General features: G+C 45.3%; 5 protein-coding genes and 2 long non-coding RNA genes across 8 annotated transcripts; 2 read left to right on the forward strand and 5 right to left on the reverse strand.

Moving 5' to 3' along the window:
• Nucleotides 1-342: 342 nt before the first annotated feature.
• On the reverse strand, nucleotides 343-3,329 carry LOC143421977 (uncharacterized). Its single transcript, XR_013101575.1, has 4 exons — nucleotides 3,003-3,329; nucleotides 1,196-2,922; nucleotides 607-1,084; nucleotides 343-503 (listed from the first exon to the last, which is right to left on the reverse strand). It is a non-coding gene; the product is annotated as an uncharacterized LOC143421977 (long non-coding RNA).
• Nucleotides 3,330-5,923: 2,594 nt separating this feature from the next.
• Nucleotides 5,924-9,729, reverse strand: LOC143412514 (olfactory receptor 6N1-like). 2 transcript variants are annotated; one of them, XM_076873530.1, is made up of 2 exons: nucleotides 9,615-9,729; nucleotides 5,924-6,947 (listed from the first exon to the last, which is right to left on the reverse strand). In XM_076873530.1, exon 2 carries the CDS (start codon nucleotides 6,894-6,896, stop codon nucleotides 6,048-6,050), a length of 849 nt encoding a protein of 282 aa, XP_076729645.1. In that variant the 5' UTR covers nucleotides 6,897-6,947; nucleotides 9,615-9,729; the 3' UTR covers nucleotides 5,924-6,047. The 2 variants fall into 2 exon arrangements, with proteins under 2 accessions (XP_076729645.1, XP_076729644.1); XM_076873529.1 differs by lacking the exon at nucleotides 9,615-9,729 and having other exon boundaries at nucleotides 5,924-6,989.
• A 588-nt stretch (nucleotides 9,730-10,317) lies between these two features.
• LOC101470010 (uncharacterized) lies at nucleotides 10,318-15,433 on the reverse strand. Its single transcript, XM_004572589.3, has 5 exons — nucleotides 15,417-15,433; nucleotides 14,591-14,837; nucleotides 14,271-14,351; nucleotides 13,022-13,102; nucleotides 10,318-12,941 (listed from the first exon to the last, which is right to left on the reverse strand). Exons 2-5 carry the CDS (start codon nucleotides 14,832-14,834, stop codon nucleotides 12,037-12,039), a joined length of 1,311 nt encoding a protein of 436 aa, XP_004572646.3. The 5' UTR covers nucleotides 14,835-14,837; nucleotides 15,417-15,433; the 3' UTR covers nucleotides 10,318-12,036.
• A 10,169-nt stretch (nucleotides 15,434-25,602) lies between these two features.
• LOC101474668 (olfactory receptor 10J5-like) lies at nucleotides 25,603-26,538 on the forward strand. Its single transcript, XM_023153949.3, has one exon. The coding sequence runs from the start codon at nucleotides 25,603-25,605 to the stop codon at nucleotides 26,536-26,538; it is 936 nt and encodes a 311-aa protein (XP_023009717.3).
• Nucleotides 26,539-30,958: 4,420 nt separating this feature from the next.
• LOC101474394 (olfactory receptor 10J5-like) lies at nucleotides 30,959-31,900 on the reverse strand. Its single transcript, XM_004572604.1, has one exon. The coding sequence runs from the start codon at nucleotides 31,898-31,900 to the stop codon at nucleotides 30,959-30,961; it is 942 nt and encodes a 313-aa protein (XP_004572661.1).
• Nucleotides 31,901-34,265: 2,365 nt separating this feature from the next.
• Nucleotides 34,266-35,375, forward strand: LOC143412515 (uncharacterized). The gene is made up of 3 exons (XR_013093049.1): nucleotides 34,266-34,437; nucleotides 34,513-34,579; nucleotides 35,104-35,375. It is a non-coding gene; the product is annotated as an uncharacterized LOC143412515 (long non-coding RNA).
• An 8,759-nt stretch (nucleotides 35,376-44,134) lies between these two features.
• Nucleotides 44,135-44,968, reverse strand: LOC101474104 (olfactory receptor 51G1-like). Its single transcript, XM_024805090.2, has one exon. The coding sequence runs from the start codon at nucleotides 44,966-44,968 to the stop codon at nucleotides 44,135-44,137; it is 834 nt and encodes a 277-aa protein (XP_024660858.2).
• Between the last annotated feature and the right edge of the window lie 11,594 nt (nucleotides 44,969-56,562).

A 56,562-nucleotide genomic window follows, 5' to 3' on the forward strand; every position in this document is an offset into this window, starting at 1 on the left:
CCTCTCCCTTAGAGATAGGGTGAGAAGTTCGGCCATCCGGGAGGGTGGACCCCAGGGTGACAGGTGAACTTGGCAGTGTGAGCCCAATGTAGCACTCGTGACCTTACTGACGAGGGGATGAAGAGTAGCCCTGGAGGGCCCGTTCCGAGATCTGGTTCAGTCTGTTGAGCCTCTCTAATCGCCAACTCGATCTCCCAGGTCACGGCCCCAATAACACACGTGGGAGGAAGAATGGGGGAGTCCTGAGCTGTGTCTTCGGAGGCGGTGAATTGGCATGAGAGAGCGTTGGGCTTGACATTACTGGAACCTGGTAAATCTGGTAAAGAACAGGGCCCACCTGGCTTGCCTGGCGTTGAGTTGTTTAGCCGACCGAATGTACTCCAAGTTCTTGTTGTCAGTCCACGTCACAAATAGCTGGGCAGCGCCCTCCAGCCAGTGATGCCACTCTTCCAGGGCGAGCTTGATGGCCAGTAGTTCTCGATCTCCCACGTCATAGTTTCTCTCTGCGGGGGAGAGGCAGTGAGACAAGTAAGTACATGGATGAAGCTTACCGCCTTGTTGCTGGGAGAGCACCGCCCCACTCCCGCATCTGAGGCGTCCACCTACACGATGAACTGTTGGCTGAGGTTGTGTTGGACGAGGATGGGTGCCCAGGCAAAGCGTTCTTTCAGGTGAGTGAAGGCCTGTTGAGTCGGTTCATCCCAGCAGAAAGGAACCTTGGGTAAAATGAGACGATTCAGTGGCAAGGCAAGTTTACTGTAGTCGCAGATGAAACGTTGGTAGAAGTTTGCAAATCCCAGAAAACTTTGAAGTTGCTTACGGTTAGACGGGGTCAGCCAGTTAACAACTGCTTGAACAGGGTCAGCTTTGAGATTACCTTGTTCGATGACGTAGCCCAGGAAGGAAACAGTAGTGACATGGAACTCACACTTCTCCCCTTTTACGAAGAGATGGTTCTCAAGAGGGGTTGAAGAACTTGCCTGACATGGCGGTGGTGTTCGGTGACAGAGCGGGAGAAGATGAGGATGTCATCCAGGTAGACAAAGAGGTTGATGAAGTCTCAGAGCACGTCGTTCACAAGGGCCTGAAAAACAGCTGGAGCATTGGTGAGACCAAACGGCATAACAAGATATTCAAAATGGCTGAGGTGAGTGTTAAAGGCTGTTTTCCACTCGTCCCCTTCTCTTATTCTTACCAGATGGTGGGCGTTGCACAGGTGCAACTTAATGAAGATGGTGACCCCCTGGAGAAGCTCGAACGCGGAGCTGCTGTATGTGACTCGTTGATGTACTTGTCCATGCTCTCACGCTCAGGCTGAGACAGGCTGGATAAGTGACTGGTCGTGAGTGGTGCGGCCGGTAGAAGGTCAATCCTGCAATCATATGGCCGGTGAGGGGGAAGCGAACGTGCCCTATCCTTACACACTTGCTTAAGGTCATGGTAAATAGGCGGTACGGAGGAGAGGTCTGGCGGCTCGGAGAACGGGAAATTGGTTAGCGGGTCCACGGAAGGTGTGGCGGCCTTTAAGCAGGACATGTGACATTCTTCTCCCCACCTCAGGATACTCTCCTTCTTCCAGTCAATCACAGGGTTATGTTGATGTAGCCAGGGATAACCAAAGACTAGCGGCGTGAGAGGAGCTTTGAACACATACAACTGTATGGCTTCAGAGTTCTTACCAGAGAGAGTCAGGGAAACAGGTTCTGTGATATGAGTGATGTCTGGGAGACGCTAACCACTAAGCTCTGTAACTTGAAGTGAATGCGGCAGAGGCTCCATGCTAAAATTTAACTTAAGCACCAGCAAGGCGTCAATAAAGTTCTGTTCTGCCCCAGAGTCAATCAGAGCCCTAAGAGAATGAGTCTTGAGTTGCACAGTTAATTTTGCTGCAATCATGAGCCGTGGAGGAGACCGTGAACAGGAGCCATCTCCGTGCGTCCCAGAGGCCTCTGGGTAATGTAGTTTCCAGTTCCCTGATGTGCTCGTAGGCGCTCGTCTACCTTCACACAGTGTAATCACATCAGAGAGAGTCTTAAGTACATCCCTCATCATTAGTTCATTTTTCAGTTCATCGCAAACATTATTCAACAGGGTAATCATCAGTGCCGACTGCCCCCACCCGGTTTCTTCAGCCAACGTCCAAAACTCGACCGAGTACTCCGCCATACTCGACTTCCCCTGCTTTATGTTCAACAATCGGTGAGCGGCTGTCTCCGCCCTGGTGCCTTTTTCAAAAACACTTTTAAATTTAACAAGGAAGTCTTGGTACGTGATCTCAGGGTAAGTTCTTAAAACGGCTTGCACCCAGTTTAATGCCTGCCCACGTAGCAGCTGAACAGGCAATTTTGGCTCCATCAGTTTCATAGGTCCTCCGTAACTGTCTGGATTCCATTGTCACCTGGGTCAAAAATCCCGCACACCTGTGAAACTCACCCGAGAAAGACTCTGCCGCGGGTAATGATCGGTCCGCGGAGGAGATAGCTGGTGCAGGCGCCGGAGGTTCGGAAGCCGGTAAATGTGGAGAAGCAGACAGAGGAGGAGTGGATGGGCTCACCAAAGGTATTTGGTGAGCGTAGCCAGTTGCTGGTTAATGTGCCGCAGCATTTATTCGTGGCGTTCCAAGATTGCTTCTGGGGTTGAGTCCGCTGAGTCCATGCTGGCTGGATCGTTATTGTTACGGTTGTATGTAGAGGACTCACTTGCAGGACTCCAGGATCAGATTCACACGAGAGAGTTGTATTTACAAGTCCACCAAGTGTATATACAAAAAGGTGCAGGGGAGTGCTTTGTACAACAGAGTGAGGGACGGGGCTCCAGGGAAATCCAAGGGGAAGGCACGCGTTCTCCAAACAATCCACACACAGCAGGATCTCACTCCAACACTCGCCACTCGAGAATCACACGGGGAAGAATCCAGGAAGTCTGTAGACAGCGAGATGTGGTTAAATACAAAGTACAAAGAAACACTTAACTGAACTTGCTGTGGCTTGACTTTCACTAACGCGTGGCAGACAATGATCCAGCGAAGAACAGCAGTCACCTCCTGGCTTAAATGCTCATAACCTTGATTAGGCTCAGGTGTCTCCTTTCTCTGAGGGCGTGGGCCGAGGGCATGAATCTGTCCCACCAACAGAAAGAGAATGGAAGTGAGAGAGAAAGATAGAAACCGCTGATCAGCGTCCAGACCTGACAAACACAATGCACTGAATCTCTTGAATGTCCAGTATATTCTAATCAGTACAATTTAAGCATTCACTGAACCTACAGTATCTACACCTCTACACAATTATCACATGTAAATATAACAATCATCACTTCCCAACATCACACCAATATAATGAACTGTAACACAAATAATGCTCAGAGGTGAAGGCTCTGACACAAGAAAGTCCCACAATCCCATTTGAACAGGCAGGAAACAAGAATACCTGCATATGTGAGGCAACAGAAAGGACCTAATGCCCCAAAGTTAGGAAAAGTTGACAATTACATGGTCTTCAGTGCCCTCTAGTGGCTAAATAACCCAACTGCGGTGCACAGATCCAACCCGCAACAAAGGCTACCGTGGTAAGTCACATGCCTCTACCAATCTCGACAAATCTCCTAGCATAAACCCCCTGTAATTATTGTCAAAGTACAACCCGTGCTATAAGTAGAAATGGATTCGTAGAACTGGAGGGATTTTGTCTCACATTTGTGCAGGAACGCACACGGCTGGAGATCGCTATTCCCCCGCACTCATGGGTCGTGTCCAAATTCATGGGCTGCATCCTCTTGAGGACCCGGCCTTCGCGGTCAACGTGGGCCGGGTCCTCAGAAGGTCGGGTAGGCCGGAAGTAAACGGCTGGGGAAATTGGACGGTCCAGCCTTCTGATTTGCGTCACCGCTGTCTGGGTGGAGTTTAATAAACTCAGCCGTCTGCTCCTTGCTATCTAAAATATAACAGGACACTGGAGTAAATTCTCGACCGTCTCACACTTCTGTTCAATCAGTTTTCTGTTTGACTTTTATTCAGCTGTGTAAACACCAAGGAAGAACCCACCCGGGGGATTAATAAAGTTTTATTTTATCGAATCTAATAACTTTAATCTCAGCCAAACCGATTTACTCACGAACAAATAAAACACTGAAAAAAGCCCAACAATAACATTTTTAGGTTGTCTAAGTGAGTTATACATCACGTTTAACCTGAGTAGTGAAAGTCCGCGATGATCTGAACATGATGTGCCGGGAGTTGTGCCGTTCTCGGCGGCTCCAGTGACCCTCGAGCTCCCGGCTAGCTATCGAGCTGGTGGGTAACAGACGTCTCCGAAAATGTCGAAGCACTTTTGCAAATATGCGATATCTTGATAAACCAAGCAGATATTTGATGTTTACACAGCTACTTTCTCGCCTGAAAATATGTTAAAAGTTTATTTTGTGACCCAGAAAGATTAGTAAGAGTAATTTTAAAACTTAGTAGCGGCCGCCATCGTTGGAAACTGGAGTTTGGCTGGGCCGCGCTATGAATTCTGGGATATGGTGGGCCACGAAGGACACACCCGACCCATCCTTCAAATTCGGGGAAAATGAGGACGCATTTGTCGGCTGCATTCGGAGGAGTCTACGAATTTGGACAGCCTTCGGCGCGTCGCTGTGACGTAATCGGTCTACAAATGCGGCCTCAGGAGGAAGCAGCCCATGAATTTGGACACGACCATGGAGAAAAACATGCCTAGTGCTCCCAGGACTCGTGATACGGCAGGACCGTCATAAAAGCATGTGAGGTCATCACCGCAGCAAACAGTAAGAACAAAGTGGAACTTATCGGCAGATATTTCCAGTGAGTGCACTTATAACTATGTGACTGAAATAGAAGGAGACTTTTGGACATGAATTTTTTGTTAAATGGGGTGTTCGTAAGTCAGGGTTCCACTTTATATATATAGCCGATCATTAGAGATAGGTTGATCATATTTAAGATCGAAGCATTAATTAATGGCAGGACTTCTTTGAGCAGTTTTGTAGGAATGGGGTCTAAAAGACACGTTGATGGTTTGGAGGAAGTAATTATTGAAGCTAACTCAGAAAGATCAATTGGAGAAAAAGAGTCTAACTTAACATCAATGGTACTAAGAGTAGCTGTAGATAATATTACATCTGTGGGATGATTACTGGTAATTTTTTCTCTAATGATAAAAATGTTATTAGTGAAGAAGTTCATGAAGTCATTACTAGTTAATGTTAAAGGGATGGTTGGCTCAACAGAGCTCTGACTGTTTGTCAGCCTGGCTACAGAGCTGAAGAGAAACCTGGGGTTGTTCTTATTTTCTTCAATCAGTGATGAATAGTAAGATGTTCTGGCTTTGCGGAGGGCTTTCTTATAAAGCAGCAAACTATTTCTCCAGGCTAAATGATGATCCTCTAAATTTGTGACTCTCCAGCTTACGAGTCGTCTGCTTTAGGCTACGTGTCTGAGAATTATACCACGGAGTCAGGTACTTCTGATTTGAGGTTTTCATAGGAGCTACAGTATCCAGAGTTAGTCTGTGTGGTATCACAGTACTGGATACTGAAGAGAAGTTGATGAGCAGCGTTCATACATAAGTGTCGCTGCCCTCTAGTGACGGCAGTATGAAGGGCAGCAGTGACACTAAAAGTGTGTGTGCTGCAGGGTGCCCAACGTGGCTGGGATGGTGCTTTTCATGTGGATTTCATAACATTTTTTCATCCAGTTTCATTGCAGCCGGTGTGAGTACAACGGTTTAAAGGTGGGAAGTAACAAGGAGTTTTAGCATTTACTAGAATCTAACCAATCTTTACACAGATTCCTTTAAACAAATGAAAGGAACAGAGTGATCATTCTTTGACCCTTCGAGCACAGGACACTAAAACAATGAAACATAAACTTTAACTTAAAGTACTAAGAACCAAAAGTGACATTTTAGGATTGGACTTTATTAGTTTTAACTGAATTCTATCCACATATTTTGGTTGACTTGAACAGAAGATTAGAAAATAACTTCATCTTCCTATGTTTTCTTCATGTTTGATTTCATTAACATGGCTTAGTTTTTCCTGAATGTCCCAGTCCGGTGGGTGAACCTGTGGACCATCCTGGACCTGATCTGCTGCAGGTTCAAGCCATAGATGATGGGATTGACGAGGGGTGGGACCACCAGGAACTGAGCAGCTAATGCATTCTGCAGGGCCTTCATTGTACTGCCGCCGCTGTAACGAGAGTACATGGTATCAAACATCAGTGAGGTGGTGAAGACCAGCAGTGTAATGAGGTGTGGCAGACACGTCTGCATGAATTTCCTGCGGTCGGCTTGAGATCTGATGGCAGCTCGTATCAGGTGGACGTACGACACCATGATTAGTGCAGTCTGTGACAGGTGTGAAAATATCAACATGAACGCATAGATATTGTTGAGGGTCGAGTCAGAGCATGACAGTTTGACCACCTCCCAGTTAGTGCAGAATATCTTGGGGATGTGGCGTCCGCAGAGCGGCAGCCTGGCGGTCAGGACGGTGCCCACGGCCGTTTCAAAAACTGAGAAGCACCAGGTGAGCATCAGAAGCTGGGCTACCTTCTGAGCTGTCATCAGCATCCGGTACTGCAGTGGTTTGCAGATGGCGATGTAGCGGTCATACGCCATGACAGTGAGACTGGTACACTCAGAGAAAATATAACTATAAGTGACAAACATCTGCCCCAAACAGGCCGTGTACGTGATGACATAAGAGTTGGTCAGAAGGTCATGAAGCAGCTTTGGGTAGAAACTCGAAGCTCCACAGATCTCATTAAAACAAAGGCTGCACAAGAAGATGTAGATCGGCTCGTGGAGCGTTTTATCCAGGCTGATGGTGATGATGAGGGTCAGGTTTACAGACACGGTGAAGAGGTACGACATCAGAGCGAAGGCAAAGTAGATCTGACGGTTTGTCAGCGAGTCGTTCAGACCCTGAAGCACAAACACAATTTCAAAGTTATTCTCCATCCTGCAACGAGCTGCTAAAGGATCATCAACTCTTCATCATGTCAGAGTTTAAACACAAGCTGCACCGAGTCTGTATTCAGTTCAAAACTATTCTTTAAACAGAGTAACCATAGAAAAACATAAATTCAATCTTAAGGGAGGCAAGGAAAACAAAACTCAATGAATCGCACAGTGAAGGATGGGAACTTGTACTTGTCTCACTTCAGAAAGACTAAACAGAGTTCACATTGAGGAGCTCATCCTGTACAAAAGTGAACCACAGTGACATAAAAGAGATCAACATTTAACCTCCGTTCTTCATGTTTTCTGACATTTTCATTCAGATCTGCTTTAGACGCTTAAAGAAGCTCTTACATAAAGAAAAAAGGCTCGACAAAGAGAAGACATGATCTCAGGTGCCACCTTACCATCAGGCATAGAAACTTAAAGCACATGAGGACCTAATCTCAGTTTTTAATGTTTTCTTTTTCTAATCAAACAAACAAACAAAAAGATCCAGCTGAGGTGGAATACACAATTATCATTTTAACATCTGCAGAAAAAACTTATTTAATTGCTGTGATTTCAAAGGGAAAAAAACTACTTTTAATCCTATGAGTAATTTATATACAAAGTTCTTTCTATTTCAACTGTCGGGTTGCAAAACAGGGAATCAGCAATTAAAACTGCACACAGCATTTCTGTCTTTACCTCTCAACATAAAAAGTCATTAATTAAGACAATCAACAGTAAACAGATGAGTTTCTTTAAACATCATAAGCTTGCAGCATGAGGAAAAGAAGCACTTTACATCTGTGCAATGAAGCTGGACTCAGCAACTCATTTAATAAACAGCAGAAACCGTCTGAGGCTCTGTCAGTCTGCTCTCACTGAGGCAGACTCTGTTACACCCTTAACTGTGAAACAGTCAACCTGAGAGTGAGAGTGAGTGAGAAAAACAACTCCAGGTCATCAGCACAGATTCCTCATCAACAAGAGCAAGTCAAATGACAGCAGCAGTCATCCTGTAAGAGGGACAACAAACATCAGCTTCACAGAGCAGTGTGAAGGTGTCTGTGATCCACACGGGAAGCTGCTCTTCTACACCTGACAAAAGGACGGACAGGTGGAGAGAGAAATCTGCTGACGCCACGCCCTCCCCTCATGAACATGCCCAATAATAGAAAAACAGTATTGTTAAATTCTGGGCAGCCAACTGTTCAACTGGGGCCCAAAAACTTTTATAGTAAAAATTAAGTATTTAGAGTTTATTCTTGCAGATTCCAGGAAGGAATCAGTATAAGATTACTAGCAACCACCACAACTGGCTTCATTAAATGTGGACAAGTACTCTGATTCCCTCTCAAATGAAGGAACACCTTACCCTGTCTCTAAGGAAGAGGACAGCCCACAAGTTGCATCACCTGAACCCTGTTGTATGCCAAGAGTGAACAAGACATCAATTCACTGATCCACACCACCAGGATACACAGCAATGACATCGGAAACAAAGAAATTCTTCCTGGCACGGCGTAGGATCTCCACACAATCCTGGTAGTAATGAAGCTTGGCTATGATGGCCCGCGGGTTACCACCCGGCCTTCTCGGGGCCAGACTCCTGTGTGAGCGGTCGACAATAACATCTTTTTCCATACCCAGTGCTTCACGGAGTAGCGCGGATACGGCCGTGGTGGAGCTCGAATCCGGGCCCTCCGGGACCCCTATGATACGGATATTAGATCTCCGCATCCTGCCTTCCATGTCATCGCATTTATCCTTCAGGTCAGATAGCTCCTTCCTCAAAGTCTTCACTGTAGATTGCAAGGTGACCACCTCATCGCTCCACATTGACAGCCCGTCCTCCACTTCTTTCACCGTGGCCTTAACTCCATCCATTTCAGCGCGCGCTGCCGCCATATTGTTAGCAATCTCATTTCTCACTTCTTGCACGTCAGCCCTAATGTTATCAAAATCTTCTTTCAGTGCATTCCTGAGTTCTTCTTTTAATGCCACGCTGATATCGTCTTTGATGGATTGAAGAAGCTCCAATTTCAGGGCATCAGTGTCCACAAGGCGCCTATCGCTCCGCTGAGCCCGTTCCTCAATGGTCGCTGAGCCGGGCGCCGCCCTTGGGCTACCATTGGTATCCTTGCCCGAGGATGTGCCGGGCCTAGCCGCTGTTCCTCCGGTGTACTTGTATTTCCTTAGGTTAGATGCCATTTTGTCTCGAATGAAGCTTTAATACCGTGTATAAAACTGTTAGCTTCCCCTGTGTTATAAAATGAGGCTTCGTAGGTTGAAAAAAAAAAACTATTTCTGAAATTCGGTCAGCGGGAGCCTTCAGAAACACGTCCTACTCCATTGCCGGCTCGCTAGCGCCCCCCCAAATCCACACTTTTAAGCTTAAATTTCAAAACTTACATTAACTACTGATTTTATCTACTGTTCTGATTTTATCTGTTTTGATTTTATATACTGTTTTGTTTGTTTGTTTGTTTGTTTATTTGTTAATTAGTTTGTTTGTTTGTTTGCTTGTTTTAATCAATTTTAAATCATGCTTTTTAATTGTTTTTGTTTCTAATGTCTCTGTAAAGCACTTTGAATCACCTTGTTGTTGAATTGTGCTGTACAAATAAATTTGCCTTGCCTTACCACGGCTACTTTATTCTTCCTCAGTCAAACAGCAGCACTGGTGCGATTGTTTTGCCCCCTGAGCTCCAGGTGTTGTGCCAAAAAGTGATTGTCAGCCAGAAAGTGATTGCCGCTGTAGCGCCCAGATTACTTACAGCTACTTCCGTGCAACTAATATAACCTGCGGTAAGCTGAAGACAGCTTCAACCGCCTGTTTGTTGAAAAATAGTAACGCGACCGCATTTTCTTGTTAGTAACGGTAACGGGGTTGTAATGATAGAAATAGAAATTGGTTAGATTACTAGTAACGCTGTTATTCCCATCACTGATTGTCACTGTGTCAGAGTCGCATCATCACAGACGAACATAATCTGTTGAAAATTAAACACTGCTGTGCAGCCAACAATGCCAACCCTGGCAGTCGATGTTGAACAGAAATGAATGAAGCCTGAACCAACGTGTTGTTGGTGGAAAAATACAAGCAACTTTCTTACTGGGGCAGGCAGCCAGCTGAAGCATCACACATGCTTAACATGTGCTCAGCCTTCAGACACTGTTTCTTCGTGAATGTGAATTAATTTTAGTCGAGGTTTACTTTGTAGAGACACAACAGACAGCTCGGGTGGACTCGTCTGGAGTCCAGCTCTGACATCTGACATTGTTCTTGTTGAATGTGCAGTTAGTTTTCATTCAGACATGAAATGACAGATTCCTTTCTTTCTTATTTTAATAGAGGATTTTTAAATTTAACAACACACAAGTATTCATACAGAGGACAATCACAAACCAAAACCCACAACATCTCTAATATTTGATTTTTATTTCAGCGTGAACTAGAATCACCCCACCTGCTAATGATTTATTTTCTAATGTGGACCACAAGAATGAAGCTCTTGAAACTGTTTTGTTTGAATAGAGATGAAAAGAACAGCGAAACGTTACAGCTGCAGTGACCGTCAGCATGCTGCATGTGTTTCAGGCACTTCCTGTAGGCAGGGTTGGGGCTCGTTGGCTGCTACATACACTGGATGATATGGCAATGACCCTGTTGCCACTAGGTGGCACTGTGACTGTAACTGAATACTGGCGGGTAGCTGTGCTCAGGCTGGGACTCGCATGCAATGGGGTCAACTGAACAATTTATTATACACAGCAACTTAAAATTTCATATCTAAATATCAAAATTTGCCACAGTTCCCATGACACACCTCCATCACAGCATGAAGAGGTCGGCACATCAGACTCTTCATAGTCTTCTGAAAACTGATCTGTTACAACTCAAGCAGGAGTTTGTTAAAATGTATCTTGATGGACAGAAATATGCAGAGAAATATTTAAATTTTAATTGACTTCCTGTTAAATAAAAGTTCAATTAAGAAAACTTTATTAGCAAAGATGCCAAAATGGAATTCAAAATGGCTGATTTCCTGTTGGGTTTGGATGCGGGAGGCTTTTTTACATGTATGTTCTGAAATTAATGTATTTATTAAATAAACTGTGTTTTATATATTGAGCTCCCAGTTTATTTATTCTTAGCTTTGTGTGAGGAACCTGATGACACCAACACCTGGACCTAATAACACACAGCGATACAAGCTTTTCTTTTAAAAGACTCAACGCCAGTTAGCACTGATCAATAAACTCTGAGAGAGAAACTGTGTAATGTTATCTGAAGACAGCAACATGAGCTCCCAAATCCCCTTAGCTTTCACTTTAACATCTTCAAGTTTTAAGTCAATCATCCTGCAATGCAAGTGTTCCAATATTAAAATACAAGTTTTTTCCTCTGGGAATTTTAAGATCCTGAGCTGTTAATGAGCAGTGCGTCTCACAGAAATCTTTGCATGTGAAGATGCTTCAGAGCTGATGTTTCTGATGCATGACCTGTTGGAAAACAGAGAACAGCTCTGGCTGAGTCATCAGGGCGCGACAGAGATTCGTGTTGTCTCGGTTTTATTGTCTGGAGCAGAGCGGAGCTGTTTTGGGAGACCCTGCCCAGTTGGGTCGGTGTCAGGGGATCATCAGGTAACTCGTTGCCTGTAAATCTCAGAGTTTGGAGCTCACACCAGTTTACAGACAAAGACAGAGAGATAAGAGGGGAGATAAATACTCCAGCGCTACTGAAACCATGGAGGAAACGAGGACACGCCAACAATACAGGATGTTATTACAGCAGAGGCTCGGAGAGAAGCTTCACCATCAGATACCATCTGTAATTTCTAGAAATACAAAGAAAACAGAAAAGCTCCAAAATTAATGAGACCACAACACCACAAGTCACCCTATTGGTCTAAAACATAAGGTTGCTAAAGGATGGTTCACAAAGTGCAAAAACCTGACGGAGCATTTGATGTTCAAGCACGTCGTCTGTGGTTACACTATGTTTGTGTCGGTCTGATTGGTGGGAAATATTTTTGCCTTGTGTAACATGAGTGGAACTTGATCAGGGTTGGGGGGTGCCGCCCCAGGTGTATCCATCATCGGGAACCTTCTTGAGGGGCATGGGGGATCTGAGTAAAGCCAAATCACATGAATCTGGGTGCAGCAAGAAGCCAGAGAAAACACTGCTGGCCTCATTGCTGACATACATGCCGTTGGTTACCATATCCTTCACCTGAATCCACACCCAATCTCCCCTCAGCAGGTGAAGGACAACTGACTGTGAGGTGGTCGCTAACTGGCTGGCCTCTGTGGTTTTAATAACTGGCATGAAGTTACGAAAGAGGCCGATTTTCAGGACTTTGTCAAAGACGGTGACGTGATAGCTGAAGACATAGGTGCCATTGATGGGGGCGATGTAGATGCCGGTGCTGGGGTTGTAATTCTGCTGGATATTGTAGAAAACATAGGAGAAAACCACGGGGGTGTTAGGTGAGGGAAAGCTGGTCGTCAGGCCTGCAGCAAAGGCCGACTGGATGGCGGGCATGCAGGGACCTGGAGGACCCATCATCCCTATGTGCCCCATGTCTCCCTTTATCCCCTGGGGCCCTCTTTGGCCCACGGTGCCCATTGGTCCCACATCACCTTTGACTCCTGTATCTCCTTTTTCGCCTTTATGTCCATTGGCTCCATCTATACATCTGCACTCCCCCTGTGGCCCCAGCTCTCCTTTCTCACCCACAGAGCCAGGAACACCAGGGGGCCCAAACTCTCCCATCTCACCCATGACACCTTTGGGACCCGGCATCCCCGGGGTGCCAGGTAGACCTCTGGATCCTGCAGGGCCTATCAAACCAGTTGGTCCCTGAGTTCCAGGGATGGACTTGCAATTATCAGGACAGACACCATCATCTCCTCTAGGACCCGGATCCCCCTGAAGACCCACAAAACCTTGCTCCCCTTTTTCACCTGCAGACCAAGAAAAATAGGATAAGGAGGTGTTCTGAGGCTCGATGGGTGAAGCACCCGATGACTGCCTCATCACTCACCTTTGAAGCCCTGCAGTCCTCTGAGTCCTGCAGGCCCCTGAGGTCCCCAGTCGCCCTTATCCCCATCATGGCCTTTTTGTCCTAAAGTTTGAACACAAAACAGATGAAGTCAGGTGACTCACACCATGGTAAACATTTAGTTATAGCAAAACAGAAAATCACAAGTAGAGTCCAAGCAGTTTAGGGCACTAAGAAGATAACACACATTTCTTTTTACTACAGCGGCCCCTAGTGGTTAAATGAAGTATTTTTCAGACAAGTTCATAAAGAGAAGACAGTCAATGATGCAGAAACAGGAGCAGCTTCAAACCTTTTATAGTTTCCACTGCTCGTAACAGGAACTGATCATCTATCATCCAATAATTTAACTTCAGCCTCTCACAGCAGCTTTCGGGGCGACTAACACAGTCAGCATGCAGGAATATTTAAGAGCTAAACCAGGAATTTGTGTTTCTTTTTGCTCTCGTGGTAAATGCTATAAAAGATTCAAATTTGAAGTGGTGTTTTTGATTGGCTGTAGGTATTTTGGGAAAAACTGTTCAAATAGATTAAAATAAAGTAAATAATAATAATAATAATGGCTGTTCAGGTGATACAACGTAATAGATAAACAATTAAATGACAGAAGAGTTCCTGATTTTTCATGATCTACTAGAGAAATTATTATTTATATAATAACAGGACAGTGTGGAGAATGAGCTATCAGAACTCTTTCTGGAACATTTATTTATTATAGTTTAAGTCCAAGCAGTCGTGCTAACAGTCATTTACTATGGCCACGTCTTTGTCCTGTAGAAAAACGGACACATACAGTTTAAATTAAACTTATTGTTCCCATATTAAGAAAATTAACATAAATTACAGATTAAATGTGGAGTTAAACTTCTCTAAACTGAGACAAAGGAAAGCTTCTCTTCTCGGGAGCACTGAAACATAATTTAACATAACATAATTTCGTGAGGGATTCTGATTCTGAAATTCAAATTGTCCTGTTTGTGGCTCACAGTGTAAAGTAGTTTGACATTCCTTCACATAAAATGTTTTTTTAAATCCCATTTAGATTTCCAATCATAGGAATGAGATGCTTGGCCAGGTACAAAGATTGCTTTGGTAAAAAGAATCAGTGTCCAATCAGTGAGCCACATCTTGCAAAATTAGTTTTTTTTCTACTTGAGAGAGACTCTTAAAGAAGGAAAAATGGAAATATTGGGACTACTGAGCCTGCTTCACAGCATTCCCCATCAGTAACCTTTGGCTCCTTGGCTGCCCATGAAACCTGGAGGACCTCTGAACCCAGACATGCCTCTTTCCCCAGCACTACCAGGAATACCTGACGGGGAGAGCAACAGACTGATTAACCGACAAAGCAACAATAGCTGCAGTTCATTCACTGTCCAACAGAGGCCGAGGTAAATCATGTTAATTTAAGCATGTGTGCAGACTGATACACAATCTGTAAGCTTCTCATATTCATCATGTTTTTCTTTATTTATTTTCGGTCTGATGGAAATAAAATAATGTAAAAGTGTTCTGTGTGGTCTGTAATGTCATGATATAGATCCAGGTTACCTGGCAGCCCTTCGTCTCCGCAGTTTCCTTTGGGCCCTCTGGTGTTCTGGCACCGAGTGCAGACACAAAACCAGGGGATCTGCTGCTCGGGGACGCTGGACTGAAGGAGCATCTGGCAATAAGCATCCTGGTCACTGACAGCTGCTGGGTCAAAGGTGAGGACAGGGGACTGGGTCCCATTTGTTAACATGACAACCGGAAGGAACATCACCGCCAGCAGGGCATGAAGAAGAAAGGTCACCATGGTCTGCAGAGAAAAAGGAGATGCTTGAACTTCCTCCTGCTGCTGATGTCAGTTTGTGCAGGGCTCTGAAGCTGTGTTAGAGTTTCCTGGAAGGATGTGAGCATTTCATCGGGGAGTTAAAGGACGGTCAGCCAGCGACGGAGGTCAGGAGCTTCCATGAACTCTGGTTAACTCACCGATGAGGGCTTGTACATTTGCCACGAAAATAAAGAATACATCTTCATTTTTATTTGAAAAAACAGTGCCCTGGAGTCCTCGGGTCACTTTTAAAATAAGATTTTATCTTCTGGAAACTTTCTGTCTTTTCAAATCTGTTCAAAGAGGGTTTTATTCAGTACGATCTGCCTAAAATCTGTCCGTGTTATCAAATTATATTATGTCTATATTTAAGTACAATAAACTGTTTTCGTGTTAAATATTATTTAGTTAAGTCTGGTTTTGTGTCATTAATTCGTTTTGAAATGTTACAAACATGCTTTGGTGTCCTGTGTTTGTCGTCTAGTGTTTGAAAATGCATTTTATACAAATTAGTAAAAATAGTCACTCGTTTTTTCCTGGTTTAAAGGTTTTAAAGAAACTCACCTTGTCGTGTTTCTCGCCTTCTGCCTTTTCTCTGAGTTCACCTCTCACAGCAGCTAATAAAACACCTGGACCACGCCCACCCGGTGCCCCACCCACGTGTGTGTGTGTGTGTGTGTGTTAGTCTGCATTTCATGTTTTTGACTGTACTGAAAATGTGACCTCATTGCAGCCTCACAGGTGTCAGATGACAGGGCAGACACACACACACACACACACACACACACACACACACACACACTTACAGTTTGCAGCTGTTTGTGATCAGCAGAATGATGTCAGACCCTCATCTCCTCCTCCTCCTCCTCCTCTTCCTCAGTGGTGCACGACGGTCTCCGCAGCGTGTGCGGTTACAAGTACAGTTTTTACAGGTTGTTACTGAAACATCAAACCAACAACACGAAGGAGAAATATCATTTAAATAAAACACAACATGAGAACAAAATCAGAATAAGTCAGTTAAAGCCAAAAAAGAAAGCTGCTCAGGTGAGTGGAGGAGGCCCTGATAGGCCCAGGTGTAACTATAATCCTCTGATGTACGATCCAGCAGGTTGACTGAAGGTCGTCATCGGATCCCGCACAAACAAACGCTCCATAGGTGGGACCTCATTAAAGCCGCACCCTGGGAATCAGGATGTGGGTCAACTATACAGCAGAGCGGGTGATACACCCACGACGTGATGGCTCAGTTTCAGGACTGGACTCCCCAAAACTCCCAGCTTCACATGCAAGGACAAAGAAAAAAAGGCTACATGGGTGGAAATCGATCCCTCCCGATGGCAAAGGCCTGTATCTGTGCTTCCTGCTGTTTTACTGGCACAGGCCTTATAACATAACACTGTCAATAATTATAATATGACCTCAGAAAAAGGAGAAGTTTTAGGGCCTGAGTGAACTTCCTCTTTTATGGGCAATAAGACGTTTTATACGAAGGAGATAACAACATACAAGATCTATACGTTACAAACCTCCTTGATGCCATGAAAGGCACATTATACAATACAGAAACATGACTGTTAGAAGTTTTAGTTTTCAGGTATCAGAGGTATAATCAGCTAGAGCAACTTTAGGAACTGCTGCCACGAATTGTGGAGCAATGAGTGAAACCCTGAAGGAGGCAGGTAGTCCAAGAAGCAGAAAAGCAGAGAAAGAAGAACTGAAGACGGCGCCGTCCACAGAGAAGTTCCTCCCCCCACCAAACACTAGACGGCGGATAAACGTGCAGACCATCGTGTTCGGTACATGACCAGTTCAGGAGATCTGTACGACGTCCAAACTGCATCCAAATTTTAGATGTCCAACCGTGACACAACATGAAGTTCAACATCTTGGGCAGCTTTGACTGGATCGTCATGTGGACGTCTGTGACAGGTGCAGGAAATTTACATGATTAAAACATTTTTTATTTTAAAAATCCACGTTGTTGTTGTAAATACAGATTATTTATAAACAAACTTGATTTATCACGTGTTAGCCTGTAGATTTATTCACTACATGTGATTTTTTTTGTTATTATCTTACATTTTCCTGTTTTTCTTTAACTGGTTTACTTATTTCAATAAATCAACGTATTTGTTTTTTAATTAGGTTAAAACTGTCATTTATTAAAGTGTGTTATTAAACTGCCCCCAACTGCCTCCCTCTTCCCACTCCATCAAACCCCCCAGGCATGCAGGACCTTGGAGTGCAGGCATGTCACTGAGGTGCAGGAGAGGCCACCTGTTTTAAATGCAGCACGCAGCAAGACCACATATGAACAGGCAGAGAGAGGTATGGGGTCTTCATAACTCCGTTCTCTGTTCGCCATCGGGGGCAGGGGGCTGGGAGGAGTAGTTGGCCATCTGGTCTGGATCCGGGATGCTGGCTTCTTTGCTTGTATATGTGTGCATGAGGGTGGGAATGCGCGTTTGTGTCTGTGTGTGCCTGTTTGTCTGTGTTTATATGTTATGTTTTTGTCTTAGACTCCACCTCTCTGTGAACATCTCCGGCCCTCCAAAGTGTGGAAGCCTATCTCCCCCCATCACACTCCCTGCCAGTGGCTGATGTCCTCAGGCGTCGGTGCGTTGGTGGTTTTTGGTGTCCGGTGTTGGGCCCTCAGGTATGTAACAGCTCATTCCTGGTGGCTGCTTGGAGGGGCCTGGCGCCTGTGACTCGGTCGGGCCCCTTCAGGGCCTGGGGCTCAGTCCTCTCTGGCACAGCTGGCTGCAGGCAGAGCCTGCGGGCATTTCACCCAGCAGCCCCCCGTGGCTTCTGCGCCGTGGCTGCTGGGTGACCCCTCATCTGGAACTGTTCACAGCTCTTTCAAGGAGGGTGGCTTTGCTGGCGCTCTGGTGGTCCTCCGTGGGCTCCCGCACTCTGGACGGCCTCTAGATGTCTGGGGCCTGGATCTCTTCCATGCCTGCTTCATGTCCCTGGGGGCAGGGCTATGACTCCCCACACCTACCGATCTACTATTAGACATTTACATGGAGAAACCTTATGGATACAAGCGCTCTCACACACACAGGTGGACAAAAAGGTATTCACAGACACACACTCTCTTGGCTGGCTGCTGCCTCCAAACATATCATGCATTGTCAGTCTTGTGTGCTGCTCAGTACGATTCAGTATTTATTATTTGCTGTTACCTGTGCTTATGCTAGTTGTTGTAGTTTCCCTACTCTGCTTTTTGCTTGTGTTTTTTTCTCAGCAGGTGGTGAATAAGATTTTCAGTGTCTTTTCTCTTTGTCCCTCTTCTCCTCTAGTTTATTCTTTCTGATTGTAATAATAAAATAAAAATAAATAATAAAGAGTGAATCAACTATGACAATCAAGTATAGGAAAAGGTCCACTTGGGAAAGTAAACCTGTTGGGCATTTTTCTTGGCCTTCAGACAACAGTTTTGATTGCTACAGTGCTGGACAGGGAAGGCATAATAAGAAAAAAATGTTAAACGCACCAGCGTCAAACAGAACGTGGATAAAGTTTGGATCCAAAAAAGAAAATCTTTAAAATGAATCAGAATATTACATTTTAATAGCCTTAACCTCAGAAAACCTGAACCTCCACTCTTTCTTACATCTTCTTCCACCTATCAGTGAAAAGCTGAACTTTCAGTAAAGTTACTGCATTAATGCTCGCTGCAGCATCAGCTGACGCACCGTGACCACAGCCAGAAGAAAGGAAGCGATGGTGGTGTGGCCTGAAAGCATTGTGCAGCAAGCTGCTGTCACACCGAATTACTCAGTGACCAGCAGAAACCACGGTCTCCATGGCTACAAGAACTTTGAAGAGTCACTCTGATTCCACATGAATAAAACATCTGATATATGAACACAAACACTGCCTGCTGCGTCAGCTTTAGGTTTTTCTGGCTAACACTTCTCTGACACTAACGTGAAACATGTTACAGGAAGCTAACGTGGCGCTGGGATCAGTGCCGTCTTGGACCGAGAGTTGACTTTTAGTTATTTCCACAAAAGATGAATTTAAGACTTTGAACAAAGTGAGAGAACTTTTCTGTTGACATAAACCTGCTGATGCTGTAAGAGTTACATCATCACTGTAACAGGTAGATTAAAGGTCACCTGTGCATGTAAACATTTCTGTCCCTGAGGTGTCTCCTCATTAGCCACAGTTTCCTCCAACTCCCTCTGATGCAACTATCTGTGAGTGCTTTTGACCAGAGAGACCAATCAGCCGGAGCGGACCTCAGCTCTGGTCTCAGAGGGCTGAGGACGGTAATGACCCCCCTCAGAGGACCCACCCATGAAGACACACCCTGCAAACTTCATACAGACTTTCTGAAACACTGCTCCAGCTTTTTCCTGATGTTGTAGAATGTGTTGTCCATATTTATGTGGACACCAACTCTGAACATCCACCAGCTCACTGCTGATCCATTTAGTGTTGCACTTTAGCCACATGCTAAGAAACAGAAAATAATATACACATTGAGGCATGAACTCAATTTGTTTGTCTGTGTGTGTGTATGCGACAGTGGGAAGGAAAAACTCCCTTTTAACAGGAAGAAACCTCCGGCAGAACCAGGCTCAGGGAGGGGCGGGGCCATCTGCTGCGATTGGTTGGGGTGAGAGAAGGAAGACAGGATAAAGACATGCTGTGGAAGAGAGACAGAGGTTAATAACAGATATGATTCAATGCAGAGAGGTCTGTTAACACATAGTGAGCGAAGAAGAAACACCCAGTGCATCATGGGAATCCCCCGGCAGCCTACGTCTATTGCAGCATAACTAAGGGAGGATTCAGGGTCACCTGGTCCAGCCCTAACTATATGCTTTAGCAAAAAGGAAAGTTTGAAGCCGAATCTTGAAAGTAGAGATAGTGTCTGTCTCCTGAATCCAAACTGGAAGCTGGTTCCACAGAAGAGGGGCCTGAAAACTGATACTAAAACACATGTACCTATTGTATACTTTAATACGAGGTGTAATGAAGACCTGAGGATTTTACCAGCAAACAACTCCATGACTGTGATGATAATGATGATGCAATATTCACATTTGTTTGTGTGTCTGTTATATCTAATCTATGGCAATCTAAGTATGGAACTGTAATTATATTAATAATATTACCGTTAAGGCGCATGAGTGTAAGAATCAACTTGTTAAGAATCTGTAAGAAATACTTCTCTTCATCTGTTTTAAAATTCATCTTGAATCTATTGGTATCATTTTTATGTGCTTGCACTCTGTCGTATTATCAAGTAACTGTTTTGAATTGTTCTGGGTATTTGATGGCAAACACACTCCTACCCACTACTTGTTTATTGTTCCTTTGATTTGTTGTTTTATTGTGAAAAATGAATGAATCTCTCACTCCCTCTCGCTGTCTCTTGTGTCAAGCTTGTGTTTCCCAGTTCATGTCTCTCCATTTTTCCTGTTTTACTTTGAAAGTCTTGTTTCCATGTTCATTGTGTTTAGTTTTGCTTCCCCTGTGGCATTATGATTATTTGTGTCAGCTGTTTTTCCCCAGGTGTTTCCACTTCCCTCATTACCATCCTGTGTATTTAAGTCCTCTGTCTCCCTCTGTTCAGGGTCGGGTCGTCTGTTTTCCTTTGTGTCATGGCATGTCTCTGGGTTTTTCCTGTCATAGTTTTCATAGTTAGTCTTAGTGTTCACAGTTTAGTTTTGTCCCAGTTTGTCTTGCCTTTGTTTTTTCCTGTCAGCCAAATAAACAGCCTGCTTTTGTTGTACCTAAGCTTTCTCTGTTTACCGTGTCTGCTTTTGGGTCTGCTCCGCAAACACACCGGTCCACCCTGCCGTGACCCTTACATGCTACAGTTCTGTCAGAGGTGAACATTTTCTGCCTGTTCGTTTATCCAGAGTTATGTTATGTGAGAACCAAAACAAACTTTTCCCAGGTTTTATATCTCACACTCGGTGCTCACTCAGAAACAGCCCTATCAGATACTTCGATCTTTATACAAGTCGATCAGAACAGAAGCTTACATGAACCTATGTACATGTTTCTGTGCAGCCTGTTTGTGAATGAGCTGTATGGTAGTACAGGGCTGTTTCCGCTCCTCTCTGCTTCACTTAGCAAAGTTTAGAGAAAGTGAATGGAAAAACACTTTCAATACACATTTAGGCCACTTTGAATACTGCTGTGATTTGACATATACAGTTAGGTCCATATGTATTTGGACACTGACAGAAGTTTTGTTTATTTACCTGTTTACTGAAACATATTCCCATTCTACACTGGATTTCAGGTAACGCTTGACGGCTCGTAAAGCTTGCGTGAGCTTGTCTTTGAGTAGAAGATGGAGAGGGGGTGCTTAGCTTATTAATTACTTCAGATAAGGTACCAATAAAAACTGAGCTGATTTCTGAATGAACAGAAGTGACAGCAGCAGCTTGGGGGGAGTTGATGAATTAAAAGACTGATTAGGGGAAAATAATCTTCTATAATAATAACCCCACAAATCGTCCGAGAGCAGAGTGCGAGGCCACTGAACTTCATCGGAGATGATAAGCCATTTAGAAGCAGTCAGAACCGTGAGTCGACTTAGAGAGTGGTCTCGAATAATTGTGTCGAGGGTGGATACTAGATAATGCTAGTCCTTATCTACGAATGATGGATATGGAAGGAACCCGGATTCTGCAGCGGAGGCAGGTTGCTGGACGGGCCCCTCGGAAGGCAAACAAAGGCTGGTGCGGTTCTCCAGAACCCCCAGCGGGAACAACAGATGAAGGCCGGATGGGCCCCTCGGACCCTCCAGCAGGACCAGGTTGCAGAACAGAGGACTGGGGAGAGGAGTGGCGATGGCAAGGGCGACATTTCCTTCTGGAAGAGGGAACCGGTGGAGAAATGGAGACCACCTCCTCCTCCGACCACATAGCCGCCAGGAAAAAGGCAGGTGAACGGACAGGCGAACAAGGTCCCGACTGACGGGAGGAAGGAGACGAAGTCTGTGACAGCGTTGAGGCAGGTGGAGAGTGTGTGTTGTCCTGGGGCAGCGGTAAAGAAGTGGAGGTGGAAATAGAGAGAGCAAGCTCGCCAGCCCTGACTTGCTCCCTCCAGGCAGCTATGGAGCTGCCCAGCACAGTGGCCGTAGAAAACAGATTTAGCCGAGGGTTGCTCCGAATGACAGCGCCTACTGCGCTTAGCCCAACCGCCATTGTTCTCAAATCCTTGGCCTGGGCAATGCGGTCAAGAAGCTTAATCATCTGATCCATCTCAGCGTTAAACTCAAAGGCTGAAGAGTCTGCAGGGTCCATGTTCTGGTCGCATCGTTCTGTCATGAATCGCTGTGTGGCAGACAGGAGTTGAACCCAAAATTAGGCACGTTTAAACACAAAGAACTCAGCTTTATTTGCTGGCAGGGGAAAGTTATACAAAAGCAAACTAAACTAAACTAAACTCACAGTGAGATCCACACAGCATGAGGGCAGCAAGACTAAGACTCCAAGGTAAACCTACGCAAACAAAACACACAGCAAGATAAGGGTAGATCACAACATAGACAAACTGAAACACAGGGCTTAAATACACAGAGGAGCAATCAGGGAACGGGCAACAGGAGGGAAACACAGCTGGGGCAAATCAGGCCTAACGAAACAGGGGAAGATACATTAACATAAGACATGCACCTCCAAAGTAAAACAGGAAACATAACACAGACTGAACTTAAAGACACAGACTCACAGGCACTGCAACAGAGGGAACAGAGACGTGAACCATAAGACAGAACTCTAACAAAGAAACCGAAGACTAGAAATGACAAATAATATAATAAACTCAAAACCCTGGGTCAACAACCCAGGCATCCTAACACAAGTAGGCCTGCAGAGCGAGAGCGAAGTGCTCTAATAGGCTGATATGGTACTACAAGGTCATTAAGATAAGATGGGGCCTGATTATTTAAGACCTTGTATGTGAGGAGCAGGATTTTGAATTCAATTCTGGATTTAACAGGAAGCCAAAACAGGAGAAATCTGCTCTCTCTTTCTAGTCCCTGTCAGGACTCTTGCTGCAGCATTTTGGATCAGCTGAAGGCTTTTCAGGGAGTTTTTAGGACTTCCTGATAATAATGAATTACAGTCGTCCAGCCTGGAAGTAATAAATGCATGAACTAGTTTTTCAGCGTCACTCTGAGACAGGATATTTCTAACTTTAGAGATGTTGCACAAATGGAAGAAAGCAGTCTTACATATTTGTTTAATATGTGCGTTGAAGGACATGTCCTGGTCAAAATGACTCCAAGGTTCCTCACAGTGTTACTGGAGGCCAAGGTAATGCCATCCAGAGGAAGAATCTGGTTAGATACCATATTTCTAAGATTTTCAGGGCCGAGTACAATAACCTCAGTTTGATCTGAATTAAGAAGCAGAAAGTTAGCGGGCATCCAGGTCTTTATGTCTTTAAGACATTCCTGTAGTTTAACTCATTGGTGTGTGTTATCTGGCTTCATGGACAGATAGAGCTGGGTGTCATCTGCATAGCAGTGTAAATGTATGCTATGTCTTCTAATGATGCTGCCTAAGGGAAGCATGTATAATGTAAACAGAATTGGTCCTAGCACTGAACCCTGTGGAACTCCATAATTAACCTCAGTGTGTGAAGAGGACTCTCCATTTACATGCACAAACTGGAGTCTATTAGATAGATATGATACAAACCACTGCAGTGCAGTACCTGTAACACCTACAGCATGTTCTAATCGCTCTAATAGGATATTATGGTCGACAGTATCGAACGCTGCACTGAGGTCTAGCAGGACAAGCACAGAGATGAGTCCACTGTCAGAGGCCATAAGAAGATCATTTGTAACCTTCACTAAAGCTGTTTCTGTGCTGTGATGAGCTCTGAAACCTGACTGAAACTCTTCAAATAAACCTCTGCAGATGATCTGTTAGCTGTTTGACAACTACTCTTTCAAGGATGTTTGATATAAAGGAAGGTTGGAGATTGGCCTATAATTAGCTAAGACTGCTGGGTCTAGAGATGCTTTTTGAGTAAAGGTTTAACTACAGCCAGCTTGAAGGCCTGTGGTACATAGCCGATTATTAGAGATAGGTTGATCATATTTAAGATCGAAGAATTAATTAATGGCAGGACTTCTTTGAGCAGTTTTGTAGGAATGGGGTCTAAAAGACACGTTGATGGTTTGGAGGAAGTAATTATTGAAGTTAACTCAGAAAGATCAATTGGAGAAAAAGAGTCTAACTTAACATCAATGGTACTAAGAGTAGCTGATGAAGTCATTACTAGTTAATGTTATTTAATATGAAGGTAATAGCAGAGTGTTACAGGCATCGCCCTAAACAATGTAGCCTCATGGGCAGTGTAGTCCGTGCTGCAGGGAGAATGGACTGCCATACCCGTTATGTGTCTGTGAGCGAGTGTCTGTGTACGAGCTGTCATCGAGCAGAAACGGGAGCTGGAAGCATGTAAATATAATAATAACCACTGCAGCCAAGAAGAGTGCCTGACGAGCCCAGCTGTAAGTAAGCTATTAAGACTCGACTGTACACCGTGTTCGTGTTTCCTCTGAAACAATAAGCTCCGTTGGAGCCTTTCAACGCCTCTCTCTGTCTCTAGCAAAGTTGACCCACACAACAAAGTAAAGCTAGTTTTCAGCTACGAGCCCGACACAAACCTGACGTATCAGCCAGAGGTCCCTTTACTACGGTTCGGAGCCGCGGATCTGTTTTATATACGCGCGGAATAGTTTTCTATACGAGATCGCTGCAAAAAGTGCAGCCTTACCTAATGTCCACCTACTGTTACTCATTTATATGAAGATTTAAACATCTGGTTGGTGTTGGTGTGGCGAGTATAACTCCGAAATGACAACACAGGCACGGCTTCTTCAAGACGGGCGCTTTGCTGCATTTATTGAACGCCGTGAAAACTACAAACATAAAACACAAAGGCTCGTGGCCACCTGCCACTTCGGAGGTCCTAGAACAATAACTTTACAGTCCTGTGCATTCTTGAACAGCTGGTAGACTAACCAGGCTTTTGCAGATAGCTCGCTGAACTCCTTAGCGTGATTATTAAAAGTGGGCTCACAGCCTGTATTATCACGCCCAAACCTCGCGATAATAGCGGTGTAACAAAACTGGTTCTTTGTGACAAGATAAACACACCTTTACAATATTGTCCACAGAAATGTACAAGCAAGAACATTTTAACTGCTGGAACCATCTATTAAAGTTCTTTATACATAAGCCATTTCTGTGACACTTACAGCGAGTATCCTTCAGTAACAGTAACAAACCACACAACCTGCATTTGAAATGTTGGCTACCACAGCAGTGTAGTATTGCAGCATGGCATTTGGGTCTTCTAACTAAACTAGGAAAACTTCACACACAAACAGCACCCATCCCTGTGGATCATTGTAAATGCCATTGGAAACACACCGTGTTATGTTGCCAGTTTGAAAGCTGATGTTAACATTTCATAGCAGTCAGCAGCCAGTGGAAGGTTCAGAGGATGATGTCATTCTGCTGCTGGGGGCGTCTGCTGAGCTGAAGGCTTTAAAAGAAGCTGGTCTGATGCACTCACTGCTTTTTGACTTTTTGGAAGGTTTTCAGTTAAAAACTCTGACAGGTTCCTTTCATTTGCTCTGTGAAATATTGTTATGCAGTTACACATTTCTCATCAGTTCATGTGTGTTTTTATATGAAAATATTTGGTGTAAGTATTGTTCATTAAGCTGATTGTGACGGACCTTTGCATCATGATAAACTTCACAGAGGGCTCATACTTCATCCTTGGTGCCTACTTTGATGCCGGGCCTACAAAATACTTGTTTTTCTTGCTTCTCTTGTCTTTATATTCTTTAATCATTTGCGCCAATGTCCTGCTGATTGTGGTTATCTGTGTGAACAGAAGCTTACATGAACCTATGTACATGTTTCTGTGCAGCCTGTTTGTGAATGAGCTGTATGGTAGTACAGGGCTGTTTCCGTCCCTCCTGGTTCAGATCCTCTCTGATGTTCACACTGTTTCTGCTCCTCTCTGCTTCCTGCAGATCTTCTGTCTGTACTCTTATGGAAGTGTGGAGTTTTATAACTTAGCCGTCATGTCTTATGACAGATATCTTGCCATCTGCTGTCCTCTGCAGTATAACATGCGAATGACATCCAGCACGGTTTCTGTGCTCATCGCTGTGTCGTGGATCTATGCTTTGTTGCTGGTTGCTGTGACAGTTTCTCTGAGCTCACCTCTGCAGCTGTGTGGGAACATCATCAACAAAGTGTACTGTGATAACTATGCCATTGTTAAACTGGCCTGTTCTGACACCACACTCAATAACATCTATGGACTGATCAGCACAGCATTCACCATTTTTCTGCCTCTCACGTTAATCTTTTTCACCTACATGAGGATCCTGAAAGTCTGTTTTTCTGGATCCAAACAGACCCGACAGAAAGCCGTCAGCACCTGCACGCCTCACCTCGCTTCTCTGCTCAACTTCTCTTTTGGGGCTTGCTTTGAAGTATTGCAGAGCAGATTTAATATGAACACTGTACCAAACATTTTACGTATTTTGATATCACTGTACTGGCTTATATGTCAGCCGCTCTTTAATCCTGTGCTGTACGGGCTGAAAATGTCCAAAATTTATGACATTTGTAAAAGTTTGCTCTACTGGAAAGTTTGGATCATGTAGCAGATGTAATTAAACAAATGAGAATATTTAAAGACATTTCTTCACTGGCTGTTGTTTCCCGTTAGGCTGCATTCAGTCTTCAGCCACTTAAACACTGTAAGAGACAGCAAAGCCTTTAATCATTCAGCAACACATAAGCAGCCACACGGTACCTTCCACATGTGTTCATGTAGGACACAGGTGTCGAACTCCAGGCCTCGAGGGCCGGGGTCCTGCAGGTTTTAGATCTCACCTTGGGTCAACACACCTGAATCAAATGATTAGTTCATTACCAGGCCTCTGGAGAACTTCATGACATGTTGAGGAGGTCATTTATCCATTTAAATCAGCCGTGTTGGATCAAGGACACATCTAAAACCTGCAGGACACCGGCCCTTGAGGCCTGGAGTTTGACACCCCTGATGTAGGATGTCCAGATAAAATTGGTAAAAGCGACACCAACATGGTGGACCTTTTGTCACTGAATTCTTTGAGACACTCAAAAAAGCAGATTTCAGCAATTTTTTAAAATTAGATTCTCCAACACTGAAAGAAAAAGTCTGCCAAGAATGCTGGGTTTAACTTTTTACATCAAAGTTATTTACTAAAGTAAGATGGAACGTTTAAATGTTACATTTAATGAAATCTAGTTTGAGATGTTCTAAGAGAGGTGGAGTCTGAGACCCAACCTGACATATAGACACAGACTAACAGGCTGTCAGGGGTCGTGTGTGGATGCAAGGAGGAGATGACCCAAAGGCAGGACTCACGGCGCAGGATACAGAAGTTTATTATAGTGAGCGGATGAACAGAACATGAACAAACGCTGACTGGCTGGATGATTGAATGGCTGGCTGAATTGGAAACACACACGGGAACGATGGCAGTGACAACATCACATCAATGACAAGACGGTGAAGGACTTAAATACTCTGACTGATGAGGATGATGACCGGTGAGTACACAGCTGAACATAAGCTGACACATAGGAAGTAGAACCAGAATTACTGACTCTGAGACAGAGGGCTGGCACGGTGAAGCGGGAAACATGAATGTGGAAAATAAACGGAACATGAACTAAAATGCTGAGTCAATGACCCAGGAACCCTGACACAGACACACACAAACATAAACATGCATTCCCACTGTGAAATGCACTTCACACACGCACACACATGCACGTTTGTTTGTCGCCAGATGCCACGTTTATTTCTAGTTTTCATTTATTAAGATAGTCCACAGTCTGACAGCTCCAGTCTCAGCTGATTTCCCCTCCGCTCCTCTCCCGTCTCACTATAAAAGGGGAAGGAAACCATCATCAGTCCAAACGCCATCAGCTGTTCTCACCTGCGTCTCCAGCACCGCCCCGTTGAGCTCACTGCACCACTCCTCCCCTGCAGCCGCGCCCGGGACCACACCTCCACCACACCCACTCTCATGCACACATCTACAAATACTCAGCTCTCACCCAACATGGAGACACACAGAAATGAACACTGTACACGCACTCACACTCCCAGTACATACTCTATAACAGGTACCATCACCCCCAGAAGGGCAATCTGCCCCGAGACCCAGGAGATGTTTCTCTTTAATCTGGGGTTGAGACCGCCCCCTGGTCCTGCAGCAGCAAGGAGGCCCACCATCCCAGACCCCAACCAGATGGCCAACTCCTTCCCCCGGCTCCCCGCCCCCAACAGGGAACAGGGAACGGGGGTGTGAGAAGACCCCATACCTCACTCCACCCGCTCATATGTGGTGTTGATGCATGCTTTTCTAAAATGCATTTAAATGGTGGTGCTAACAATCCTCTGCCAAATAGCATCTGGTAGCAGCATGGCCCCTCCCGGGAACCCTCAATGTCTACATGTATTTAAAATTAAGAGGTGGGCACCGGGGCCAGAAGTGAGGTTGAATAAACAGACTGTTCTCTGGATACCGGTAAGTGAGCCAACCCCCAAGGCCCTATATGTCGACCCAAATTTAGGCCGTTACAGCTGCAGACTGCAGCCCCATAACCATCTGATGGCATCTGAGGCTGTAGGGCTTCAAAAACAAAGAACTTCTTCAAAGGCCTCGTCTCCCTGAACGCCACAGAACTGACCGTTTGGACCAAACATGGGACATTGAAAGGTGGAAGAGAGTTTTATTCTCTGATGAGAACAAATGTAACCTTGATGGTCCTGATGGTTTCCAACGCTACTGGCATGACAAGCAGATCCCACCTGAGGTGGTTTCTATAACGATGGAGCTCATCACTGAGCTCATGTTTGGATCTTTGATTTCTGTTTTTGGGGGTTTACAGTTTTTTTTGGAGGTGTGGTCCTAAACTTTTGATCAGCAGTTTAATTGATATTGGTGGTGATTTAAATGCTTCATGACGATCGCATCAAAGCACCATTCAGCGTCTCAGTTCTCCCTGCTGTCCTCCAGGGTGTTGGAAATGATTAAGCCTATTTATTTAGTTATTCATCAATTGATTGGTATGATTTGAAGCTTAAAAAGGTTCGTTCTAAGCTAACATTTAGTTTAGTTTGGTTTTGGGGGTTTTTCCACCAAGTCTCTGGTGTCTGACATCACTTATGCATTTCTATTCTGTCAGCTACCTTTCCATCCTCAGTGGCATCAAAAACTCAAAGTTTTAGTCCATAATGAACACCATGTTTAAACTTAAGGGCATCGATAAGTGCATGTGGCACCAGGAAATCCTAGGCCAAAGGTTGATGATTCATGTTATGATCATATCATCAGATCTGTGGTCAGATGTTCTGGTCACTCGGGTGAAGAGAGAGGCTGAGGTGATCGCCACCTGGTGATGAATTGGATCAGGTGGTCAGGGAGGACGCTGGACAGACTTGGAGCACCCACATGTATAGTGAGAATCAGCTGGGAACACCTAGCACAGGGCCCGGTCCGCAAAATCTTCCACCTCTGGCAGATCTTCAGCAGCATTCCAAGGAATACTGGAGCCCTCAGGACTCTTGCTGCAGCATTTTGGATTAACTGAAGGCTTTTCGGGGAATTTTTAGAGGCCATGCTGCTAGTGAGTCGGTTATGAGCTAAGCTAAGCTAGCAAAATCTAAAGACACAGTGAGCGAATACAAATTAGCGAGTGAGTACACAGAGAGTGCTTCGGATGAAGCACGTGAAGATTCTACTATGAAATAAGAAGTTTTTTTTATTAAATTGCTCCGCAGATAAACTACACAAAAACCCCACTGTGTTGGAACAGGAAGTGATGCTCTTCCGCAGAGAGAGCCAACGCCAGGTAAAAGCTCCTGACAGTCTGAACTCTTAAGATAACATGAACAGCAGTAAAAGTAAAACCTTGAATAAGCATTGAAGAGCTGTATATTAGTTAAATGTAGTTATTGCTAAAGCATATTAATAGAAATGATCAGTAGGCCTGCTGGGTGTTTATGCAAAAGAAGCTCTGAGGAGAAAGTTGTTTTTTTCAGCCATGAAATCATCCTGGTGTTTGATTCCTGAACATTTCATCTCTTTCTCCTGGATGAAGGTAAACCGGTTCCTCTGGAGAAATTGTTTTTAAGATTGTTTTTGAAATTTACAATTTGACTGTCATTTTGCAGAAGATAAGACATTTCTACACTCAGTGAAATAAGGGTCAAAGGTCATTGAACCACAAAGGTTGTTCTCTAAAGTGAGGTGTGCTGGCTGCAACAATTTGTGCATTTCACCTATAAAGATGTCTTACATCTGACCTTAGATCAGCTGTGACAGCCAGCTGTGTCTGAGCCTCTGACTCTGTGATGTCCGTCAGCACTTATAAGCTCCGCCCACCTCCTCTTTCATGATATGAAGTATGTGCATTCACAACCTGAGCAGACTGTTGTTTTTTTTGTTGTTTAGTTTTATGGGTTGTTTAATTTACCTTTCATACCTTTGCATTCTTAATTTTGCCCTGAGACAAAGAGGCAACAAATGTTGAAATAAAAAATTATCAAACAAACAAACAAAAGAAAAAAAGGTGAACCGCAATAATGCTAAGAATTTGTAATGGTATTGAAATGTTGTGAGGGGACTTGTGGCGCTGCTGCAGTTTGCAGCTGATCCTGAGCATGTGCTGCCATGATGGGCCAGGCGTTAAAGCCTCTATGAGTGTCTGTGCTTTGTTTTAGCTGAGGATGCTTTCAGTTCTGTGAGGAAGGAGCACAGAACCCACAACTGACTGTCTGCCACCTTATCTCCCTCTCCCGATTAGACGCTTCAACCTCAGTCCAAAAAGCAGAGCATTTTCAGTGTTTTGCAGGTCTTGTTGCTGTCTAAGAGAAACGATGTAGTAGTTAGAAATAACATTATATGATATAGACTTCAGACTTTACAGAAAAATGAACGAGCCCTATTTATGGCAGTAATGAAGTACACAAAGAAATAAAATAAATAAAGCCAGACACATTTATTGTTTTCATTCTTTTTCAATCTAACTCAATATTGTGTTAACTTTTGAATAAAGCAAACTTTTACAAATGTCACGAATTTTGGACATTTTCAGCCCGTACAGCACAGGATTAAAGAGCGGCTGACACATAAGCCAGTACAGTGATATCAAAATACGCAGTACATTTGGTACATTGTTCATATTAAATCTGCTCTGTACTATTTCAAAGCAGCCGCTGCAAGAGAAGTTGAGCAGAGAAGCGAGGTGAGGCGTGCAGGTGCTGACGGCTTTCTGTCGGGTCTGTTTGGATCCAGAAAAACAGACTTTCAGGATCCTCATGTAGGTGAAAAAGATTAACGTGACAGGAACAAACGCTGTGAATGCTGTGCTGATCAGTCCATAGATGTTATTGAGTGTGGTGTCAGAACAGGCCAGTTTAACAATGGCATAGTTATCACAGTACACTTTGTTGATGATGTTCCCACACAGCTGCAGAGGTGAGCTCAGAGAAACTGTCACAGCAACCAGCAACAAAGCATAGATCCACGACACAGCGATGAGCACAGAAACCGTGCTGGATGTCATTCGCATGTTATACTGCAGAGGACAGCAGATGGCAAGATATCTGTCATAAGACATGACGGCTAAGGTCAAAAATTCCACAACGACATACGAGTACAAAGAGAAGATCTGCAGGAAGCAGAGAGGAGCAGAAACAGTGTGAACATCAGAGAGGATCTGAAGCAGGAGGAGCGGAAACAGCCCTGTACTACCATACAGCTCATTCACAAACAGGCTGCACAGAAACATGTACATAGGTTCATGTAAGCTTCTGTTCACACAGATAACCACAATCAGCAGGAGGTTCGCACAAATGATTAAAGAATATAAAGACAAGAGAAGCAAGAAAAACAAGTATTTTGTAGGCCCGGCATCAAAGTAGGCACCAAGGATGAAGTATGAGCCCTCTGTGAAGTTTATCATGATGCTCTAATTGTTCATCAAACAGTCTTAACACTAATTTTGTTACATATATGAATGTTAATTAACACAATTCACAAGCATCAAGACAACACATTAAATGCAGATGAATCATATTCAGTCACTGACATCAAAAACATTATATTCAACATATAAAATCCTTCCTGTGTGAAACTCAGGCTAACAGCATGTAAATCATACACACTCATACACACACCCTCAGACTGAAGCCCTGCTTCTTTTAAACCATTCAGCTCAGCAGACGTCACAGCAGCAGACTGATCTCATTATGAGAACTCCTGATTGGCTGCCTGAGTCAGAGGAAACCTGAAAGGACCTGCAGGACAAAGATGTGTCGTGACAGGTTTCCTATATGGCAGTGGGCCTTTAAAAGAGTTATAAACTTCAATCAAAATTTGGTTTACTTACTGTTTATAATAAGTTCGTGTGTACTTGTGTGTTTTCAGAGTTCTGCAGCAAACACTGCTCCACTTTAGATGACAGCAGATTAACAACTTGTAACGGCGGTCTGGCGAGGAAGGAGCAGCTAGCAGGTCTAGCAGGCATGTGGTGTGGAGGTTAGCCGGACAACTCAGAGCCCAGTCAGTTAAACAGAACAGACCTTTACTTGTTGCTAGCAGAGTGAGAACATACAAGCCAGGTCTCCACGGCTCGAGTCTGTCCATTTTTTATGCGAAAATGACATCACTTCCGGTTTCGGCCAGGTAATAGCGGACATACGATAGTTCACGCTGACGTCTATTCCAACCTAGGAAGTGTTGCCAACAGCTGATAGGATCGGCACTGGTTGGATAGGAATACACCAAATGCACTGATTTCCACAATCATACACACCATTTCCCCCGTTTATGGACAACAGCGCTTGGACATCTCTCATGGACATTCAGATAAAACTCACGGACTTCAGTGTGGATCAGTGTTTTTGATGTTAACATGTGTTATTTATGGGGAACTCTTTTTGAGAATCTGTATTGCTTGGTATAAGCCAGAAGAATTTGCTTAGTTGTCTTTGTGCACCCCCACTGTCACGGCGGGGTGCGCCGATGTGTATGGAAACAGGACCCAAAAGCAGATGAAGACGAGGAGTTGTAAGTTTAAACAGAAAAGTGATCCTTTATTAGATGACGGCAGGGGTTAACCAGGAACCGAAAGCAAACTGACAAAAAACCCACTAAGAAACAAAAACTATAACATACAATGACAAAGACTGTAACTATGACTATGGTGGAAAAACGGGCGAAGACTATGACTATAACTGTAACTCTGGTGAGATAAACAGACGACCCGACAATGACATGCAGAAAACAGAGGGCTTAAATACATACATGAGGTGATCAGTGTGTGAATGTGTGTGTGAATGGGTGGATGGCTGGTTGTGTAAAGCACTTTGGGGTCCTTAGGGACTAGTAAAGCGCTATACAAATACAGGCCAGGCCATCAGGGGAAGTGGAGACACATGGGGGAACAGCTGACTGACATAAACCTAATGACAGGACCAGGAGGAGGAAAGCTAAATACAATGAACAAAGAACACATGACACTGTCAGAATAAAACGGGAAACACTAAAACTAGACATGACAACTCAACTTAACAGACCTAATACGTGATGAATAATACAAGAACCCAAAACATAGAAAACCAAGGGAACAATAATAAATAACAGCTTAAACTAAAGCTAGATAGGAAATGACACAAAAACTAATCACATATCAAAATGAGACAAATACAAAAATGAACTCAGAGCGCTGGGTCAGAGACCCAGCCTGTGACACCCACTGGGTTTTTCGGTTAATTGAATAGCTGCAGCAGGAGTGATTATTTAAGTTTTCCTTTTCTTTTCTTGTTATTTTTCTTTGGTTTCAGTTAAATACACGGTACCTGCAAAAGCGTTGTGTGTATTTATTAATTACTGCCCATCAGCTCCAGTAGCATTCCTAAATCTTCTGATTAATAATAACCTAATATTTCACTCAATACCTAGCCTGTATTCATTCATTAGCGCTTCATCAGTGTTACATAACCACAATCAGAGACTTGTTGGCAGCAATGATCATGATGTATAATATAGGAGTTTTAAACTTCCAACATCCATGTAACCTCCAAGAATGAAACCAGGGTTTTAATAGTTTTGCAATTTTCATTAGTTTTTATTTTTATTTAGTTTTGACTTCAGATTTTCATTTTTATATCAGTTTTAATTAGTTTTTACCAATTGTTTGCTAGTTTAGTTTAGTTTTTATTTTTTTGAAAATCTTTAGTTTCAGTTTAGTTTTGATTAGTTTCAGTTTAGTTTTAGTCGTGTTTCCAATAATTAAGTGTAACAACATCCCAGTTTCATCATGTAACCCCTATAGACATGGTTACTAGTATTTTCTTGTTTTTACCTGGTATTATTATTTCCGACACCCCTTGAACACACTTTGATTTTCCGTAGTTCAGTGAATGCAACAAAAGCACGTTGCTGCATTAAGCTAGGCAAAACGGAGCAAGACACCGAGAGCAAATAACAAGCTACACAGTGAGTCTTTTGGTATAAAATAAGTGTTATAAAGTATTTTCAACAGTCTCTAACTTAAAGTTATGTACTTTTCAGAGGCCTTTATGTGTTTTACTCTCGACCAAAACCAGGCAGAGCGTGTATTTGTTTCTTGGGAATTCCGGTGAGTTACTAGAGATGATAAGTTAGCAGGAAAACTTATGCTAATTTTACATGTGGTAAACACTGCAACAGTGCGAATTCCGTATTGTCTAAAAAAAGCTAAAACCAGTCGGAGTACTTGAATCGTGTGTGAAATGGAATGTCGTATTTTATTTTATTGTCTATTTGATTGGGCATCTTCACAAATGTGCAAAACTAATGCAGGATGCACTTCTCTTTTAGCCATAAATGTTGTCCAGTGCCTTTTCTGCACTTTGTCATTTCAGTTATAGGTTAATACATGTAAATAAGTTATTTAAAACTAGTTACGTTACAAACATTTCATGATGTGATTACATATGCCTTAAAAAGGGGTATTTAAATACAATTGATTGTAATGCTGTAAAGCAATACAAATGGAATTCATAGAGACAGAACAATGTTAAAACGACAGTGTACTTGATTTTGAAAACTTTATGAGATCTCATTTTATTTAGAAAAACTGTTAAGAACTATTTTGTTTATTGCTCTGTACTGTATGTGCAGACTGGTTTTTTGTGATCCTGGATCTGAAGTGGTTCTGGATATGGATGGCGAGCCAGACCCTGTGAAAACTCTTGGCGAATCCAAAAGCAGTGTGGCCAGCTGTTCTGGATGCAGGAGTAGAGCTACAGTCTGAATTACTTCGAATCGCAGGATTTCAGATAAGCAAGAGCAAAAACTGCTTACTTCATACGGATTGTTTCTCTGGGAAACTATTGAACTCCCAATATCCTGCTCATCAGGAGTCAGGTCTAAAGAGACTACTTATTTTATTTTATTTTATTTTGTTGTTATTTTCAAAAGAGCGCTCTTCTCTGTTGATCTTCTGTTAATTTTCTATGCTGTTTACATTGGATTATTGCACCACTGTAACATTGTAATAAATCTGCCGGCTGTTCAACACTCAATTCTCTCAAATTTATTTTACTCCTCTCGAATCTAGTCTATAAGTTTAACCCTACTATACTAAGCAGGTGTTACAATCACATCAGTCATGCTCTTCTGCTCATCCTTGGGTATGTTGCTATTCCAGCTACCATACCCTGCACCCTGCACAGGTCGCCTGTCTGTCGCAGGGCTAACACGCAGAGACAGACAACTCCCATTCCCACCTATGGGTTCTTTAAATAAATAAATAAATTAGGGCAGATGAACAACCACTGATACCAGGCAACTATAAAATGTATATCTTGGCCCCAATGAGACTATTAACTCTTGCAGCACCGGGTGTTCCTAATTTTGGTTCAAGTGAATTGATAAACTTTTTGAAGGCACTTGACTCACAGTTATGTAGATGTCCCCGTCCTGTTGTCCCGGGTTGCATCACGCTGCCTTGCCTGGGGTTAGCTTCTGTTTCTGGGGATGAGGGTTGAGTGTGCTCCCTTCTCAAGGTAAGCTAGGTTAGCCTTCTTGTGTGAGCTTTTCAAGTGCACTTTAAGGTTTGTGGGATTTTTTCCCTTTAGAAATGTCCCTCATAATTTGTCTCTTTCCACTACAAGACACTTGCTTTATCCAAAACACAGTCATATTCAAAGTAATCCCAAATTGGACTCTGGCGCTTTCTCCCGACTTTTCCTGACATGATTCTGCGCGTGGGCGGAGCAACAACACAGACGACTCGACTAACGTGCTGCCACCTGCTGGCATAATGAGACACAGCAAGAAAAAATCTGGAAACGAAACTTTATTTTCACCCAGGACACGCTCACATCAATGAAAACTAAACACATTTTGCTATAAATTCAGTTAATTTTAGTTTTGTGAACACTCATTACAGTTTTAGTTAGTTTTGCTTTTTTTGTTTTTATTTTTATTTCCGTTAACGAAAATGTTTTTACACTTCTAGTTTTCGTTAACGATAATAACCTTGAATGAAACAAGACAGAGGAAGTTACATTTAGCATAGTTTTTCTTTAAGCCACAAAATAAGTATAAAAAGATGACACCGTGTGATTCAAATAATTACCCCAAAATCTTCAGCAACATTTGCAAACAAAAGTTTTGTTCTTCTCTGAACATTTTATAGTAAAAACCTGCATTAAAGACACCACCTCACCTGTGAACACTCCTGCAGGTGTTTCCACCCATAAAAAGCTGCACCAACCACCCCAGTGGTTGGTGCAATCACGCCCGCCGTGTTAAAACACGGGGACTCAGGGGTTGGTGGGTGTGTGGTGTGACGTGAATTAAAATAAAGTTGGTTCTGAACGTTGCTCCGTGGTCCCGCCATGCCTTATTCACGCCACATTGGTGCCGAAACCCAGGAGGCGGCACGGCGGGTCCGTATCGGAGCCAGGGAATGGAGGAGCTGGCTCGAAGGGTGGCCGAAATGGCGGCCGCCCAGCGGGAGCAGGCGGCGGAGGTGCGTCGCCAGCAGGAAGAGCTGCAGGACCAGTCCGAGCGCCACCTGGAAAGGATTGGGGAGCTGGTGGCGCTGCTCTGGGCCTGGGCGCCACCACCACAAGTGTGTCCCGAGGACAGTGAAGCGGTGGAGGAGCCGTGTGGGGCACCTCGGCAGCCGGAGGTGGTGGACGAGTCACGCGGGGGTCCGAGCCTGCCGGAGGAGGAGGAGCAGCCGGGTGAAGGGCTGCTCCTGCCGGGAGCGGTGGAGGAGCCGCTCCAATCGGAGGCGGAGGACGAGGCGGGCGAGGGTCTACACCTGCCGGAGGAAGAGGAGTCGCTCCACCCAGAGGTGGACGAGGGGCTGTGCCTGCTGGAGGCGGAGGCGCAGTGCGGGGAGCCGCTCCAAACGGGAGTGGCGGAGGCGGTGGCGGAGCAGCCGTGCGAGGAGACGGAGGTCCCTGCTCCAGAGCAGCCTGCGCAGCCGGAGTTGGAGGCAGAGGAGCGGGACAGCCCCGCTAAGCCGGGGGTCGGCGGGCTGGCTAGTCCAGCCTCGCTGCCACCAGTCGATTCTGCACGCCTGACGTCTGCCCAGCCGCCTGTGTACAGGAGCTCACGGCCATGCCTGTGGGGCCGTGTCCGCTTGCTACGCGGCCGACCTCCGGACCAGCTTCGCCGTTGCCGCTGGATGCGCGGGCGGCCACCAGAATGGACGCTTCCCCGTCGCTTGGGCTGGGGCGCCGATGTTTTGGGCCGAGTCTCGCCCCAGTTCGCGGGGGGGAGTAGGTTCGGCCAGATTGCTCCCCGGCCTCAATCGGGCGATGGGGGTATGTGGTGGGGCGTGGTTTGCGGTGCCGTGCGGACGCACCTGCACGGCATCCGCAATCACGCCCGCCGTGTTAAAACACGGGGACTCAGGGGTTGGTGGGTGTGTGGTGTGACGTGAATTAAAATAAAGTTGGTTCTGAACGTTGCTCCGTGGTCCCGCTGTGCCTTATTCACGCCACATCACACACCCACCAACCCCTGAGTCCCCGTGTTTTAACACGGCGGGCGTGATTGCGGATGCCATGCAGGTGCGTCCGCACGGCACCACAAACCACGCCCCACCACAAGATGTTTTAAGGCTGTAAAACCCCTCACTACACATTTTCACACTTTTCTCTCTTGTTTAAACTGTCAAAGTTCAAACCTTCGTGGAAAAATAAGTCCAGTATTATAGAATGAAACCAAAGATCAAACTCTGTTTTCATGGGAATAGAGCAGCTGCCTGAGAATCCAACATTAATGGATCAATACTGAATCAATGGTACGGAAGTAGAGGAATGAGTTGAGTATGTCTGTGAAGGTTCTCAGTCATCCAGGTCATCGTTGTCAAAGGAGCTTGCAAAGAAAAGCGTCTGGACTTCTTTAAGTTGCTTGAAGACGTTTCACCTCTCATCCGAGAAGCTTCTTCAGTTCTAAGGACAAATGGTGGAGAGTCCCAGATATAAACCTAGTGGGAGTTGTTAGGATGCCTGGGTCGTTGACCCAGGGTTTTTGAGTTTATGATATTATTTATACTTTCTAGTTTTTGGTTTCTTTGAGTTCTGTCTTATGGTTTATGTCTCTGTCTTCTTTAGTTGCTCTGTCTCCCCTGTCACCCTTGTCTAGTTCGCGTCTATGTGTATCCTTAGTTCCTATATCCCCGTGTTCAGTCAATGTTTGTGTCTGCCCTGTTCCCACGTCTCTGTTCCCTCTGTAGTGCCTGCATGTGAGTCTGTGTTATGTGTTTCCTGTTTTACTTTGAAGGTCTCTGTCTTATCTCAGTGTGTTCAGTTTACGCTTCTTTGGTCTCGTCAGTTCTGATTTGCCCCAGCTGTGTTTCCCTCCTGTTACTCATTCCCTGATTGCTCCCTCTGTGTATTTCAGCCCTGTGTTTCTCTGTGTCCGTGTCGTGATCTACCGTTTATTTTGCTGTGTGTTTTGTCAATCCGCCGGTGTTAGTTTATTTTTGACCTTTTTTCCAGTTATGTTATGTTTGAGTTCAGCATTAAAGCTGTTTTGGTTTAAGTTTCTCTCTGGAGTCTGCATCTTGGGTCCTATCCCTGTCCGCACACAGCCGTCACCTAACAGGAGTGACCCCCCACAGAGGGACAAAAGGACCCCTGATGATCCTCTAATCACCTGAGCCAAGGTGTGAAACTGGGTGTGGGTCCCAATCAGAAAGAGTTTCAGGTGAGCTCATTGTGAAACCTGGCCCCACCTTATCATGCGAATTCCTGAGATCAGATGGCCCAGGATGTGAGTGGGCGTTAAGGCGTCTGGGAAGGATCTCAAAACTGGATTATAGATGGCAGAGAGTTGGAGTCGTAAACCCCGCCTCTGTTCAAAGATGGTCGCTCACAGTGGACATAGATGCTTCTTTCACTCCTCTTTCAAACCATCTGTCCTCTCTGTCCAAAAATGTGAACATTGGCATCCTTGAAAGAGTGACCTTTGACCTTAAGATGCAGATGGACTGCTGAGTCTTGTCCTGTGGAGGTGGCTCTTCTGTGTTGTGCCATGCGCTTGTGAAGTGGCTGTTTGGTCTCTCCAATGTAGAGGTCTGGGCATTCCTCGCTGCACTGTACAGCATACACCACATTGTTAAGTCCTCTTTCGAGGATGCCAATGTGTGATTGGGCTCATCTCTGATGGAGATGAGCCCAATCACACATTGGCATTGGCAAACAGAATGTGCCCGCTCCGACCGACCACAAAGGGTTAAGGCCTCCACCATCATCGCCATCCCCCAAAAGACTGGAATAGACACCCTCAATGGCTACAGACCTATAACCCTCACATGTGTAGTCATGAGGTGTTTTAAGTGGATAGTTTCAGCACATCAGAGACTGTCTACTTTCCTCTCTCGACCCCTATCAGGTTGGTTACAAAGCAAATTGATCCATGAGGATACCATCACCCGTCACAGAGTGCTGAGCCATCTGGAGAACAGGAAGCACCTGGTGATGATGCTCTTTGTGGACTACAGCTCAGCATTCAACACCATAATCCCCAACATCCTCAGGACTAAACTGGACCACCTTCAGACCCCTCCTGGATCAAAGAATTCCTCACCAACGGAAGCTTCACAGGGCTGCGTTCTCAGCCCCCTACTGCACACTCTGTACACCTATGACTGTACACCAAACCACCCAATCACAGTGGTGTCATCATCATGTATGCCAATAACACCACTGTGATTGGGCTCATCTCTGATGGAGATGAGATAGGACACAGGACAGAGGTAGAGAACTTGTCCTGCTGGTGCTCAGAGAATAACCTGAAGCTGAACATCCTAAAACCAAAGAACTCATCATGGACCTCAGGAGACACAGACGGGTCCACTCCCCTCTCATTATAAATGGAGAACAGGTGGAATCTGTCTCCACCTTCAGGGTTCTGGGCATCCACATCTCAGCTGATCTCACCTGGACCCACAACAGCATCGCCCTGGAAAAGAAGACCCAGCGGCAGCTGTACCTCCTCTGTGTCCTGGGCCAGAAGCTGCTCCTGGCCTTCTACTGCTCCTCAGTGGAGAGTGCTCTCCTCAGGGGCCACGACTGAGAGCAGGAAGGCTGCACAGAGGGTCATTAACACTGCCAGAAACATCATTGGCTGCCCTCTGACACCCCTGGAGGTCATCACCTGATCCTCCTGTCTCAGGTAAACCAGGGCCATCACAGGTGACCACGCCCACCACCTGCTGCCCTCTGGTTGGTGCCTCAGGTCAAGCAGATCCCACACGTCCTGTTTTCTATATATTATTTTTGTTGTATATAAACTCCCCTTGTCTTTTATTCATTCCTGCTTTCTACTTTTTATATTTTTATTGCTGCACAGTTGGTGCTGAACACACAAAATTTCACTGTACATGTACAGTGACAATAAAAAGCTATTCTATTGTGTTGCTGGGGGATTGTTGCCGGATGTATGTATGTCTGTACCATGTTCAAACACAGGGATGTGCATAAGCGCACATGGCACCAGGACACCCTAGGTAACAGATCGATGATCAATTTTGTGATCATCAAATCATCAGATCTGCAGTCATGTGTTCTGGACACCCGGGTGAAAGGAATAGAGCTGATCACCAGCTGGTGGTAAGTTGGATCAGGTAGAGGGGGAGGATGCTGGGTACAATTAGAATATCTAAACATAAAGTGAGGGTGTGCTGGGAGGATCTGGCAGAGGGTCCAGTCCACAAGATCTTTAATTCCTGGATCTTGCAAAGCTTCAACAGCATTTTGAGGGAAGCTGAGTGGACCACACCTTCATTGTTGAAGCTGTGTGCGGAGCTGTGGCCACATGGCTGAATATAAAGAAATGAAGATCTTTTGCATATCAATGTATTTTGATTCCATAGGATTAGGATAATCATTGATTATAATGAGTTTAACCTGGGAACATACAGTACCGCCTATTTCTGTTTCAGCAGTGCAATATGTAAGAAAACCTTCTCATAACTTACGATATTGTGTCTGTTTTGTCAGCTTTCCTTGTTTTTTGTAACCTACTGGTCACAACAAAGTTGAAACAATGACAAGCTGTTTCATGACTAGCTGTGGCCTATTGCTGAGTCCAGGCATGGAAGTCGGGGTTGCTGACTGTGAACTTTCATTATGCAGCCCAAAGAGGTCACAGTGATGTGAAGGAGGCCATTATAAAAAGCAGAACACTGCTGTCACGCCAGGAACTGCAGGAGTGGACAATGTTTGGATCGTTGGTAACACTTTTATGAACTTTTATACCTATTTACACCGGTGTGGAATATGCATAATAAAACTGCACGTGTGACTCTAAAGTTTTCTGTAATGTGTTTATATTATTCTGTTTCTTAGCATGTGGCTAAAGTGCAACACTAAGTGGATCAGCAGTGAGCTGGTGGATGTTCAGAGTTGGTGTCCACATAAATATGGACAACACATTCTACAACATCAGGAAAAAGCTGGAGCAGTGTTTCAGAAAGTCTGTATGAAGTTTGCAGGGTGTGTCTTCATGGATGGGTCCTCTGAGGGGGGTCATTACCGTCCTCAGCCCTCTGAGACCAGAGCTGAGGTCCGCTCCGGCTGATTGGTCTCTCTGGTCAAAAGCACTCACAGATAGTTGCATCAGAGGGAGTTGGAGGAAACTGTGGCTAATGAGGAGACACCTCAGGGACAGAAATGTTTACATGCACAGGTGACCTTTAATCTACCTGTTACAGTGATGATGTAACTCTTACAGCATCAGCAGGTTTACTTCAACAGAAAAGTTCTCTCACTTTGTTCAAAGTCTTAAATTCATCTTTTGTGGAAATAACTAAAAGTCAACTCTCGGTCCAAGACAGCACTGATCCCAGCGCCACGTTAGCTTCCTAACACACAGCAGGCCTGAGGGCCACTGAGGGTTTAGAGTCAGGCTGTCACATGATTAACTGCACGCTGAGACAAGAAGAAAACGGCCATAAACTCGTCGCTCGCACTAAAAACAAAACCCTTTAAATATGCATTTTTATTAAAGGCTGCATTTGTGTGGTAGAAACTTCACTCGCTTCAGAGAACACTGGACCGTCATCGCTGCCAAACATGAACCCATGTCTGAACCTGGCCTTCAGTGAACCCTGACCTAAACCTCAAGTGGGTCACTAAAAGTCAGCGAGTGCCTCTTAACTGCTCCCCTGACAAATCAACTGATTTAAGCATTTCTAATGAAGTGCTGCAAAATTCAAAAAGAGAAAGTTGAATCAGAAGGTTTTCCCAGAATGCACTTTGTGAACTTTCCTGCAGTGAATGATCAAAAACAGATCTGCCACCAAGTTCCTGCTGCTCCACATCACAGACATGAAACTGAGGCAGGTTGAGACTGATAGACCATCCCACGGATCTGGAATGATCCACGTGCAGAATGACCCCATGGTCAGCTGATCCTGTTAAGCAGAAATGTTTAAGGTGGCAAAAATGATGCAAACTTATGAATGTATTGTCTTCTACTTTTGAAAAAAAAAATTGTCAGAAGGTTCAATTAAAAACTGCAGTTTCCAAAAAGTTTAATTTTCTGGCAATTATTTCATAGTTCAGACTTTACAGGTTAACAACCTGCAGAACAGCAAGATCCTGTTGGGTGTTAGGTCAGTTTAACTTTTAAGGACTTGAACAGAAAGCATCTGGACTTCTGGACATAAACGACCTCACTCAGAACTGACAGAAGTCATCTATGTTCACTACGAATGACCATCTTTGAACAAAGGGGGGCTTACAACTCCGATTTATTCTGGGATCCTTCCCAGATGCCTTGATGTCCACTCACATCTTGTCAGTCTCACAATGGTTTCAGCCCAAATCTCTGCTGGTAATGACCCACAACCTTTTTCACAATGGACGGAGGGATTGGAGAGCAACTTCGGGTTACTACCTTGCCCAGGGATATTGGCATACATGCTAGGGGGATTGAACCACCAACCTTGCGATTAGTAGGTGACCTGCTCTACCTCCTGAGCTACAGCCAGTCACCTGTACAGCACCCCATGTGACTCAGAGCGGCCAGCCCGGGACAGCCCTTTGCCACATGGCTTCGCCTCTCTCTCTGTCTTCACTGCACTGTCTAACAAAGGCCCAAAATAAACTTTGAAAAGTCCAGTCGCTTTTCTTTCCAAGCTCCTCAGACAACCAGCACCTGGATGGCCTACACAGAGATGTCAAATGAACCTTTAACCCTTTTTACTGAATTTTTCCACGTTGGTCCGGCTGTATGGAAAGTGCAGCTGTGATGCATGTATGAGCTAAAATCTTCTGTTTGTGGTTTCTGAAAATGTGCTGTGTGCTGGAGGAGGTAAAGACTCAGCTGCTGGTGTGTCATTTCACTCAGAATCTCTCAACAAAGCGACGGCAGACTGTGCCTCTGCCGGAAGAACTGTAATAACTGTGTAAGAAACCTATTGTGATTCATGCTGCAGACACAGTATTTGAGTCTGAATCATGACAGCCTTTTAGGATGTGACTGTAGCTGTAAGATTCATGAGCAACCAGAGGAGTAAGATGGCTTTCAGAGGCTGCTGGTTTGAATCTGCACAGAAGAGTTTACACGAGTCAGAGGCAGCCATGTATTTACATGGAATAATATGCAATAATAATAATAATATACAATATTCACCACAGTGTTCAGAGCAGACATGATGATGATTTTGCTTCTGCAGTTATCTCCTTTTGTGAGCAAACAGACGTTTGCGGATGTTGGACATGTTCAGTCCGTACAGTACGGGGTTAAAGAGCGGCTGGCAGGTTAGAAAGTACAGCGATAAAACAATGTGCACCATGCTGTGCACACTGCTCAGACTGAACCTGCTCTGGATCACTTCAAAGCAAACACCAAAAGAGAAGTTTAGCAGAGAGGACAGGTGAGGCGTGCAGGTGCTGACGGCTTTCTGTCGGGTTTGTTTGGATCCAGAAAAACAGACTTTGAGGATCCTCACATACGAGCAAAGGATTAAGATAACTGGAACAAAGACTGTGAGAGCTGTGATAAAAAGACCATAAATGTTATTTGCTGTGGTTTCAGAGCAGGCCAGTTTCACAATGGAGTAGTTCAAACAGTAAACCTTGTTAATGACGTTCCCACAGAGCTCCAGAGGAGCGATCAGTAAGATCAAAGCAAGAATGGTAAGAAAAGAGTATAACCAGGAAAGTGCAATCAGCAAGACAACCGTTGCAGGCGTCATACGTGTGTGATATTGCAGAGGACAGCAGATGGCGAGGTATCTGTCATAAGACATAACGGCTAAGATGCAAAACTCAACACAGACATACGAGTACAGACAGAAGATCTGCAGGAAGCAGAGAGGAGCAGAAACAGTGTGAACATCAGAGAGGATCTGAACCAGGAGGAACGGAAACAGCCCTGTGCTACCATACAGCTCATTCACAAACAGGCTGCACAGAAACATGTACATAGGTTCATGTAAGCTTCTGTTCACACAGATAACCACAATCAGCAGGACATTGGCGCAAAGAATCAATAAGTATAAAGACATAACAACCGTGAAACAGAAATATTTCAAAGTACTGGTGTCGAAGTAAGCAGCAAGTGTGAAGTATGAAACCTTTGAGGAGTTTATGATGAGCTGTATTTTGTTCCCCTGCGTTGTGTCTTCACTGTGATCCTGCAAACACACAATTTCACATTTTAGGCGTTTCTCATCATAAGCCATCATCACATGATCAGAGCAGGAAAAACACGTTTCTCTCTTTATGTTAATGAACACAATTGTGCTACACACATCTGTCAAAGTATCTACTTAAAAGTATTCTCTACACAAACGTACCATTGTGTGTTTGTGAAGCTTCGCCTTACTGCTGCCACGCTCACTGAAACTTTCCCTGATCGCAGAGGCAGCCGTCACTAAAGCTGGAGCTGACTGATGCAACAAATCAGCAGAAAAAACCTGACAAAGACCGCCTACCTGTTCAGGGAAATGATGTCAGTCTTTGGCCTTATGAACAGCACCGTCTGCAGAGACCATGAAATACAAACCTTCCTGATCCTGGACACTAAACTGAACTGGTGCCAGCTGAACTACCTCCAGATCAACGCCAGTAAAACCAAGGAACTGGTGGTAGACTTCCGCAGGCACAAGCATTCTCCACTGCAACCACTGAACATCCAGGGTATGGACATTGAGGCTGTGGACAGCTACAGGTACCTTGGTGTTCATCTGAACAACAGACTGGACTGGACTCATAACTCAGACGCCCTCTACAGGAAAGGGCAGAGCAGGCTGTACCTGCTGCGGAGACTCAGGTCGTTTGGAGTGGAGGGCCCACTCCTGAAGACCTTCTATGACTCTGTTGTGGCTTCTGCTATCTTTTATGGTGTGGTCTGCTGGGGCGGCAGCATCTCTGCTGGGGACAGGAAGAGACTGAACAGGGTGATCCGAAGGGCCAGCTCTGTTCTAGGATGCCCTCTGGACCCAGTGGAGGTGGTGAGTGACAGGAGAACGGCGGCTAAGCTGTCATCCCTGATGGACAACATCTCCCACCCCATGCAGCAGACTGTGACAGCACTGAGCAGCTCCTTCAGTGGGAGACTGCGGCACCCACGGTGTGGGACGGAGAGATTTCGCAGGTCTTTCCTCCCCACTGCTGTCAGACTCCACAACAAAGACTTTAACTGATCAAGCACACACATCCATACATATGCAATAATACTAAGTGCAATAATCCTTTCTGTCATCGTTGTATTTTTACTCAGTTGTATATAGCATTCGTATTCTATTTTTATCTTATTGTATATTTTTATTCTATTTTATTCTACTGTATATAGTATTTTATTTTATTCTATTCTGTACAGTTGTGTACTGTATTTATTCTTATTGTATTCTAATTTTTGCCTCATAACTTTTGCACTGTCCACTTCCTGCTGTGACAAAACAAATTTCCCACGTGTGGGACTAATAAAGGTTATCTTATCTTATCTTATCTTAAACCACCAGAACAACCTCCTCTGCAGCACCCTGGTCTCATCACTAACTGTTCTCAGGGAAGTTTGAAGGTTTCATGGGTTTAAGAAGTTGTTAGTGGACACGGGTAGCTGCATTCTGACCACAGTTGTTGAATGAATCAGTGAGAGTATGGAAGGACTCAGCAAATTCCTGATCAGGGTGGATGTGAGGGAGTGAACAAAAAAAAGGGGAAACCTTTTAAGGACAAATATACTTGCCATTGTAAAATGTGTGCATGGGTGGAGGAGGGTGGAGTAGGTGGGGAGGCAGATTGACCTGTTGGGGGGAGAGGTGGGGGCCGAGTCTGACTGAGGCCATGTCCACACTAATACGTTTTCGTTTGAAAACGCATCATTTTCTCTCCATCCAAACTGAGACGGCGTCTTCAGTCAAGGAAAACGGAGCTTTTTGAAAACGCTCTCCAAAGTGGAGACATTTGAAATGCCGTTTTCGTGTCGCCTTGTGGACTGTGTTGGCAAATCAGTTTTACCCCGGTTCTTTTTATTCCTCGAGCATCCAGAGATGGCACCGGACTTAGTAGTCAGGTGCCACAAAATCTTTATTCATCTTCATTTATCTTTAAGTAAGTAAGTAAGTAAAATTTATTTATATAGCACATTTCACAGATAAAAATCACAAAGTGCTTTACAATAAGATCCGACATACAAGTTAAAATTAATTCAATTAATTAAAAGCCCGTTTGTATAAAAATGTCTTCAGCTGCTTTTTAAAGGAGTCAGTAGAGTCTAGACAGCGTAAAGACAACGGCAGAGAGTTCCACAGCCTCGGTGCCTGAAAAGCCCGATCCCCACGTGTTTTAAATCTAGTACGTGGGACCACCAGTAGCCTCTGACCTGAAGACCTAAGTGCTCGGGATGAAGCATGAGGTTTCAACAGGTCAGAGATATACTGGGGAGCTTCACCGTGCAGAGCTCTAAAAGTTACAACTAAAATTTTAAAATTTACTCTTCTTCATTTAAGCATGCACTTCTAGAAGGGAAGACGAGGCCAATGTCCCTCTCCAAAATCTTCACCCCTTTGTTAGTTACAGCCAGCTTTATAGAAACGTCCCCATCATAAACCCCCTACGGTGTGCTGCAAACTCTGTCTATGTCTATGTGCACGAGCACATGAATGCCTACATGTGCACGTTCCCTAGTGTCTATGTGAGTGCTCATGAGTGAGTGTGCGTGTGGATGTGTGTGCGTGACCGTTAAAACACTGTGGGTGTAGGTAACTCCCTAGAGGTCATAAAACCCCTCTCACTTCCAGACCACAGGTATCCAGTTACAATGTTGAGACCCCCACCCTAAAACTTCCTCTGGGGAATTTCCACTCAGCATAAACTCTTCTCTGTTTTACTTTCACAGCTCAAGTGGGGGAGGGGTACACTACTCCTAAGTCCACGACAGAGTGAGGCCTTTATTACTTTAAGGGCAGTGTCTCTACAACAGTTCTACATTCTATGATAACACATTTCTAAACTCTAAATCAGCTAAACATTCTACAACTGCAAAAAACCGAAGGTTTTCAAAAACGATAATGCATTTTAATCATGTGATGCAGTCATGTGACCTTTACAGCTAAGATGGCAGATGGCATTGTCACGAAGTGGGATGGACTCAAGCGCAGACGAGGAAGCTAGAATACAGTTACGTTTACTATACAACACCAGGTGCAAATATATACAAGTGAGAGGGCGGGGGAATCCAGGGCACAGGGAAATCCGGGAAAGGAGCTCTTCACACACAAGGGACTTCACAAAAACACAGCACACCAGCAGCCCGCACACCAAGGGTTCCAGGGAAGCTGTCACGGTTTGGCGTGGCAAACCGTGGGGGATGTGGGGAGGGAGGACCCAGGCGCGGTACTCTGTGTATAAACAGTGCGTTTATTTACAGTGATGGAAACAATAACAGTAAATCCCCGTGCTCTCCCGTGACTCCCGTGTCGTGTCTTCCCAAAAAGTCTGTGCTCCGTGTTCTCCACTCTCGTGTGTCCACACACACCCCGTGCCTGCTGCCCTCCGGTGTTCCACGCTCCTCCTGAGGGGAAAATGACAGAGGCAGCCGTCAAGACACGTAATTCCAGTAGGCATACACTCACAGACTAAACTGAACAGAAGACTAACGTGGAGTCTCGTGCAATGATCCCGCGTCGGTGGGCGCTCCAAGACTCTCTTAAGTAGCTCCCCCGACGAGGCCTGATCAGCAGCAGGTGTGTGGCTTCGGGTGTGGCCAGTCCCCTAGCAGGGCCACACCCCCCAGGCCTGACGGCGCCTATAAACAAGCGCTCAGACACACAGCCACCCACACACACACATATGTACAAGCACGGAGAAGGGGAAGCAACACCAAAAATACATAATAGTATCACAGGTCCATGACTGCCCAGGGGTCCTGGGTCGCCCAGTCCCAGGACCCTGACAGAAACGGAATTCCTGTTTACAGACAACAAGTGATTAATCCAAAGGGTCAGCGATACGAAAAGGCAACAAGAGACTAGTACTCCGGAGCTTACTGCCGAGGTTACTCAATAGTCCGCGACGAGATGCTTCCAGCCACTGCCTTAACCCTTTAAGACCTACCATAGAACCAAGTCTGCCAGAACTTACTTTATATTTTTTGCCATTTTTGGGAGCATTTCAAGTTGCTATACATCAATACAACTGTTATAGCCCATATTCTAATAATATGTCTGCATTAAGTCCATAGTAACTACATCAATTGCAAACAAGTGCAATAAAGTACAAAAAAATTGAAAATCGTTTTTGTTTTGTTTTTTTACATATATTTCTACTTGGAGAAATTTAAGAGACTTATCCCTCAAATCTTTAAATACAAAAAAGTTGCAAAAAATAGTTTACAACAACAGGAAATTTATTTTGAGTGTCTTCATAGTTTTATTTTGGAGATACAGCAATTTTTATATATGTCACGGGGTAGAAAGGGAGAAGTTATTTAGGGTTTTTTACTATGCATGTTTTGCTGTGTTTTACCTTTTTAATATTTTAATATTGTACAATGGGTTATTTTTATGAGTTTTACTGCATGTTTTTATAGTATTTATTTGGTGACTTGTCCTGGAAAGACTCCGCCCCTGTTAGGTGACGGCTGTGTGCGGACAGGGATAGGACCCAAGATGCAGACTCCAGAGAGAAACTTAAACCAAAACAGCTTTAATGCTGAACTCAAACATAACATAACTGGAAAAAAGGTCAAAAATAAACTAACACCGGCGGATTGACAAAGCACACAGCTAAATAAACGGTAGATCGCGACACGGACACAGAGAAACACAGGGCTTAAATACACAGAGGGAGCAATCAGGGAATGAGTAACAGGAGGGAAACACAGCTGGGGCAAATCAGGCCTAACGAGACAAGGGGAAGCAAAACCAGACACATTAACATCAGACATTGACTTTCAAAGTAAAACAGGAAACCCATAACAAAGACTGAACAAAAGACACAGACTCACATGCAGGCACTACAACAGAGGGAACAGAGACGTGGGACCAGGGCAGACAGACACTGACTGGACACGGGGATATAGCAACTAAGGATACACAGAGACGCGAACTAGACAAGGGGATACAGCTGACAGGGGAGACAGAGCAGCTAGAGAAGACAGAGACATAAACCATAAGACAGAACCAAGAAACCAAAGACTGAAAATAATAAATAATAAAATAAACTCAAAAACCCTGGGTCAACGACCCAGGCATCCTAACAGTACCCCCCCCTAAAGGGCTGGCTCCCAGACAGCCCAAACCGAAACACCAAAACAAAAAACAACCCAACCAGGGAGGGCGGTGGGGGAAACAGGACGGAGGGCTCGAAACAAACCAAACAAGGAGCCAGAAACAAAAAAAAGTGCAAACAACGGAGCCCAGAAAGCAACATAACAAAACACAGGCTCACGACAGGCGCAGGCGGCCAGGAAAAACAGTTCACACAAAGTTCAGGGGGCCGGCCCGGAGGCTGACGGCCCAAGAGCCCAGAAAACAGTTCAGGGGGTCGGGCAGGCAGGAGACACCGGCGGCGACGGAGTAGGTCAGGAGGCCGGCCGGGCGGGAGGCACTGGCGGCGGCGTAGTTCAGGGGGCCGTCCATGACGGCGGCGTAGTTCAGAGGGCTGTCCATGACGGCAACGACGTCCAGTCATCGGCCGGACAGGACGTGCAGGACGAGCAGGCCGGACGGGACGTGCAGGCCGGGCGGGACGTGCAGGCCGGACGGGACGTGCAGGAACAGACAGCAGGGAGATCTCAGGAGCAGACGAAGCTGAACACTCGGAGGCTGGACCAGGCGGAGCTGCAGAGGCTGAGGATGGACCAGGCGGAGCTGCAGAGGCTGAGGATGGACCAGGCGGAGCTGCAGACCCGGAGACCGGACCAGGCGGAGCTGCAGAGGCAGGACCAGGCGGAGCTGCAGACTCGGAGGCCGGACCAGGCGGTGGAGCCGGTGGTGGCTGAACGGCCTCGCCAGAACCATCAGCAGACACTGGGACGTGCTGGCTGGGTCCTCCAGCTGACGAGGCAAGAGGCTGAACGGGCCCCTCGGACCCTCCAGCGGAGACAGGTGGCTGAACGGGCCCCTCGGACCCTCCAGCAGGAAGAGACGGCTGAAGCGGTTCTCCAGAACCCCCAGCGGGAACAGACGGTGGAGTGAATGACTGAGGTGAGAACTGAGCAGGTGACTGAGCTGACAGGTGAGCTAATGTTTGAGCTATGGAGAGAAGTTTAAGTTGTATTGACTGTTGTAACGATGGTAGTAATGGTGGGTGAGATGGTGGATGCGCACTAAGCTGAGCTATGTCTTCCGAGCCTACGGAAAACTGCTGGACGGGCTCACCTGAGCCTCCAGCGAGGACAGAAACCGGTGCAGGGGCCTGCTGGGCAGTAGCCGCTCCCATCCGCGGAATAGGCACGGGCGCAGAGACTAGCGGAGCCTCAGCCGGCCTGGAAACTGGAGCAGGGACAAACTGGGCCCTAGCCCCCCTCACCCGAGGAACTGATATAGGTGCAGGAGACGGCTGGACCGCATCTGCCCTGGGCGGAGGAGCACCGGAAGGCAAAGGAGCAGGCTCACTGAAAACTGGTTCATCAAAAATAGGTGATGACTCTTTCCCACCATGTTTAACAGTCCATACAGTCTTAGGTTTAGCAGTGTTCACAGTCTCAGAAAAAACAGACTCGGCAAACTTGGGTTTTAGCTTGTTCCCACTCCAACAAGCAGACCTCGAACTAAAAATCCCAGACGAATGCTTATTGTGATGAACTAGCGCGGGAGGATTCAAACCAAAACTGGCCTCCCAATCCAAATCCTCGTCGAGAAAAGAAATCCCGAAAGTGTCTGAGGTAAGTTCATAGTCTTTACTGTTTAACAGCTCAGGTGGAGTTTGGAAGGTGTAGTCCTTTTGACTCACCACCGGAGGTTGCTCAGACGTGTCCATATGACGGCGACGTGAGCGCCGTTTCCTTTGGGCAGAGGTAGCTGGCGGCGTTAGCAACTGAGCCTCCGGTGCACAGAATGGTGACGCTGAGGCCGGAGCGTGAGCGCCTGAAGCCACGCGGAGGACTTCCAACTGAAGCGGCCGCATCTTGAGTGCCAGCGGAGCAACAGGTGGAGACTTCTGACAGCTCCGGGGACCACCGAGAGCCAGCCGAGTGCCATGGAAAATGCGCACGACGTCAGGGGTGAGCCATGGCTTCCAGCGGAGTTCCTCCTCCAGCTGGGCAAAGGCTGCTCGGCGTCGCTCCTGAAGTTCAATGTCTGCTGGGTCCATAGTATGGTTGTGATCTTCTGTTAGGTGACGGCTGTGTGCGGACAGGGATAGGACCCAAGATGCAGACTCCAGAGAGAAACTTAAACCAAAACAGCTTTAATGCTGAACTCAAACATAACATAACTGGAAAAAAGGTCAAAAATAAACTAACACCGGCGGATTGACAAAGCACACAGCAAAATAAACGGTAGATCGCGACACGGACACAGAGAAACACAGGGCTTAAATACACAGAGGGAGCAATCAGGGAATGAGTAACAGGAGGGAAACACAGCTGGGGCAAATCAGGCCTAACGAGACAAGGGGAAGCAAAACCAGATACATTAACATCAGACATTGACTTTCAAAGTAAAACAGGAAACCCATAACAAAGACTGAACAAAAGACACAGACTCACATGCAGGCACTACAACAGAGGGAACAGAGACGTGGGACCAGGGCAGACACAGACACTGACTGGACACGGGGATATAGCAACTAAGGATACACAGAGACGCGAACTAGACAAGGGGATACAGCTGACAGGGGAGACAGAGCAGCTAGAGAAGACAGAGACATAAACCATAAGACAGAACCAAGAAACCAAAGACTGAAAATAATAAATAATAAAATAAACTCAAAAACCCTGGGTCAACGACCCAGGCATCCTAACAGCCCCTACCCGATTATAAACCTGATCACACCTGGGAGGTCCCAGAGGCCAATAAGAGGGCCTGGAAGACCACAGAGAGGAGAGGCTTGAGGGGAGGCTTGAGCGACGGGCAGGAGTGAGCGGTGTCAGGCGGCGCCGGCGCCTGCAAGCCGAAGGGCTGGCGAAGCTTGGTGTCAGCAGTGCAGGAGGACGATACAGCACCAGCGACTAGGGACGCAGAGCGAACAGTCGGACGGCAGTAGCAACAAGAGCGGGAGAGCAGAGGCGGCGAGACAGCTGGTGCCGATTTGCAGTTTTAAAGAAGCGGCGAGCGGAATTGAGAGCTCTGCCCACCCGGGGTAAGTCTTCGACTTATCCCCTTTTTACGAATGAAAACTGCTTGAAAAGAATAGTGACTGCCGCTCCCTCCCTTCCTTCAGCGTACTGGGACGCGGAATGCAGGGAGGAAGGCAAGGACTCCGCTGGGTTTCCCTTTTACACCACTTCGCTGGATTTTTTAGTTCTTTGTGACTTTTATATCGTGGCGGATGCCACTGGACTTTTAATGTTGTGTTTTATTGATTTTTATTGTGTTACCCCTTGGCCAGGGTTGTTTTAATTGCTTTTGCATTTTTAATTGTTTGTATAATAAATTATATTTTAATTATACAGTTTTTAATTCAGTGCATTCCCTCGGCGGCTCCACTGCTCCGTCCGTTTTTGAGGAGGGTTTCCCTTCTAGAATAACACCTGTGTTAAATCACAAATACATATGCAGTTTTTGCAAAGCTTTATGTGGAAGGAAACCGTGACCGAGGACAAGCTGATGGCGTAAGATGTAAGTACAACTCCTCCGGTTTCATATGCAAAAAAAAATTATTGCGCTAGCTTACAGGGTTCAGGTTTTACAGGGATTTAAAAATAGTTACGCAAAACGGAGCATGCTGCTCCGACCGGCTTTAAAGGGTTAAGTAGTGGATGAGTTTAGGCAATGAAACACGTGCGTGATTAACTTCAGGTGAGAGGGCCAGGGGCGGGAGCCCGCAATGAGCTCCGCCCCAGCGAGACACGGCAAGCGTGAGAGAGGTAGATGTAAACAAGAAACATGTAGCCAACCTGAGTCAGCCAGGCAGACACGGGGACCATGACAGGCATTGTACGGCAGTTGTTTTGTTGGCTCTCAATTTTGACAGCCCTATTAAAGATTAATATCAGTTTGTACATGCTCCAGAAGACGGAGTGTTTACTCAGAGCTGTTGTTCAGCAACTTTGTGCCCTTGTGTTACTCGCAACAAACTATAGGACAGGGGTGCAACAACTAGAGTCATGGTGCCACGACAATAACTTGGTCTTAAACACCAAAAAGACCAAGGAGATCATTGTAGATTTCCGGAAGAGGGGTCATAACAACCATCTGCCTCTCTTCATTGGCAGTGAGGCGGTGGAGAGGGTGAGCAGTTTTAAATTCTTGGGGGTAACTGTGACCGAGGACCTGTCCTGGGGCAACCATATCACCTCAGTTGTACGGAAGGCCCAACAGCGCCTCTACTACCTGAGGAGACTGCGGAGCGCACACATTCCCAGATCTCTGATGTTGAACTTCTACAACTGTGCCATCAGCAGCGTTCTGACGTATGGATTTCTAGTGTGGTTCCCCAGCTGCACCAAGGCCGATCAGCAAGCACTCCAGCGGGTGGTGAAAGAAGCTGGCAGAATTATTGGAACAAGTCTGCCAGAGATCAGTAATATCTTCCCCACTCGCTGTCTGAGGAGGGTGCACAGTATCCTGCGGGACCAACATCACCCTGCGCGCCACCTTTTCCATCTGCTGCCCTCAGGGAGAAGGTACAGGTCTATACAGGCCAGAACATCCAGACTGGCCAACAGCCTGTATCCACAGGCTGTGAGGCTCCTGAACTCTCTGCCCCCCTCTCACGGACAATAACCATATCCAACTTCTTAATAGCAATGAACTGGTCTGCATTGGTGCATCATATCTTTATTCTCTTCCCCCTCCTGCCCCCCCCCCCCCCCCCCTCTTTCTTAAATAGATAACTATCATATCTGATATCATATCTCACAGTACAATAATATTGAATGGGTTGCATTGTTGTATTTTGTCATGTTTCTCAGGTCTTTGTCTGAATTTCTACGAACATTATTGCTAAGGATTGTCTTATTGCATTGGAGTCACACTGGGTTAAATATGTACACTTGGGTTTTAAGGGGTATTTATTATTTTCTTCTTTTTTTGGGTTGTATGGAAGCCCCAAACGCAATTTCATTGTTCTTGACAATGACAATAAATAAATAAATACTAACAACAAGTCCACCTCATTGTCAGTCCATTTAAAAAACTCAGCGCTTTTCCTCGACATTTTGCTGCAATGTTTCAAAGAGCCAGAAAGTAAATAAACGGCAGACGGAAATGACGCAGGTCGAATGCACAAATGGAAAACTATAGAGTGGACACGGATGTTTTTAGATTTAGATTTTCAAATTTATCCCGATTAGTGTAGACATAAGCTGATGGATGCCGGTTGGTAAGGATGCCTTTGATCCAGGAGTGGGTGGGTGTCTGAAGGTGGTCCAGTTTGGTGCTGAGATGTCTGGGATTATGGTGTTAAATGCTGAGCTGTAGTCCTCACGTAGGTCTTCCTGTTCTCCAGATGGCTCAGTGCTCAGTGAAGAGCAATAGTGATGCTACATGGTTTAATTTGCTCTGTAAGCAATCTGGTAGGGGTCGAGAGAGGGCAGCAGACAGTCTCTGGTGTGCTGAATGCTCCTGCCCTTTTGTGAGTGTGGACGCTTCATCTCTTTGCTCTTTAATGCTTTGCTTCTTTTGTTGATTTTTATGCTGATTTTTTTCCCTTTTTCCGTATGAGCTTACCTGCGATAGCTTCTGGACACTTATAGATCATTAGGACTAAAGTGTTCTTAACAGAAACAGCAACATTTTTATAGTTACCTTATCCTCAGCGCTCCGTGTGTCTGTGGCCTACACACAGCTGAAGCCTGATTACAGCGTCTGGGCACCGAACAGCCTCAATAGCCTGGAAAGGGGCTAACCGCTAGGCTAACTAGCAACAAGATGCCTTCCCTCTCCACAGATGACTACCACAGCCTCCTGCAGAAGATTGCAGTACTGGAGACAAAAATTCATCGCTTAGAAGTAAACGTGGAGGTAAATGGACTGTGTGGAAATGAAACAACCTTGCCTTTGATTCAAAACAATGGCGATGAGCAAGCTAGTACACAGCTAAGGAGCACAGATGACATGACCAAGAAAGTAGACTCTGTGCATTATTATAAATCCTCAAGTGATAATCCCCCCTTAGACTGTCTTGGTGCAAAACCAAGACATAAATCATGTCTCCTGGAAGGGGGAGGACGTATCACGGGCAGAGCACAGCGAGCTGAAATCTCCGAAACCGACTGGCCTTCACTTCCTACGAGACAGAGAAGCTCTTCTACCCCTGTATACGAGAGGAAACAGGACTGGACAACCGTGAATAGGAAGGTTAACAACAAACCTCCAAAACAACTGAATGTGAAACTGCAGAACAGATTTGCTCCACTATCAAAGGACCCTGGATCGATATCGGACAACCATCCATCTAAAAGCAGCAAAATAAGGTCTGAAAATCTGTTGAAAAGTGAAAGACCACAGGGAAAGCTAAAGGCTAGGCCTGAAACTCTGATTGTGGG

Source organism: Maylandia zebra, linkage group LG14, assembly GCF_041146795.1.
Source record: "Maylandia zebra isolate NMK-2024a linkage group LG14, Mzebra_GT3a, whole genome shotgun sequence".
Classification (NCBI taxonomy): Eukaryota; Metazoa; Chordata; class Actinopteri; order Cichliformes; family Cichlidae; genus Maylandia; species Maylandia zebra.

Bases quoted from the DNA above. Each gene is read 5' to 3' on its own strand.
- LOC143412514 (XM_076873529.1), bottom strand. From the start codon at position 6,983: ATGGAGAATAACTTTGAAATTGTGTTTGTGCTTCAGGGTCTGAACGAC.
- LOC101470010 (XM_004572589.3), bottom strand. From the start codon at position 14,834: ATGGTGACCTTTCTTCTTCATGCCCTGCTGGCGGTGATGTTCCTTCCG. The intron at 14,352-14,590 runs GTAACCTGGATC...TCTCCCCGTCAG, and splicing joins CGGAGACGAAGGGCTGCCAG to GTATTCCTGGTAGTGCTGGG. The intron at 12,942-13,021 runs GTGAGTGATGAG...CTTGGTCTGCAG, and splicing joins AGGACTGCAGGGCTTCAAAG to GTGAAAAAGGGGAGCAAGGT.
- LOC101474668 (XM_023153949.3), top strand. From the start codon at position 25,603: ATGATAAACTTCACAGAGGGCTCATACTTCATCCTTGGTGCCTACTTT.
- LOC101474394 (XM_004572604.1), bottom strand. From the start codon at position 31,900: ATGATAAACTTCACAGAGGGCTCATACTTCATCCTTGGTGCCTACTTT.
- LOC101474104 (XM_024805090.2), bottom strand. From the start codon at position 44,968: ATGTCTTTATACTTATTGATTCTTTGCGCCAATGTCCTGCTGATTGTG.